The 72,089-nt window shown below is 35.9% G+C and overlaps 1 pseudogene; it reads left to right on the top strand.

Annotated features, from left to right (window-relative positions):
- Window positions 1-52,003: 52,003 nt before the first annotated feature.
- On the top strand, window positions 52,004-68,437 carry LOC118841022 (annotated as a pseudogene).
- Window positions 68,438-72,089: the final 3,652 nt, after the last annotated feature.

Raw genomic sequence — 72,089 nt, 5'->3', positions numbered from 1 at the left:
TGATTTGGTGTTTAATTAGGGATTTTTAACTTGTTATTTTTCTAATTTTATTTTTTTTGTTTATTTTCATGCCTAATTCATTGTTTGTCTCTTTATCTATTTTAGTAATATAATCATTTAGAGATAAATTATCCCCTAAGTATTGCTTTGGCTGTATCCCATACATTTTGGAATGTCATCTTATTGTTGTCATTCTCTTTGAGGAAATTAATTGATGTTTCTACAATTTGTTCTTTGACCCACTCAATTCTTTTTAAAGATTAGATTACTATTTGCCAATTATTTTTTATCTGTTTCCATTTCTGTCCTGAATATATTTTTTATTGCATTATGATCTGAAATGGATTCATTTAATATTTCTCCTTTCCTACATTTGGTGTTCAGGTTTTTATGCCCTAATACATGGTCAATTTTTGGGAAAGGACCATGTACAGCTGAAAAAAAGTGAACTCCTTTCTATACCTATTCTATTTTCTCCACAAGTGTATTATATCTAACTTTTCTAAAATTCTATTCATCTCCTTAAATTATTTCTTATTTTTTTGTTAGATTTATCTAGTTCTGAAAGGGGACAGTTGAGGCCCCCACTAGTATAGTTTTGTTATCTATAACCTACAGTAATTAATTTAAATTTTCCTTTAAAAATTTGTATATAATGCCATTAGTGCATATATGTTTAATATTGATATTTCTTCATTGTCTACGATAACTTTTAGCACAATGTATTTTACTGCTGATCTCTTAATTAGATCTATTTTTGCTTTGTCTAAGATTATGGTTGCTACCCTTATTTTTAACTTCTGCTGAAGCATAATAGACTCTTCTCCAGGCACTTATTTTTACTTTGTGTTTTTCTCTCTGTTTCAAGTGTGTTTCTTGTAAATATTGTATGGTTGGATTCTGGTTTTTAATCCACTGTCCTATCTGCTATCCTATCTGCTTTTGTTTTATGGGTGTGTTCAGCCCATTCACATTCACAGTTATGATTACTAACTGTATTTTCCTCTATCCTATTCCCTTCCCCAATTTATCCTTTTCTCTCTTTTTTTACCTACTTCTCCTCAAAAGTTTCTGTTGGTTATGTCCGTTGCCTCCCTTCATCTTCCCTCCTATCAGCCCCTCCCCCCATCCCTTTTGTCTCCTATTTATCCATGGAAGGTAAAATAGATTTCTAACCTATATATAGCCAAATTATTTATAACCAAATAAGTATATACATTATTCCATCTTTGAGGCAATTCCTGGTGAGAGTAAGTTTCAAAGCTTCTAATTTCCCTAATAATGATAAAGTTCTTAGTGGTTACAAATATAAGTTTCCCAGGTAGAAATGTAAATTTTTCAACTCCATTGATTCCCTTATGATTTTTCTTTCACATTTACCTTTTTATGCTCTCTTAAGTCCTTTATTTGGAAGTTAAATTTTACACTTAACTCTGGTCTTTTCATCATGAATGCTTGAAAATCCTCTATTTCACTAAATATCCATTTTTTTTTCTTTCAAGGATTTTGTTTGATAGGTTATTCTTGGTTGTAATCTTAGCTCTTTTGTCCTCCAGAGTATCATATCAGCTCTCCACTTTAAAGTCAAAACTGCTACATCTTTCGTGATTCTGAATGCAGCTCCGTGACATTTGAATTAATTCTCTCTGACCAGTATACATATTTTAAATTTCCTTCAGGAGATGATCAATGGGTTCTTTCAATTTCTATTTTACCCTCTGCTTCTAGGATATCAGGGCAGTTTTCCTTGATAATTTCTTAAAAGATTTAATCTAGTCTTTTTCTGGTTTTCAGGTAGTCTAATAAATCTTAAATTATTTCTCCTCAATCTATTTTCCAGGTAATTTGTTTTTCCGGTAAGATAGTTAACATTTTCTTCTATTTTTTCATCCTTTTGGCTTTCTTTAATTTTTTTCTTGATATCTTATGGAGTCATTAGCATCCACATACACAATTCTAATTTTTGTAATAATATTTTATTCTTCCCCAGTTACAGGTAAAAGCAATTTTTAACATTTTAAAATTTTTAGTTCCACATTCTCTCTCTCTCTCCCTCTCTCCCTCTCCCCCCCTCCCCCTCCCCTCTGCCTTTTTTGAGATGACAAACAATTTGAAATAGGCTACAGATGCCTATAGATATAGGCATAATAATGTGAAACACATTTCCATATTACTTATATCGTTGAAGAAAACACAGACCAAAAAACACTCACAAATAGTGAAAGTGTAAAATAGTATGCTTCAGTCTGCCTCAGAATCCATCATTTCTTTCTCTGGGGATTCTTCCTCATGAGTCCCTTGGAATTGTCCTGGCTCATTGTATTGCTGAGAATAGGTAAGTCATTCACAGTTGATCATCATACAATATTGCTATGACTATGTACAATGTTCTCCAGGATCTGTTCACTTCCCTTTCTGAATTCCAAATGTTATTATTTAATATATTTAGTTTTCAGCATTGATTTCCACAAGATTTTGAGTTACAAATTTTCTCCCCATTTCTACCCTCCCCCCACTCCAAGATGGCATACATTCTGATTGCTTCATTCCCCAGTCAGCCCTCCTTTCTGTCACCCCATTCCCCACCCTTTTCCCCTTAATTTCTTGTAGGGCATTATTATGCCTATATCTATAGGCATCTATAGCCTATATCAAATTGTTTTGCTTGCCACTTTTATGTGAGACAATTTACCCCATTCTATCTCTCCCTTTCTCCCTCTCTCATCCTTTAATTTAATTTAATTTTTTTAGATATTATGTCTTCATATTAAACTCACCCTGTGCCCTCTGTCTATATATATGTACATTCCCTTCAACTACCCTAATACTGAGAAAGGTCTCAGGAATTACACACATCATCTTTCCACGTAGCGACGTAAAGAAAACAGTTCCACTTCAGTAAATCCCTTACGATTTCCCTTTCTTGTTTATCTTTTCATGCTTCTCTTCATTCTTGTGTTTGAAAGTCAAATTTTCTATTCAGCTCTGGTCTTTTCACTGAGAAAGCTTGACAGTCCTCTATTTTATTGAAAATACATATTTTGTCTTGGAGCATGATACTCAGTTTTGCTGGGTAGGTGATTCTTGGCTTTAATACTAACTCCTTTGACCTCCATAATATCATATTCCAAGCCCTTCGATCCCTTAATGTAGAAGCTGCTAGATCTTGTGTTATCCTGATCGTGTTTCCACAATATTCAAATTGTTTCTTTCTGGCTGCTTGCAATATTTTCTCCTTGACCTGGGAACTCTGGAATTTGGTGACAATATTCCTAGAAGTTTTCTTTTGGGGATCTTTTTCAAGAGGAGATTGGTGGATTCTTTCAATTTCTATTTTATACTGTGGCTCTAGAATATCAGGGCAGTTCTCCTTGATAATTTCTCGAAAGATGATATCTAGACTCTTTTTTTGATCATGGCTTTCAAGTAGTCCAATAATTTTTAAATTATCTCTCCTGGATCTATTTTCCAGTTCAGTGATTTTTCCAATGAGATATTTCACATTGTCTCCCACTTTTTCATTCCTTTGGTTCTGTTTTATAATATTTTGATTTCTCATAAAGTCACTAGCTTCCACTTGCTCCAATCTAATTTTTAAGGTAGTGTTTTCTTCAGTGCTTTTTTGGACCTCTTTTTCCATTTGACTAATTCTGCCTTTTAAGGCATTCTTCTCGTCATTGGCTTTTTGGAGCTCTTTTGCCATTTGAGTTAGTCTATTTTTTAAGGCATTATTTTCTTCAATTTTTGGGGGGGGTCTCCTTTAGCAAGTCATTTACTGGTTTTTCATGATTTTCTTGCATCACTCTCATTTCTCTTCCTAATTTTCCCTCCACTTATCTTACTTGCTTTTCCAAATCCTTTTTGAGCTCTTCCATGGCCTGAGACCAATTCATATTTTTCTTGGAGGCTTTTGATGTAGGTTCTTTGACTTTATTGACTTCTTCTGGCTATATATTTTGATCTTCTTTGTCACCAAAAAAGATTCTAAAGTCTTAGTCTGAATATGAGACCATTTTTGCTGCCTGTTCATGTTCCCAGACAACTACTTGACCCTTGAGCTTTTTGTCAGTGTATGACTGCTTGTAGAGCAGAGAGTACTTTGTCCCAAGTTTTAGGGGCCGTGCTGCTGTTTTCGGAGCTAGTTCTACACAGCAAGCTCTGCCACACCAGGGCACCTCCTCCCCCAAGAACCACCAACCGGGGCCGCAACCCAGGTCCAAGCATGGCAAACCTCTGATCTTCAGCTTAATTCCTCCCACCAGGTGGGCCTGGGGCCAGAAGCACCCACAGCTAGAGCTTTGGAAGATCCCCAGAGCTGCACCACCTCTGCCAACCCTGGGGCTGGGTCCAAGCACACACTCCTTTCACCCTGGTCCAGCAGTATTTCCACTAACCTGCTCTGTTTTCTTTGGTGATTGTGGGTTGAGAAGTCTGGTAACTGCCACAGTTCAATGATTCAGGGCCCTATGGTCTGTTCCTCCCGGCTCCCGATCTGGTTGGTCCTGGTGTGGCCCATGCTGTCCTGTGCTCTGCTCCTTTCCCAGCTCCATGTGATAGACCCTTCCCAGTGACCATCTAGGCTTTCCTGAGCTGGACCCCTGCTTTCCTCTGATATTTCCTGGGTTCTACAGCTCTAGAATTTGTTCAGAGCCATTTTTACAGATGTTTGGAGGGACCTGGGGGAGTGCTTAAGCAAGTCCCTGCTTTCCAGCTGCCATCTTCGCTCCACCCCCTCTCTACAATTCTAATTTTTAAGGAATTATTTTCATCAGTGAACTTTTTACTTCTTTTTCTATTTGGCCAATTCAGCTTTTTAAGCAATTCTTCAATTCAGTAGATTATTGTGCCACTTTTAGTATTAGACCAAATAGGTTTTTGCTTTATTTTTGTTTTTTTATGATTCATAAACATTGTAATAACTCATCCATGCTGATGGCATTACTTCTCGCCTTGTCATTCCAAGGGGGATAGTGTCCATCCTTTTCTTTTTCTTTTTAAATGGTATTTTATGCAGTCCCCAAATAGAAGTAAGGAAAATTTTTAACATTCATTGTTTTTTATTCCTTTTAAGTCTTTAAAGTCTTGATTTATAAATTCTATCCCTCCCTCCCTCCTTTTCCTCGTCCCTGAGAAGGTAAGCAATCTGACATAGGTCCTACATGCTCAATCATATAAAACATATTTCCATACTATAGTCATTATGTGGAAGAAGATTTTAAAGAGAGAGAGAGAGAGAGAGAGAGAGAGAGAGAGAGAGAGAGAGATCTATGATTCAGTCTGTATTCAGACTGTATCAGTTTTTTCACTGAAGGAGAATAGCATTTTTCATCATGAATCCTTTGGGATTGTCCTGGATCACTGTAGCCAAATCATTCACAGTTCTTCATCTTACAATATTGCTGTTACAGTGTGTAATATTCTGCTAGTTTTGTTCACTTCACTTTATATCAGTTCATATACGTCTTCCAGGTTTTTCTGAAATGCTTGTCATGTCTTATAGCACAATAATATTCCACTACAAGCATATACCACAATTTGTTCATCCATTTTCCAATTGATGATTATCCCCTCAATTTCCAGTTCTTACCACAAAATAGCTGCTATACCTATCTTTGTTCAAATAAGTCTTTCCCCCTTTATTGGATCTCTTTGGGATATAGACCAAGCAGTGGTACTGCAGAATCAAAGAGTATGCACAGTTTTTTAGTCCTTTGGGCATAGATCCAAACTGTTCTCCAGAATGATTGGATCAGTTCACAACTCCACCAAAAGTGCCTTAGTGTCCCAGTTTTCCCACATCCCCTCCAACATTTATTATATTTTTGGCATGTTAGACAATCTGATAGGTGTGATGTGGTACCTCAGCTTGTTTTAATTTGATTTAGAAAATTTTTCCATATGACATAGCATTGATGTCTTTGTCTGAGAACTACATGTTCATATCCTCAGATCTATTGGGGAATTGTTTGTGTTATTAAAAATTTGACTCAGTTCTTTATAAATTTGAGAAATGAGGCCTTTATCAGAGATATATGTTGTAAAATTTCCCTCAATTTTCTTCTTTCCTTCTAATTTTGGTTGCATTAATTTTGTTTCTGCAAAACCTTTTTAATTTTGCATAACCAAAATGATCCAGTTGACATTTCAAAACACTATATTTTGTTTGCTCCAAAATTCTTTCCTTGTCCATAAATCTGACAAGTAAATTATTTGATGCTCTCCTAATTTGTCTATGGTATCACCCTTTATGTGAAAATTATATACCCATTTTCACTTCATCTTTGTATATGGTGTGATATGTTAGTCTATACCTTTCTGCCATCTTGTTTTTCCAGTTTTCCCAGCAGATTTTGCTAAATAAAGAGTTTTTGTTCCTACAGCTCAGACATTTGGGGTATATGAAACATTAGATTGCTATAGTCATTTACTACAAAGTATTATGTACTTAATCTAATCCATTGATCCACCACTCTATTTCTTAGCCAGCACCATATTGTTTTGATTACTATTTAATAATAGAGTTTGAGATCTGGTATGACTAGACCACCTTCCTTCACTTTTTTATTGATTCTCTTCATATTCTTGACCCTTTATTATTCCAGAATTATTTTTTTTTCCATAAGCTTATATTATAATTTTATTTAAGGTGTTTTATTTATTTTTAGTTTACCACACACGGTTCTACATAGTTTTGAGTTCCAGTTTTTCTCCCCTCCCTCCCCCCTCCCTCCCCAAGACGGCATGAAGTCTCATATAACTGTCATGTATAACTTTGTATTGAATTAATTTATGCTCTAGTCAAGTTGTGGAGAAGAATTTTGACCAATGGAATGAATCATGAGAAAGAAGAAACAGAACCAAAAAAAAAAAAACAAAACAAACAAAAAAAAACCCCAAAAACAAAAACAAAAGAGAAGCAGAAAAGGCGAGCATGTAGTGTGCCTCAGTCTGTATTCAAACTTTGCAGTTCTTTCTCTGAATGAAGATAGCATTCTCCATCGTGAGTCCCCTGGAATTGTCCTTGCCCCTTTAGGTTGCTGAAAGAAGCACAGTATGTCAGGGTTGGTCCTCACGGAATCCACATATCTGTGGCTGTGCACAACGTTCTCCTGGCTCTGCTCCGCTCACTCAGCATTATGTCATATAGGTTTTTCCAGGTTGTTATGAAGTCTGCATCGTCCCCATTTCTTATGGCACAATAGTATTCCATCACCTTCATATACCACAGCTTGTTCAGCCATTCCCCAATTGATGGGCATCCCTTTGCTTTCCAATTCTTGGCTACCACAAAGAGAGCTGCTATAAATATTCTTGTACATATGGGTCCTTTTCCCGCTTGCATGATTTCTTTGGGATACAACCCTAGAAGTGGTATTACTGGGTCAAAGGGTATGAACATTTCTATAGCCCTTTGGGCATAGTTCCACACCGCCCTCCAAAATGGCTGGATCAGCTCACAACTCCACCAGCAATGCAACAATGTTCCAATTTCCCCACATCCTTTCCAGCATTTATCATTCTCCTGATTTGTTATTTTAGCCAATCTGACAGGAGAGATGTGGTATCTGAGAGTTGTTTTGATTTGCATTTCTCTAATCAGCAGCGATCCAGAGCATTTTTTCATATGCCTGTAGATAGCTTTAATTTCTTCCTCTGAAAACTGCCTGTTCATATCCTTTGACCATTTCTCAATTGGGGAATGGCTTGTATTCCTATATATTTGGCTTAGCTCCCTGTATATTTTAGAGATGAGGCCTTTATCAGAGATACTAGTTGCAAAGATTTTCTCCCAATTTTCTGCTTCCCTCCTAATTCTTGTTGCATTGGCTTTTTTTGTACAAAAACATTTCAATTTGACATAATCAAAATTATCCATTTTGCATTTTGTAATGCTCTCTATCTCTTGTTGGGTCATGAATTCTTTACTTTTCCACAAATCTGATAAGTAAACTATTCCTTGCTTTCCCAAATTATTTAGAGTATCAACTTTTACTCCTAAATCATGAACCCATTTTGACTTTATTTTGGTATATGGCGTAAGATATTGGTCTATGCCCAGTTTTTGCCCTACCATTTTCCAATTTTCCCAACAGTTTTTGTGAAATAGTGAATTATTAGCCCAGAAACTGGCTTCTTTGGGTTTATCAAAGAGTAGATTGCTAAACTTGTTGATTTCACCTACTTGTGTACCTATCCTATTCCACTGATCCACACCCCTGTTTCTTAACCAGTACCAGGCAGTTTTGATGACTGCTGCTGTGTAGTACAGTTTAATATCTGGTGTGGCTAAACCACCATCTCTAGCATGTCTTTTCATTAATATCCTAGATACTCTAGACCTCTTGTTTTTCCAAATGAATTTTGTTATTATTTTGTCCAGCTCGGTAAAAAAATTTTTTGGTAGTTCGATTGGTATGGCACTGAATAGATAGATTAATTTAGGTAGAATTGTCATTTTTATTATATTAGCTCGGCCTAACCATGAGCAACTGATATTTCTCCATTTATTTAGATCTGATTTTATTCGCGTGAAAAGTGTTTCATAGTTATGTTCATATAGGCCCTGGGTTTGTCTTGGTAAATAGACTCCCAAATATTTTATAGTGCCTTCAGTAACTTTGAATGGAATTTCTCTTTCTATCTCTTGCTGTTGGGCTTTGTCAGTAATGTATAGGAATGCTGAGGATTTATGTGGGTTTATTTTATATCCTGCAACTTTGCTAAAGTTGTTTATTATTTCAAGTAGTTTTTTACTTGATTCTCTAGGATTCTCTAGATAAATCATCATATCATCTGCAAACAGTGATAATTTAGTTTCTTCTTTTCCTATTCTAATTCCTTCAATTTCTTTTTCTTCTCTTATTGCTACAGCTAATGTTTCTAGAACCAAATTGAATAATAGGGGTGATAATGGACATCCTTGTTTCACCCCTGATCTTATTGGGAATGCATCTAGTTTATCCCCATTACAAATAATGCTTGTTGATGGTTTTAGGTAGATGCTATTTATAATTTTGAAGAAGGTTCCCCTTATTCCTATGCTTTCTAGTGTTTTTAATAGGAATGGGTGTTGTACTTTGTCAAAGGCTTTTTCTGCGTCTATTGAGATGATCATATGGTTTCTGCTAGTTTTGTTGTTGATATGGTCAATTATGCTAATAGTTTTCCTAATATTGAACCAGCCTTGCATTCCTGGAATAAATCCTACCTGGTCATGGTGTATTATTCTCGTAATGAGTTGCTGCAATCTTTTTGCTAATATTTTATTTAAAATTTTTGCATCAATATTCATTAGGGAAATTGGTCTATAATTTTCTTTCTCTGTTTTAACTCTACCTGGTTTGGGTATTAGTACCATATTTGTGTCATAAAAAGAATTTGGTAGGACTCCTTCTTCACCTATTTTCCCAAATAGTCTACAAAGTATTGGAATTAGTTGTTCTTTAAATGTTTGATAGAATTCACATGTAAAACCATCTGGCCCTGGAGATTTTTTCCTAGGGAGTTCGTTGATGGCCCACTCAATTTCTTTTTCTGATATGGGGTCATTAAGAAATTTCACTTCCTTCTCTGTTAGTCTGGGCAGTTTATGTTTTTGTAGATATTCATCCATATTTCTAAGGTTGTCAAATTTATGGGCATACAGTTGGGCAAAATAATTCCTAATTATTGTTTTGATTTCCTCTTCATTAGAGGTGACCTCACCCTTTTCATTTTTGATACTGGTAATTTGATTTTCTTCTTTCTTTTTTTTAATCAAATTGGCCAAAGGTTTGTCAATTTTATTGGTTTTTTCATAAAACCAGCTCTTTGTTTTATTTATTAATTCAATAGTTTTCTTGGTTTCAATTTTATTAATCTCTTCTTTGATTTTCAGTATTTCTAATTGGGTATTTAATTGGGGGTTTTCAATTTGCTCTTTTTCTAGCTTTTTCAGCTGTCTGCCCAGATCATTGATCTCCTCTTTCGCTAGTTTATTCATGTAGGCATTTAGAGATATAAAACTTCCCTTAAGAACTGCTTTTGCTGCATCCCATATGTTTTGGTATGTTGTTTCATTATTGTCATTCTCTTGAATGAAATTATTAATTGTTTCTCTGATTTGATCTTTGGCCCACTCACTCTTTAGAATTAAATTATTTAGTTTCCAATTAGTTTTTAGCTTATTTTTCCATGGTACTTTATTAAAAATGATTCTTATTGCATCATGATCTGAAAAGGATGCATTGACTACTTCTGCTTTTCTGCACTGGATTGTGAGGTTTTTATGCCCTAGTACATGGTCAATTTTTGAGTATGTGCCATGTACTTTTGAGAAGAAAGTATATTCCTTTTTATCCCCATTCAGTTTTCTCCAGAGGTCTATCATATGTGCCTTTTCCAAAATTCTGTTTACCTCCTTAACTTTTTTCTTATTTATTTTGAGGTTAGATTTATCAAGTTCAGAAAGGGGGAGGTTGAGGTCTCCCAATATTATAGTTTTGCTGTCTATTTCTTCCTGTAACTCCCTTAACCTCTCCTCTAAGAATTTGTATGCCTTACCACTTGGTGCATATATGTTAAGCAATGATATTGCTTCATTGTTTATGGTGCCTTTTAGCAGGATATAATGTCCTTCCTTATCTCTTTTAATTAGATCTATCTTTACTTTTGCTTTGTCTGAGATTAGGATTGCTACACCTGCTTTTTTTACTTTAGCTGAGGCACAATATATTTTACTCCAGCCTTTTACCTTAACCCTATGTGTATCCCCCTGTTTCAGATGCGTTTCTTGTAAACAGCATATTGTAGGATTATGGTTTTTAATCCATTCTGCTATCTGCTTCTGTTTTGTGAGAATGTTCATCCCCTGCACGTTCAGGGTTATGATTTCTATCTGTGTCTTTTTCTCCATCCTAATCCCCCTGTTTATGCTTTTATTTCTCCCTTTCCCCTTCTCCTCCCCAACAAAGTTTTGCTTTTGACCGCCGCTTTCCTCAGTTAACCCTCCCTCTTTATTCCCCTCCCTTATCTTACCGTTACCCACTTGCTACTTCTCCTCTTCCTTCTGCCCTCCCCCCTCCCTTTTTCCCCCCTTTCCCTCCCACTTCCCGTAGGACAAGTTAGATTTCTAAACTTATCAGAGTATGTTATTCCCTTCTTGAACTAGATCAGATGACAGTAAAGCTCAAATACTGCTCTTCTCCCTCCCTTCTTTCCCTCTACTATAATATGTTTTTTTGCCACTTCCTTTGGTGTAATTTACCCTTTTCTACAACCTCCTTACCACTTCCCTTATAGCCCTCCCTTTATATCTCTTATTTATATTTTATATCTTTACATCAGTTAATTTATACAGGCATTCACAACCTATGTATATCCCTTTCATTTGTCACAATAGTTGTACCATTCACAAGAATGACTTATATATGTATATGTATATATATATATATACATATATATATATATATATATACATAAAAAACAAAAATAAGATGATATAATCCCACATAAAGATGTAAACAACCTAACCTTATTGGTTAATGAAGTTTGTGCGGTTTTTCCCCCTGGTTACCTTTTTATGTCTCTCTTGAGGTTTGTATTTGGAGATCAAATTTTCCATTGAGTTCTGGCCTTTTCATCAGGAAGGTCTGGAATTCCCCTATTTCATTGAATGTCCATCGCCTTGCCTGGAAAATTATACTTAGTTTTGCTGGGTAGTTGATCCTTGGTTGTAGTCCCAGCTCCTTTGCCCTTCGGAATATCATATTCCAATTTCTCCTGTCTTTTAATGTGGAAGCTGAGAGATCCTGCGTGATCCTGACTGTAGTTCCACGATATTTGAATTGCTTCTTTTGGCTGCTTGCAGTATTTTCTCCTTGAGTTTATAGCTCTGAAATTTGGCTATAATATTTCTTGGTGTTTTCAGTTTGGGATCTCTTTCAGGGGGTGATCGGTGAATTCTTTCAATGACTATTTTGCCCTCTGGTTCTAGGACCTCTGGGCAGTTGTCTTTGATAATTTCTTCGAAGATACTATCAAGGCTCCTTTTTTCATCGTGGATTTCCGGTAGACCAATAACTCTCAAATTGTCTCTCCTGGATCTATTTCCAGGTCAGTAGTTTTGCCAATCAGATATTTCACATTTTTTTCTATTTTTTCATTCTTTACGTTTTGTTTTATTACTTCTTGATGCCTCATAGATTCATTAGCTTCTACTTGCTCAAGTCTAATTTTAAATGAGTTAGTGTTTACATTTTGCTTTTGAGCCTCCATTTTCAATTGGTTGATTTCACCTCTCAGGGTGTCCTTTTCTCTCTCTAGATTCTGAATCTCCATAGCCATTTCGCCAATCTTATTCTTTAGGGACTTTTCCATTTTTTCCATGTTTTCTTTTACCTCCCTAATTTGGTTTTTAAAATCCTCCTTTAGCTCTTCCAGCAGTGCTTTTTGGGCTGGAGACCAGATCATATTAGCTTTTGAGGTATCTGATGTATCTACCGTGTCATTGCTATCTTCTTCTATGTCGATATTTTGATCCTGCCTGTCTCCATAAAAAGAATCTATTGTCCTCGGTTTTTTTGTGTTCTTCTTCATGTTGGTTTGCCTTTTGCTGGCTTTACAACGAATTTCTATCTGTGGATCTCAGGACTTTCTGTCCCAGCTTTCTTATTCTGGGGGTTGTGAGTCTAGAATTATAACCTTCAGTTTCCTGAGGTGTGGGGGAGGGGTCTGGCTCCCTGGCGTCTCACTCCCTGTGGGTGCTCTCCAGCACTTGCTTTTCAGCAATGGTCTCAGCTGTTTGTTGTTTGAGCTGATGACTGGCGCTTCCCCTGGGGGAGCAAGATTACGTCTGGGCTCCTGGCTTGGCCCCCTGCCGACTCTTCCCCTCTGGGACTAATGAGCTTCTAGTATTTGTCCTGTGAAGCCCTGCTACTCTCTCCTCTGTTTCAGTTCTCTTTTTTTTTTCCCGAGGAATTCTCTGGGTGAGGGGGGGAGGGGTTAGAGCCGGTTACCTGGCCATTGAGTCTTCCGGAAGTTCAAGAAGCCGAGTTCCTGGGTTATGCAGGCGTCAGGGCTGGGTGTTTTCGCGGCTGGTGGCGTTGCGCTGCCTCTCGTCGCTCCCAGAGACTGCCGTCCTGTGTTGGGAGGCCTGGGGATTTCTGCCGGTTTCGGGCGCCCAGCTTTCTCCCAGCCCGTCTCCCACGTGGATTTCCCGGCCAGCCGCTTCCGCCTTGGTCTGGAGCAGCTCCGCACCGAGCACTCTCCGAGCCTACAGGTTCGTTCCTCCAGCCTTTCAAACTCTCCCGGCTCGGAAATTTGCCCCACGCAGACTGCTCGCGGTTTCTGACTCTCTCAAATCTGCTCAAATTCACTTTTTTATGGGAATCTGACAGACCTTGTGAGAGAGCTCCGGTAAGAGGCTGCCTTCATGTGGCCATCTTGGCTCCGCCCCCCTCCAGAATTATTTTAAGGCATTTTTTTTCTTCAGTATTTTTTGTGCCACATAATAAGCTGTTGACTCCGTTCATAATGTTCTTGTATCACTCTTACTTCTTTTCCCATTTTTTTCTACCTCTCTCATTTCATTTTAAAAAAATTGAGATCCTCCATTGATTCTTCTTGGACTTTTTTCAATTCATATTTTTCTTTCCAACTTTGCTTGTAGCTGTTTTGACATAGCTCTCATGTGAGTTTGTGTCTTCATCTTCTTTATCACCACAGTAACTTTTTATAATCATGTTTTGTTGTTGTTGTTTGCTCATTTTTCCAGCCTATTTCTTGACTTCTAACTTTATATTAAAATTAGGTTCTGTTCCCAGAGTAGCGAGGGCAAGTTTCCAGTTTTTCATGTTGATGCTCTTAGATACTCTTATAATTAGCTCTGGGGGGTGGGGAGGTGTCCATAAGTTTTCAGTGCTTTTGTGGTGGGATGATCTAAGGAGAGGGGTGCTCACTGCTTTCCTGGCCTTTTCTCTATTCTTTACCCAGGAAGAGACCTTGTTCCCCTGTCGTTCTAGTACTAATACTCCTCTTGGCCTGAAAATGTGACCAGGTCCCTTGCTCTCCTGCAGCCACAAGTGCTTTTGCTCCTCCCTGTCTTGGAACTGAGACAAGGGCCCCTACTCCCTTATGAGTCACCACAAGCTTCCTTCTTTTTCCTGGAACCATAACTAGGTTCCTAGTACCCTGAAGCTACAAAAGCTAGTGCTCCTTTTGTCCTAAAAGTAGAATTCAGAACTATATGGGTTATGCAACAGGTTATTGCATGCAGTGCCAGAAAATCTTGTAATCTCTTTCTGACCAGTTGTCTGATGCTTTTACCATTTATGTACTGAGAGCTCCTGAAGCTGCAGCCAATGCAGCTGCCTCTAAGGCCTGTTCCTGTCCTTTTCTGCTGTGCAGTCTGCACTGCTCTCTGGTCCTATCACCTTGATGTGACAGACCTTTTCTCCTGGTCTCTTAAGTTGTCTTGGGCTCAAAACTTGTTTCACACTGGCCTTTTATTGGCTCTTCTGATCCAGAATTCAATTTGAGACATTATTTTAAAGTTGTTTTGAGGGGAATATTGTTAGGGTTCAGGTAATTTCCTGCCTCTACTTTCCCATTTTGAATTCTCAGTCTGACAACATCCTTCTGTTATTATTACACAACTACAAATAATGGAATTCCAAGTGCTAAAAAAATTAGTGGATCACCCAGAGGACAATAATAGTAGCTACTACTTATATAGCACTTTGAGGTTTTTAAGCATTTTACAAATAAAATATTATCTCATTTGATTCTCACAACAACAATGAAATGTAGGTGTTATTACTATTCAGATTTTAGAAATCAGAAACTTGAGGCAGGCAGGGGTCGAATGATTCATCCAGTGTCAAATAGATATAAAATATCTGAAGGCAAATTTGAACACAGGTCTTCCTGACTCCAGGACCAGTGCTCTAGCTATTATGCCACCTAGCTGCTTCTATAATGAAGAGATACATGTGGGACAGAAAGAGCCTGTAGCATATTATGCACAGTGATTGCAAGCAACACTATGTCAAAATGACTAAAACCTTATCTGACTCATCTGGATTTAAAGCATATTTGTGCTCACACAGCAGCCTAGAAGACTGTCCATTTACTTAAGGAATGTATAAAACATCACTATATCAATCTCTGAAACCCTCATCATCTTATTTACCTATGGAACCATATTATCTAATATAATGGGCTTTTGGAGCAGCTGCAAACACAGAAGGCTTGTCTGAACAGCTCTTAGTAGCCTCAGACGTCTTAACATAATCCCTTAGACATGAAGGGCGCACAAATTGACTGGTCACTGGAATCTCTGATTAGTGAAAAATAAAGCAGGGATTCCACCCCCACTGCTTTTGGGCTTTGTTTTATGAAGGAACATCACCTTATTTAGTACCTGCTATCAAAGGAGGTAAGATTTTGAGCCTGTAGCAGATAATCTGAATGGCAGATGTGTAAAAGATCAAGCAGATGAGCTCTGGTGATGTAATTATTATTAATCTTTTAAGAAAAGAAGAAACAGTCATTCATTATCAATTCACAACATTGAATTGAAGAGTTCAGACTTCAGGGAAAGGATACTGTTTAAATCATGTTTTCTGGACTTATTACAAGAAAAAGAAACTCTGTAAGAACCAAAGCTAACACAGAAACATAATTGAAGTTCAGCCAGGAACTGTACCCTCTCATTTTCACTGCAAGATAATCAATGACCATTGTCACAGGGTCAAAGGAGATCCTTTTATCTCTGCTTCCTGACCACAGGATATAATCACCATTATATTCTTGAATTACTTTTTTCTGCCAAATTTCCAACCAGTCCCAGGACAATTTGTAACCTTTTCTGTGCCATGAGGATTTCCCAATAGATGGTACGTAATCAGTACCATGATCATCTACCCTGATGCCTCTATTGTCTGTGAGCTGGAAATGGTGGTGGCTGATCTGAGACTGATGAGCTGCCTTGACTAATCCTTTAGGGGACCAGCAATAGGAAAACCTTGGGTTACACTCTACAATTGTGTATATTTGAAATATAACTGTTTCCTCTTTTTTCCTCCATAAAGTATTTTCTTACTCCAGTGGTCAGTGGCTCATGAAGCAGCCCTCAAATAATACAGGGAAGAAGAGAGTCCATAAGCCAAATTCTGGTCTTTAATCACTAATATTAAGCTTTAGAGATTACTGTATATATGTATAATGCTATAAAGGTAGTCTCCCATGTTCCCCCCTCAGATCTGAAAGAGAAAAGGAAGTGGAAATGCATCCACTAATACAAAAAGGTTACTCTTTGAGCTTTTCTTTCTATTTCACATTCGTAGGCTTAATAGAAATAAGGGGATTCCTTTAGTTCTGGACATAACAAAGACAACCAAGGTTAAAAGGGTCAAACCAAAATTTCTACGTGCAATAATTTTCTTTCAAGTTCCACCCTGGGTCATGGCTCCTTTAAGAACTTCAAGGACCAGCAATGTGTTAATACAGTGACAATGAACAGGGATGTACCATTCATCTATCCATTTAGGAACATACTCTCATCCATCCATCAGTCTATCTTTCCATTTGCCAGGCCCTTTAAATCAAGGCCAAAAATCTTTCCATCTCATATTGATATATTGCCATATGATTAAGAGGAAAAGAAAGAAATAACAGGGAAAAACAAAAGAGGAGGAAAGGCAAAATGTATTAAACATTAACAATGGAAATAAAAAAGAAACTGGAAAAATAGTTGACATTGCTAGACAAAAAATTAGTGTCTATCAAGTTTCAAAAATAAATATGAAACCAAAATTATAACTGGTGTACCACCTCTCCCTTAAAGTCAGACCACCCAAAAGAATTCATATCAATTCACTTAAATTTAACAAGCATTTATTAAACACTTAACTATGTGCAAATTAATATGCCAGGCACTCGAGATATAAAGACAAAAGTGGAAAACATGACTTATCTTCACTGAGTTTACATTTTACCAGAAGATATGAAAAACATAAACAGATAATTAAATGGGGAGTGGGGAGGTGGTTACTAGGTAGCACAGTGAATACAGTGCTGGGCCTTGAATCAGAAAGACTTGAATTCAAATATGGGTTCAGACACATAATAGCTGTGTGACCCTGGGCAAGTCATTTAAACATTCTTATCTGAGTTTCCTCATCTGTAAAATGATCTGGACGGGGAAATGACAAAACACTGCAGTATCTTTGGCATGGAAGACAGCTTTGAAAAGGCATGGGGTTGGGGCAGCTAGCTGGTGCAGTGAATAGAGCACCAGCGCTGGAGTCAGGAGGACCTGAGTTCAAATCTGGCCTCAGGCAATTGACACATGCACTAGCTATGTGACCTTGGGCAAGTCACTTAACCCCATTGCCCTGCCAAAAAAAAAAAAAACAAAAAAAAAAAAAGAAAAGGCATGGGATTGAAAGATGGAGTATTGTGTTATTGTAGAATACATGGAAAGGAGTAAAATGAAAGAAGGCTGGAAAGGTAGGAAGAGGTCAGGTTGGGAAGAGGTTTAAATGAGAAAAAGCATTTATTTGATCCTTTGGATAATAGGCAATCACTAGAGTTTATTGAGAGGGGTAATATATGGTTAGAACTGAATTGTAAGAATATAATTTGGGCAAGTTAGAGGAAAATGCACTCTAGTAGAGAAAGATGAGGCAAGGAGTCCAACTATACAGCTATTGAAATAATTTAAGGGTGAGATGAGAAGTGTGTCCAACAGGGCAATGACTATGTGAGTACAGAGGAGTTGTATATGAGAGATGTTGGAAACATAAAAGTGAGAAAACCTGGCAGCAGTTGGGATATGTGGAAAGAAGGTGAGAGAAGAGTAAGGATAACACAACTGAAGATTTTTAAACATGGAAGACAGATCTAGATTTTAAGATTGTTTTGACAATTGCATGGAACATGAAACATAGAATGAAGAAATGGGAGGTAAAGATATTAGTTTGAAATCTATTACAACATTTTAAATGATGGTGAAAGGTTGAACTAAAGTTTCTGCTATGTGACAAAAGGGGAATGAATGAAAAATATTTTAGCCACTGATTTGGGATGAAGAAGAGTTAAGAAGCAAAAGTGACTTTCTTGTTGTGACTGTAAAAATTGAGAAATTATTGATGGGCCTCTCAATAGAAATAAGAAAGTTGGGAGGAGAGATAAATTTAGAGAATTTGGTGAGCTTAGATTGGGACATGTTAAAGTGAGGTCTTCATAGGACATCCAAGGAGAAATAGCTAGCACATTGTTGGAGATGTATGGCTAGAGTTCCACACTAATTCAAAAGTTATTTTCTCAGTCAATTTTCCTTATGTAGTCAATGCTTGTAACTTTACATTAAAACCATGTTATCCAATATGTGAAAGTAGTCTGGAATAATGTACGGACAGTGTTAGAGTCAGAAATACCTGTAAATAAGTCCAAAATCTGACATTTATTGACTATGTGAGCCTATAAAAGTCACTGAGCATGAGTGAAGGGAACAGAACCAGGAGAACATTGTACAAAACCACAGAAACATTGCTTTTATGATGACTAACTTTGATAGCCTTGGCTCTTCTCAAAAATGAAAGGTTCTAAGACAGCTCCAAAAGACTCATGAAAGAAATGGCTATCCACATCCAGAGAAAAAATTATGGAGTTTCAATGCATATTGAAGCAAACTATTTGGTCTCTCTTTTTTAAAATTAAATTAAACTTTATTTGATTTTAGTTTTTAGTTCGTCTTTATCATGGTTCATTTCAATTGGCTATAATTCTTTACAACTTGATTATAGGGAAAATAAGTTTAATGTGAATATATGTGTAGAATCTATAACAGATCATATGCTGTCTTGGGGGGGAGGGGGAAGGGGGGAGAAAATTTGGAACTCAAAAACTTGTGGAACTGAGTGTTGTAAACTTACAAAAACATAAATTAACTTTAAAAAAGTCACTGAGCTAGGTGATTATTTAAGACAATAAGTTGTAGAATAGTTGTCTATCTGCATTGGTAGCTTTTTCTCATTGTGAGTTCTATACGTCAATGAAATCACAAGTATAGGCATATTTTAAAATGCAAAATATTATAATATATATAAATTATAATTATCTCATTTAATAAAACTTTCTTATGAAAATAAAACAAAAGAAAGTGCCATGAAACTTATATAGCATGATTTTATGGATAAAAATACAAGATCACTTTTCCCTCCCCCTTGGTGATTTATTCCTTTTACTTTAGAAACAAGTAAATAAACATGTTCAGTATGTTTTTAAAAAGGGGTTAGGATATAAGTAACAAGGTTAACTTCTATTATCTGTCAAAGATAAATTTGGTTTGAGAGCTAGATCTTATGCTCAACTCTTCATTTAATAAAATGAAGTAAATGAAGCTCAGGGAATAAGTGATTTGCTTAAGGTTCCTGTTAACAAACCACTTCCCAGACATGCGTGTTCTTTGACTGTGTTTCAAGAGATTCATGAACTCAAGGTCTTTAAACTTGGGGAAAATAATATCATGGAGATTTTATACAACAACTCACAATGCATGTTCCTCTCTTCTGGGAAAAAAAAAAGTTGTGTATTTAAAATTCTACACATCTAGTTATCATATACCAATTACTTTCACTAAATTAAATCATAAACATAACAAACTAAAACATGTCTTTATGAAAAAAGGGAAGAATTAAATTAAAGAGCTGGTTATTTTATGAGAAATTTAATAGAGATTATTTTTAGCCCTAAAATTCTATTATTGGCCAAGAAAAGCTATTGTCAAGAATCAAAATGTCTCTTGAACCGTGAAGACTAGATCTGCTTTAGATGTTGTGGATCAGCATTCTTCTTAAGAGTTTTGGTAGATATCAAATGCACATATGAAAAAAAAAATGTGGTTTGTCTTATCATAAAGCAATCAATGAACAAATGCTATATGTCAGCCTTAATATGTGCTTAGTTCTGGAACCACAAAAAATTTTAAAAGGAATTTACTCTTTTACTCTCAAGGACCTTAAATAAACAGCTGTATTTAATATAAAAAGTAGATACAAGGGGAACAAGGGAGAGAGAGAGACAGACCGAGAGAGAGAGACAGACCGAGAGAGAGACAGAGAAGGGAAGGGAAGGAAAGAGAAGAAAAGGGAAGAGAAGGGGAGGGGAAGGGAGGAGAGAGAAGAAGAAGAAGAAGAAGAAGAAGAAGAAGAAGAAGAAGAAGAAGAAGAAGAAGAAGAAGAAGAAGAAGAAGAAGAAGAAGGAGGAGGAGGAGGAGGAGGAGGAGGAGGAGGAGGAGGAGGAGGAGGAGGAGGAGGAGGAGGAGGAGGAGGAGGAGGAGGAGGAGGAGGAGGTGGAGGAGGAGGAGGAGGGAAGGGGGGGAGGGGGAGGAGGGGGAGGAGGGGAAGGAGGGGGAGGAGGGGGAGGACGATGAAGGAAGGAATAAGGATTTTTGTAAAATGCTTAATCATTGTTATTATTATTGTAAATAGTCTATTTTTTCCTCTGGTCTTATCCATATGCTTAGCTATTTATTCTATCTTCCTGGCAATCATTAAGCATTTTTTTCAAAATTCCCTGTTTTTGGCCAAAAATGCAAGTTTTCTGCTTTTCTTTCCTTTTCTATTAGAAGAAGTGAGTTGAAATAACTAATTATTGTCTAGATTTTTGTTCTAGTATTTTTAAAATATATTTTGTTGCATTTAAATTGTCTATATTTCATTTCTTATGTTCATCATACCTAGAGGATTTCCATCCTCTGAAATCTCAGTAGTATTTCTTTCCTTCTGGCCTTTAGCTTCCACTATAAAAAAGATGAGCTAAAGTTATCATCGTGTGAAGATAAGGTAATAAATGTTTTTTAAGCACCTACTATGTGACAAGCACTATGGTAAACATTTTACAAATTTATTTCATGTGATCCTCATAACAGGTCTATGAAATAGGTGTTATTATTATCATCACTATTTTACAGTTGAGGTAAACTGAACAGTGGTGAAGTGTTTTGCCTATGGTCGCAAAACTTAGTAAGTGTCTGATCCAGGATTTGAACTCAGGTCTTCCTCACTTCAGGCCCACTGGTATATCTACTAGGCCACTTAGAATTAGGGAGCAGGCTCTTCAACCTTCTCATCCTGTAATCTTGTGTAATCACAGAAACTAATTGCTTGGTCAAGAAAATATTTTCCCTAAAGTTGTGTTCCCAGAAAAACTTCAAATAGCTGATGAGACTTGTCTTGCTCAATGGAAAGCTGCCATAATCAAGTCAATGTCTCCATTCAGAATATAGGCCTCCACATTAGCGTTTTGAGATGTTATCATCTCCAAAATACCGGTCACCTCTTTTAGCATGGTGACATCTTCAAATTTGTTTAAGTTTTAAGTACCATGAAATACAAAACATGTCTCTCTCCGAAGTTTCTCCCTCAATATTAGAATCCATTTTTAATTCTTAGGTATTTATTCCAGATGTTGCTGATTCATTGACACAAATTATTAAATTATATTTTAAAGGGTTCTTTTGAAGTTCAAAATTCTTTTTGAGACATTTAGAAAGGCTTTTAAAACCTTTTTTTAAACAGAGGAGATCAAATTTCCATGAAAACAAATTGAAAGAAGTTTGACTTTCATTAAAAATACCAAATTACTTAAATCGGAGCCCATTCAATTGTGTAAGTCTTGTTTTCTCAATTTTCATGAATTATCAAAGAACAAGTGAAGGCGTGAAACAATGGTGTAAAGGAAGGCAGTAATTCAGATGATGTCTAATAAAGTTTAACACTTCATAAGCATTGTTTCCTTCATGCAATATTTTTTCTCCCACTTCTATCTACCTTATTAAAAAATCATTGCCTAAGTAAATTCTTCAAAATGTCCAAATATCCTGTGTAAAAATGAGAAATTGCTAGTAGGGAGGAAGGAAGAATGTAGAGGAAAGAGAAGGAAAAAAAGAAGGCAGGGGAAGGAATGAAGGAAAGAAGGAAGAAAGAAATAAACAAGCAAAAGCAAAGAGGAAAAAAGGGAGGGAGGGAGAGAAGGAGGAAGGAAGGAAGGAATGAAGGAATGAAAGAAGGAAGGAAGGAAGGAAGGAAGGAAGGAAGGAAGGAAGGAAGGAAAAAAAGATGGATAGATAGAAATGTATTAATAGTCTCTGTGTGGAAGGGTTATTGAAGCAGGTGTTACATTTAAATATGTATGTATATCTATACCTATGTATTTCTATGTCTATATTTATTAGTGTCATATTTTTATTGTGGTCTTCTTACATGTGCTCATCATGACCTACATAAGAAGCAAGTGAAAGTAAGCTCCAAAGAACTAAGGGTTATCTTATATTTCTGTCTTTTTTGTCAAGAATGATTACCAAAGGATTCATAACTTTTTTTGATGAGCCTCTCCATACTTGGCTAGGTTGGTGTTACAACAATTCGGCTAGCAGCTGCTATGGGGGTGAAAGACCAACACAAGCCCAACAACAAGAATGCTGCCAGCACAGGTTCTTTTGATATGCTTTACTGAGGAAAGTAATGTTAGGGGATTAACAATCTTATTTCAATCTAACACAAATATCATTCACTTAGTTCAGGGGAAAAAGCCAGCACCCTGAACTTCAGAATAAATACAAACATATTACAAACATACATTATAAACAGACCAAATACAATTCATAGTTACCAAGAAACGCTCAACATCTGGGTGATCTGGGAGGCTCTCAGAGCAGCTACCCAGAGTCCCACACCAACGCTCCTCCAGGAGTGAGAGCCTCAAAGGAGAATGCTGACCTCTGGGTTTATGTATCTTGTTCAGGGTCAAAGGTGAATCACACATGTGACTCACCCACATTACCTAAAAAGTCACAAAAATGCAATTTAAACCCATGTGGTCTAAAAGCCTCTGATGTCACAAACATTTCACTCAAACCCATGTAAACTAGGCTTTCCCTTGAGGCAAGGTGGTCATCAAAAACTCCTAATTTAATCTAGGAAACAAAGGTCAAACTCTTCAAGGGCACTTGATTGAATAAGTGCTAAAAGCCCTCCTTAATTAGCAATACAGTTGGTCCTTAGAAAGTCAATACAATCTCTTGTCAGAGCCATACTCTAAACCTTGACAATTTTACAGAGCCCTGAAAAGCCTGAACTTGGCTGTCACAGCCTTTAATAACACAAAACGGTCATCTTCACCATCTTCACTCCATGAGGACACAAAAGATTAGGACTTTGGTAGAAGTTAGACAGCACAGATGTGTAATGGACATAATCAGCATGACTTAATAATTGTTTCCATGCTATATTGATGAAGTAGCTTGGTACAGGATGACATGTATTCAAATCCCACTTCTTATACTCTCTCAGTGTTTATAATATGCAAATCACAAAATATCTGAATCCCTTGTTTCATCATCTGTAAAATGAGAGTTGGACTAAATGGCCCCTGAGGAACTTTCCAGCTTTAGATCTATGATCTGGCAGTGCTATGGTACTATGACTATATGAAATGAAAGATTTTTATTTTTTCCCCACTTGATAGTATTTTTTCAAATTACATGTAAAGATAGATTTCAATTCACTTGTGTAAAATTTTGAGTTCCAATTTTTTTTCTACCTCCCCTCCCTTGTTCCCCTACCCTCTCTCCAAGAAAGCAAGAAATCTGATAGAAGCAATACACATATAATAATATTTAATATATTTCCACATTAGTAATATTGTGAAAGAAGAATCACAAATGAAGGGAAAAACTACAAGAAATAAAATAAAGAACAGAAGTTCTTTCTCTGGATATGGATAGCATTCTCCATCATGGGTCTTTTGGAGTTGTCTTAGATCACTGTATTGCTGAGAAGAGCTAACTGTATCAAAGTTCACCATTGCAAATGTTTCCGTTACTGTGTACAATGTTTTCTTGGTTCTGCTCACTTCACTCAACATTGGTTCATGTAAGTCTTTCCAGATTTTTATGAAATCTGCCTGCTTATCATTTCTTACAACATGATAGTATTCCATTACACTCATATACCACAACTTGTTCAGCTATTCCTCAACTGATGGGCGTCACATCAATTTCCAATTCTTTTCCATCAAAAAAGGACTGCTATATTATATTTTTGTACACATGGATCATTTTCCATTTTTCATGATCTCTTTGGGATACGGATGTAGTAGTGGTATTGGTGAATCAAATGCACAGTTTGATAGCCCTTTAAGCATAGTTCCCTAATTGCTCTCCAGAATGGTTGAATCAGTTCACAACTCCATCAACACTCTGATAGGTGTGATATTGTACCTCAGAGTTGTTTTAATTTGCATTTCTCTAATCACTAGTGATTTAGAAAATTTTTTCATACTATAGATAGCTATAATTTCCTCTAAAAACTACCTATTCATATCTTTTGACCATTTATCAGTTGGGCAATGACTTGTATTCTTAGAAATTTGACTCATTTTTCTCTCTCTATATATATTACAAATGAGACCTTTATCAGAGATACTGGTTGTAAAATTTGTTTCCCAGCTTTCTGCTTCCCTTCTAATCTTGGTTGGATTGGCTTTGTGCAAAAACTTTTTAATTTAATGTAATCAAAATTATACATTTTGTATTTCATAATGTTCTCTATCTCTTCATTAGTTATAAATTCTTCCCTTCTCCACAGATTTGACAGGTGAAATATTCCTTGCTTTTCTAATTCCCTTATGTTAACACCCTTTAAGTCTAAATCATGTACCCATTTTGATCTTAGTGGTGCTAATGTGATCAAAGATCTTTCCTGCCCATTCAATAGGCCTCAGGTGGAACTAGTTAAGGGAAGCTTGATTAGGCAAGGCTTGCTTGTAGGCAGGCCCACACCCTTTTGCTAGTAGGTACTAAGCCCCAGACCTACACATTATACCCTGTGGGTAGCCATTAAGCTCAGACTAGGGAGCTGCAGAGTCAAGAGGGCTCCCAAGAAGACAGAACTGTGAAAAGAAGAGAGAACTGTGAGAGAGAGAGAACTGGAAGGGCTTTCAGAACTGTGGGAGGAGAGGACGCAAGCAAGCAGACAGCTAGAATTCATGTTTGACTGTTTACACGGAGAACGTAGTAGAAGGGAAGGTCACAGGATGGCTTGGCTTTGTTGTGATACTATGTTTTAATCTCCTTGCTATTACATTGAAGTGGACTTACTGGTTTTCGGATACAATTGTTGCTATGTAGAATTAGAATTATAGGTTTTGGGATATGATCCTCTAGTATCTGAATAGGTTTTACTACTTCTATACAGAGAGTCTCTTATACTTTGTGATTCCAAACAATACAGGCATATTCATGGTCACTATAGACATCATGAATCTTGCCTTACTGATACACCTTATCTTGGTGTATGGTGTAAGGTGTTGGTCTATGCCTAGTTTCTGCCATGCTATTTTCAGTTTTCCCAGCAGTTTTTGTCCAATAGTGAATTCTTATCCCAGAAACTTGAGTCTTTGGATTTATCAAACAGTAGATTAGTATAGTCATTGACTACTGTGTCTTGTGTACCTAACCTATTCTACTGATGTACCACTCTATTTCTTAGCCAGTATCAAATAGTTTTGATGATTGCTGCTTTATAATACAGTATCACGTCTGGTTTGGCTAGGGCACCTCCTCTTGCAATTCTTTTCATTAATTCATTGTCTTGACATTCTGGACATTTTGTTTTTCCAGATGAATTTTGTTATTCTTTCTTCTAGCTCTATAAAATTATTTTTTTGTTAATTTGACTGGTATAGTACTGAATAAGTAAATTAATTTAGATAGAATTGTCATTTTTAATTATATGAACTTGGCCTACCCATGAGCAACTGATATTTTTCAAATTATTTACATCTAACTTTATTTGTGTGAAAAGTGTTTTGTAATAGTGTTTATATGGTTTCTGGGTTTATCTTTGCAGGTAAACTCCCCAATATTTTATATTGCCTCCAATTATTTTAAATGGAACACATTTATCTCTTGTTACTGGGCTTTGTTAGTCACATATAGGAATTCCAATGATTTTTGTGGATTTGTTTTATATCCTACAACTTTGTAAAGTTGTTATTTCAAGTAGTTTTTTAGTTGATTTTCTAAGTATACCATCATATCATGGATAAAGAGTGATAGCTTTATTTCGACATTGCCTATTCTAATTCCTTCAATTTCTTTTCTCCTCTCATTGCTAAAGCTAATATTTCTAGTACAATATTGAATAACAGAGGTGATAATGGACATCCTTGTTTCATCCCTGATCTTATTGGGAATGGTTCTAGCTTATGCTGGTTACATATAATGCTTGCTGATAGTTTTAGATAGATGCTACTTATCATTTTAAGGAAAACTCCATTTATTCTTATGTTCTCTGTTGTTTTTCATAGGAATGGGTGTGGTATTTTGTCAAAAGATTTTTCTGTTTCTATTGAGATAATCAAATTGTTTCTATTAATTTTGTTATTGATAAGGTAAATTATGCTGATAGTTTTCCCAATATTGAACCAACCCTGCATTCCTGGTAAATTCCACCTGGTCATAGGGTATTATCCTTGTGATAAGTTGCTGTAATCTCTTTGCTAATATTTTCTTTTAAATTTTTGCATCAATATTCACTAGAAAAATTGGTTTATAATTTCCTTTCTCTACTTTGTCTCTTCCCTGTTTTGGAATCAGCAACATATTTGTATCAAAGAAAGAATTTGGCAGGACTCTTTCGCCTTTTATTCCAAAGAGTTTATATAGTATTAGAATTAATGTGTGTGTGTGTGTGTGTGTTTGTGTGTGTGTGTATTGGGGGGAAGGCAGGGCAATTGGGGTTAAGTGACTTGCCCAAGGTCACATAACTAGGAAAGGTGTCAAGTGTCTGAGGGTAGATTTGAACTCAGGTGTAAGATGGTGGTCTATGCTTAGTTTCTTCCACGCTATTTTCAGTTTTCCCAGCAGTTTTTGTCAAATAGTGAGTTCTTATCCCAGAAACTGGAGTCTTTGGATTTATCAAACAGTGTCTTGTGTACCTAGCCTATTCCACTGATATACCACTCTATTTCTTAGCCAGTATCAAATAGTTTTGATGATGGCTGCTTTATAATACAGTATTACATCTGGCTTAACTAGGGCACCTTCTCTTGCATTTCTTTTCATTAATTAGTTCTCTTGATATTCTGGACATTTTGTTCTTCCAGATGAATTTTATTCTTTCTTCTAGCTCTATAAAATTATTTTTTGGTTATTTGACTGGTATAGTACTGAATAAGTAAATTAATTTAGATAGAATTGTCATTTTTAATTATATGAATTTGGCCTACCCATTACACTTAAACCTCGTGACTCCAGGACTGGAGACTCACTGTGCCACGTAGCTGCCCCTTGGGATTAATTTTTCTTTAAAAGTTTGGTAGAATTGACTTGTAAATCAATCTGGCCCTGATGATTTTTCTCAGGGAATTCACTGATGGCCTCTTCATTTTTTTTTTCTGAAATGGGGTTAAGTATTTTATTTCTTCTGTTAATCTGGACAATTTATACTTTTTGCAAATATTCATTTTTTTACTTAGATTGTCAGATTATTGGCATGCAGTTGGGCAAAATACCTCCTAATTATTGTTTTAATTTTCTCTTCATTGGTGATGAATTACCCCCTTTCATTTTTGATACCAGTAATTTGGTTTTCTTTTTTTTAATCAAATTAGCCAAAGGTTTATCTATTTTATTGCTTTTTTCCCCATCAAACCATCTCTTAGTTTTATTTAGTAGTTCAATTGTTAATTTAAATGTTATTAGTCTCTCCATTGGAAATCACAGATTTTTAAAGTGTTTAACATAAGAAGTCAATATTCAATAGTCAATAGCAAAGTATCCACAAATACACGTATAGTAGAGTAGGGAAATTTTACCTATAGCCAAAAACTATTCATATAAGTCCAAGTAGTAATCTTGACAACTTACTGACTTGAAGATGCATTAATACCTTCTGCTTACTGACTCTGTACTTCTACCTTTGGTGTCTTAAATCAATAGATAAAGAAAAGATAAGGTATCTATGTTGGAAGGAGATAGATTTTTAGGTAATGTTTCTATCATTCTGACCACCCAGTTAAGACTTGGATAAGGAGTGAGGACAAAAGAGTGTGTAGTACTTCCCATCTTGATTGCAGGTATACTGAACTTTAGACTGTGATGACAGAGAAAAATATCAGAAAATATGGGGAGGTTTCTTTTGAATACCTAGAAAGTGAAGAAGAATCATTGCCCTCATGCCTAGCCCTTGTTCTGAAGGGACAGGCTAACTACATGCTTTGAAGAGAGCTTACAGTTATAGGCACATGCCTAGATCATATTACTTAGAACTATCATTAACCCCAGTTAAAACTCAGAACACACATTGTAGGTTATAATGTCACATATGTCACTAAACAGTATTATAGTCACAGGTGGTGGCTCTACTTGAACCAAGAGCAGGCTTCTTTGGATATTTTGCTGCAAACTTTTGCTTGGGAATTGTATTGCTGTTGTTGTTCACTTGTTCATTTGTTTTTGACTCTTTATGGCTCCATGGACCAAACCACACCAGACTCTTCTATCCTCTACTATATCTCAAAGTCTGTCCAAGGTCATGTTTACTGTTTCCATGACACTATCAATTCATCCCATCCTGTGCCATCCCCTTTTCCTTTTGCCTTCAATCTTTCCCAATATCAGGGCCTTTATGTTGCTGATCATCAAAATCCAGGGCTGCTCTGGCCAAATCACAAAGTCTGATCAACAAATATACTTCCAGACATATATGCGTATATGATAGAGCATAATGTCTCACTCCATAGAAGTGAGAGGTTTTTTGTTTGCTTGTTTGTTTTGGTTTTATATTAACTAAGAGATTTAAATGGAAAGAAATGCTGTAGCCAAGAATTCTGGGACTTGAACTCTGAAAACAATATTTACTAGCTGTATGAGGAAAACAGAAAGCCCAACTTCCTCCTCTGTGAAACTAGATTAATAGTACTTCTACCTATGTTAAAGGACTATCATGATTAAACTATCATGATTATGAACCCTAAAGCACTACATAATTGTAAATTATCATTATTGGGGGGAGGGGCAATATCTATTTAGTAACTTGAAGGGTGAGCATAGATTTAGATCTGGAATTTTGAGGTCATTAGTCCAACCTCCTAGCTTTACAAATGAAGAAACTAAAATCTAGAGAGGTTAAATACCTTGCTCATGTTGAGAGCAGTGGTAAGTCACAGAGCTGGAATTTGAACCCAGCTCTTATGAACCCAAATGTAATATTCCTTCTGGAGTACCCTGGCTTCCATATAAATATTTCATCTAGGAACACACTCTTATTTTTCTCACTTTCACATTATTTCACATAGCCCACAACTTTTATTCCTAATCTCTCTCTCTCTCTCTCTCTCTCTCTCTCTCTCTCTCTCTCTCTCTCTCTCTCTCTCTCTCTCTCTTTCCCTTTTGACAGATGATGAAATCTTTGGAGCCTAAAAAATAACCATTTTGTATGGTTCTATTCCATATTTTATATAGCATGTGCTCTAAAACTCAATAAATTTCAGTAATACTTTGCTTTCAAAGAGCTCAAGGCAATATACAATTAACTTTTAAACTCTATAAATCATTTTTCCAATGAATGTTTCTAAATATCTTTTGACTAGGGAGGTTTGGATCCCAAGGAAGGGAATGGGAAAAGGGAACAGAAAAAAGAGAAGCCAAGAAGGTGTACTGGGGAAGAAAGCAATTACGATTTCAGATAGCTGAGGGCACCAAGAAATATCTAATGATTTGTGATCTAAGGCTGGGAGGGCTGTGGGTGGGGTATCTGGGAACAGGGGAGGGACAGGTGTCTTGGGACCTCTTATCCAGCTGGTGAGGTATGGCTGCAATATTTTCCCCTGGCTCCACTATTACTCATTTTCTCCCCTCCATCTCCCACACCTGACTCCCCAACATTACATTAGAGCATACCTCACAGCCTAGAGATGTCAGAAAGCTCTGACAGCACAGAGGCCCCAGGTTTTTCAAGTTCTTCCAGCTCCCCTTTCAATACTGCAAAGAGTGGGGAATATCTGTGTGTGCTTACACATATAGCCCTAGAGGCAACCCAGTTAGATATTTTCATTTTTTCTTCAGTTGCTTCATGTGTTCTGTCCCATAAAAATGAAGTCATTTGCTTAGGGAGAGGAAGAAATGACAACATGTCCAATTTGAAGCTGTTTCTGAAAATGTTCCTGAAACCAAAAACTGTCTTCCTTGGTTAGGTTTTTTAAGAAGCAACTGTGGTAAGATTGGGGGAAATTAGATTTTACATAATTGTTCTTTACTATAACTTTCACCCTCTGACTTAAAACATATGCTCCTTTTTGAAAATATTCATTAACCTTTCACATGATGTATAACTAGCTTTATCACTCTTGGAAAGAAAGGAAAAAAAAAACCTCCCCGCTTAGAATTCTGAAAGGAAGATCCAGTGGGAAACACACAAATGGTAAACCATACCAAAGGACACAAAAAGGCCCATAAAACATCAGAAGGGTTATAAAGGTCTATGGATTTTAATTGCTGTGTGCCAGTGGGCCTGTACAAAGCAATCAAGCAGGCAATCTCCAAAGACAGCCCTGCCATAATACATTTAACAATAGAGTTCTCACCCCATCAGCAGGCGAGGGTTTAGGAAGGTCCCCACAGCAATTAATGACCTTGTACACTGAAAGAAAGAGACAAAATGACTTAAATTGGCTGCCCTTTTTCTATGTTCAACTTAAGTGAGGAAAGCATGCTTTTGGAGAAGAAATGTGAAAGTGGTAAGGGAGAATGGGTTTTCTTACAATTTTTCACATTTCCTGGAGATAATGTTTCAAAAAGGTAGAGAGATATGGTCTCCTGCTATAAAGAGCTGAGTTGTTGATATAGAATTTAATTATCTAATGGAACATGGGATGGGATAGGAAGAGAGGTGGAAGAGTGGTTAAAGTGAGAAAGAACAATCTCCTTAATTTATAGAAGAAGCAACTGAGGCACAGAAAATTTAAGTCACTAGCTAAAGCTTATTTAGATAGTGAATGGCAGAGGTGGGGTAGGAACTTAGGTCCTCTGACATCAATTATTTCCATTACACCACACTCCCTCCCACCCCATTTCACTCACTCTTAAGATGCTAGAAGTGGAAGAAACATTAATGATCATCTTATACATGCTCATCATTTTATACAGAAGTCAAGGAATTTTCTAAACTTTGCAAATATTCTGACCAGCAAAAATGGGATCTCAACATTTGTTTTAATATATGTCAATAGCACACTGACTGTGCACTAGATGATTATCTCACGTGACATGTGCGATACTACATTAGCAGTGCAGCCCCAACCTGGCTTGTATTCTTCTTGCTGAGAGCCTGCAGAAAAGCAGGCTGTCACTTTATTAATTAATTAACCTGTGGGGAAGACCATCCTTATGTTCCTACATAGATCTCTTGAATAGGTATACAAGATACCAACTGCCTGTTGTGCCAAACATTAATGCTTCTGACTTCTTTTCAGCAAGAAAGGAAATTCTTAGTGATCTGGTTCAATATTGATCTGGGGTAATTAAAAATATGACTCAAAATTATTGGAGAATTATGGATAGTTCTTTGGATCTACCTCCTCCCCCGCCCCTTACTCGGAAAGGAAACTTACTAGGTCACTCCTATTCTCTCTGTATAGTATAAGCAATCAAATTTCAATGATTGCATAGTTTATTGAACATATGTTATGGTAATTAGGGTGGGACATTTTTTACTTTTTACTCCTTTGGGATGCTGAGGTAATCAAATACCTTTGATGAGTTTTGCTTTTCAAATGTAATGGCAAGCAAAGTGGATTTTTTGTTGCCTTTGTTTTGGAGTGATTCTCAGTACTGAGGAATCTTTGATTGAATTGAGAGTCCCTGATGACCTGCTTATGTCAAGGGAAGGCCTAGTTCACATGGGTTTGAGTCACATGGTTGTGATGCCTTCTGATGCTGAGCAAGCAGTTAAGTCACAAGAAGGCCTAAGTCACGTGGTTTGAGTCCCTTGGTTGTGACACTCTTTGACCCTGAAGAATTGTATATAAACTCTGAGGTTAGCATTTTGCCTTTGGAGGGGCACACTCATTGCAAGAGTCTTGGTGACAAGACTCTGGGTTGCTGTAACTAACCCCTGAGCTTTGAAAACTCACATGTTGGTGCTTCTCTCTGGTAACTATGTATGTATTGTGATTTGGTCAGACAGATGAAAGCCTGTCTGTTGATCTGTTTTTAATTTTTGTTTGTATTTTCTCTGAAGTTCAGGGTGTTGGCTTTTCTCCCTGAACTAAGTGAATGATATATGTATATTTGATTAAAGCGAGACTGTAAACCCCTTTAATTTGCTTTCCTTAGAAAAGCATATCAAAAGACCTTGTACTAGCAGCCCTCCTGTGTGCTGGTGTTTTTGGCCTTATACAGCCATAGTAGTGGCAAATAGCATTGTTTTTACAGTATAATAAAGTAAAATTTAAAAAAACTGAGAATGTTTTTTCCCAGTAAAACATCTTCTACTTAACCTCATTTTTTTTCTTTTGAGGTACCTGGGGAACAATAGTATTTCCACCACAAGTTGAGGAAGGAATTAAGGGAGCAATAATTTACTTCTTTGAGGCCTCACCAGAGGCAGGAACTATAAACATTGGAAGGCAAAGGAGGCCTCCTCTATCCCCCATCCATTCTACTTTTCCCCAGGGCCACAGGAAAAATAACAATAATACCAACTACAATAGATTTAGTCAGAATCTCAGCAGTCATCTTATCCAAAATCCTCATTTTACAGATACAGAAACTGAGGTCCCAAGAAATTAAGCAAATTTCCCAAGGTTATGTAGGCAATAAGTAGCATAGTTTGGGTTCATAAGGTCATAGGAAGAAAACTTTTGAGTTGGAGAAGTCTTTAGAGGTCCTCTTATCTAAATGCATCATCTTACAAATGAGGCAACTGAGGCCAAGACTCAAACTTTGGTCCTAGGTTGCAACAAACTTTCTACTATACCACACTTTGTCTCTCCTTCCTTCCATATTATTTTAGTTTTGATGTACCATTTTTCAATATTTCAACAAGAGAAAGACATATACATGACTGAAATTTAAAGGATTCTATCCTAATGATACTATTTTTAAAACTTCAAGTAAAAAAAATCATAATTTCACTTCAGAAAGATGTTGCAGGCAAGATGGCAAATTCCACTGGGTTGAGTTGTCACAGACTACTTTGAAATTATTCTTTTTATTATAAGAATTGGTGGAAGTGTGGTACCTCATTATAAACCATTAAAATGAGTTTGTTATAGGCCTCTCACCTTGGACCAGAAAATGACTGACCTCTTGTGTGAAGTAGAAGTTCGCAATTGTGTTGGAATGAATACGCTATCAATGACAGAGATTGTACCATATTTATAGAAGCAGTTGTATAGTTAAGGGTCATAGACTCAGAGAACATTAGTACTGTAAAGAGCATTAGAGTTCAGCTCATCCAACTTCCTTATTTTTATTAGTTGAGAAAACTCAGGTGTAGAAAACTACATGATTTGCCAGGCGGATTTAGAGGTGACAGAGATAACATTAATCCAAAGAGTAGTATATATTTTGTATTTATTTATCTGTGTACATATTCTTTCCCCCATAGAAGTAAGCTTCTTGTGGGCAGGAGCCATTTAAATATTACTGTATCCCTCGTGAGTAGCACAACATCTGACACATAATATTGCTGCTTAATAAATATTCATGTAACTAAAACTGCATTCAGTGGTTTTTCTCCAGAGTAAGCATTAAATAAGATTTTGAGAACTGGGAGCCATCTCAGCTCTGCCACTAACTAATTGTACAATTTGCAAAAGTCACTTCTTCAGTGAACAGAACCAGGAGAAGATGGTACACAGTAACAGCAATGTTGTGTGATGATCAACTATGAATAACTTAGATCTTCTCAGAAACATAATAATCCAAAACAATTCCAAAAGACTCATGATAGAAAATGCTACCCACATCCACAGGAAAAAAAATTGATGGAGTTTAGATGCAGCTAAAAGCATACTATTTTTTTCTTTACCTTTTTCATGTTTTCTTTTTCCTATTGGTCTCTTTCTTCTTTCACATAATGATTAAAATGGAAATATGCACATATATAACTTATTTAAAATTCTTACTTTTTTAATTGAGGTGGGAGGTAAGAGAGGGAGAAAATGTAGAATTAAATATTTTTTAAAATGAATGTTGAAAATTGTCTTTACATATAATAGGAATAATAAAATACTATTTTTTTAAAAAAAAATCTCTTCTTCATTCAGTTTCCTTATCTCTAAAATGAGAGGGGTTGACCTCAAATGTCCCTCCCACTTCTTAACATTATATGAAAATTATCCTTATGACTTTGGAGCATTGAAAAACTAGACTATGTCATCATTCTTCACATGAAAGAACTGAGACCCTAAAAGCTTAAGTTATTCCCTTAACATCACATAACGGGCTAACAGAAAAGCCAGAAATAGATCTTGTGTTTGATTTCTGGTTTAGTGATTTAATATACTACAATGCCACCTTGGTATAAAAACACTAAAATAAATCTTATGACATAATCATTAAAAAGATACCTATAAGCTAATGTGTTGATAGCAGCAAAATATTATATAACACATACCCAGTTAATTATTGAAGAAACTAAGGATTAGCCACATAGGATACAAACGTGAATGAATAGCATTTGAGCCAATTAACAATGTAACTCTACACTTTTCTACCATTTGAGCTTTCCTTCAAAGCCTTCATTTCTCTTCCTTTTGCCACTTCTATTGTTTTACCCTCTCTCTCCCTTCTACCTCTTCTCATTTTTTTTTTGCTGCTCTTTAGGGCTGACCAGAATGATCAGTGACGTGTGGACTTCTATGGGTCTTTATTGTTGTTTTTTAGCTCAGTGGGCAGTACTCAGGACTAAGGAAGTTGCCAATTCTGTAACAAAATTAATTACCCAAGAAAGAGTGGCAGCTAAAGCTTGTCCCTTGCTACCTTTCCCTTGCAAGGCAGTGTAAAAGCCATAATGACTTGTACTTGCTAACAACTTAATGGATTTCTGAAATTTTAAAATTCCTTATAATTTTTGCAATGTTATATATATATATATATATATATATATATATGTGTGTGTGTGTGTGTGTGTGTGTGTGTGTGTGTGTGTGTGTGTATGTATATATATGTGTGTGTGTATATATATATATATATATATAGAGAGAGAGAGAGAGAGAGAGAGAGAGAGTCATCAATCAACTGAAAACAAATTTACACCCAAAATGAATATTCTAGAAATTGACCATAGTTTGTCTACCCCTGTTCCAGAATTTTGAAATCCATGTGAAGTTTAAAGGGATGCTAGTCTTCTGCTCCAAAGTCCTATTTATATATTTAAATACTCTTACATAGTGATAAAAGACCTAAACTTAGAAACAATATGCCTTGGTTCTATTCTTGCTTCTTCTCTTTAATAGGTGATCTTTAGTAAAGTTTATCCTCTCTGGACCACAGACATTTCATCTGTAAAGCTGGAATGATATCTAACTTTCCTTTCTCACTGGGTTATTTTGAAGATTAAAAAATAATGGATATGAAATAATTTCATCAATTATTTCAGAAACATGAGAGATTAATATTTACAGGGCCATCAAGGAGATAGTGTTACAAGAAGAAAGGCTTCTTTCTATCAATACTGGTTTGGAGTTGGAGTGTCTAACCATAACTTCTCATATTCCTTTTGATTATATTTGACCCACAGGTATTAATTAGACAAAGTTAGTAAAACTCAGATAAAATACCTGAAGTTATACATTCCTAATTTTTTCTGCCTTGAAATTTATTGTATACAATTAATTTATAAAAATGAGAAATTACATACTGTACATATATTTAGATGCACATATATACACATATGTAGGGATAACTATACATATCTATAGAGATAAATGTATACATGGCATATATATATATATAAAGTGTATGTAAAGATATATGTGTATGTATGCATGGAAATATATACCCACATATACATGCAAATATACATACATGTACGTACAATATGTATGTCACCTAAGGGTACACATATGTTATTTTACACACAATATAATGTCTTATACCATATATTATATTAGGCTATGCTATGCTTACTATATTATACTATGCTATATTATATACATACAAGAATGCATGTACATACATAATATACATTGTTGGACATATAACATGTTGTATGTACATTATACATTGGTTTAAGAAAGAATCAATACATAATTAAAAATGGTAAATATTCTCAACACTAAAGTTATATAATATGTAGTTTCTTAAAATCCTTACTCTTCAGAGGGAACTTTAAGATCTGCCTTTGGCTCTACACAAGTATGCATAACCCATTGTCCCTATACTGGTAAAATGTGGATGTGATAGATTTCTAGTTGATAAAATCTTTGGCACACTAATTTTAGTTGTATAACATTTAAATAGAATGAACAATCATAATTTTTCATGATATCTAATATCACCCTGCACATTCTTTAAATCAAATTTGATACTAAGTCAAAAAATAGGAAATATCAAATAATAGAAAGAGAAGTTGACTAGGAAGGGACCTGAATCTTATCTTTATGTCTGAAATGAAGAAGCTGCATGATCTTGAGTAAATCACTTTTTCATAGCTTCAGTGTCTCAGAATCACAACATCTCTGCATCTGGAGGGAACTCAAAGTTCATTCAATTCAATCCAACCTCTGAGGAGAAATTTGCTCTATAGCAGACTTGACAATTGGTAATCCATTTTCTACCTGTAGACTACCAGTGGGTAAAAAGCCCATGACCACCCAGTGTAGTCCATTTTATGTCCTGTTTCAAGGATAGCTGTCTGCCCTCTGGGACCAAAACAAATCTCACCTATCTTCCACATGAGACAGATTCTTATGGTTGGAAGATACCTTCCAATTTCAAAGTTCTGTGAGTCAAACAACCTGATTCAGGTATCTGCAGCTCCCAGGATCTGTGCTAGGTTGTAGAATACTATGGTATTAAATTAGATAGTCCTTCAATCCCTTGTTCAGATTAATAAGTAATTTTCTTAACTGGCTTCCACTAAGGGAAGCAAAAACTCCTAAATGTGGAGAGATTCTGTAATGCTAGATAATGATCTTGCCCTGGCTATAATCTGCAGGGAGTTGGAACTCAGGGAGATCATTACTTCAGAGAGGGTATTGAGCCTCTGTGCTTACATGCTACTTTAGCCAAGCAAAGAGGCATCAGCTCCTGTGAGCAGTTGACATCTAGAAACATGGAAGGACAAGGAACCAGAAAGAAGATCATATAGCAAATGAGAAGGAAAATACTTATGGGTAGTATGGGGGGAATTAGATGACACAATCAGAGACATACCTATATTTCTACAATGAATCAATAATTCTATAACCATTACCTCCCACAAGAGGTGATACTTGTGAATGAGGCACAACAGAATAAGGGGGAAGGAGATATGATCTACAAAGCAATAGCATATAAATTGCTTAAAAGAGGATATTATAATTAGTCTTTTAGAAGTTTAATTCCATTATAATAAAAAAAAGATGCAAAAAAGAACAAATAATAGCCATGAACCAAATAAATGCTTAGAATAGGCAGAAAGGGAACTGAATTAATGAAGCAAAGGCTTAAAAAAGATTGTTAAAAATAAAAAGAAAATTGTAAAGAATCTAACAAATATAAAAAAGTTTAATGGGAGAAGAGGAGAAAAGGATTTAGATTAACCACTTAACTGACAGAAAAGAAGAAAGGAAAATAAATAAAATGAAGAAATAAAAATGAACCAATAAGTTAAGTGAAACACTTCAAAACTAGTGAAAAAGGTAACAAGTAGAGTTGCCTTAATATAGATTAAGCACAAATAAGTGAAGATCAAAGGATTGCTTCAAAATAGAAAAAGAATAAAAATACTAATGCAGAAAAAGCAATATTGAATAAATAAATGCAGAAAAATATATAAACCTAATATAAAAATACATAATATAATTAATAATATAATATAATAAATACAAAATAATTAATATAATATAATATGAATATATGATATGATATATGTATAGATTATATAACATAAATATAATATGAACCTAAGTTTCATATCATCAAATATGAATGTAATAATTGATACAAAAAAAGAAAAAGAGTGACATATTGCATAAAAAACACAATCTGTTGTTTATGAGAAACATACCTGAAAAGCAAAGACATACATAAAATAAAAATGAGAAGTTGGAATAAAATGTACAGTACATCTGTCACCTATCTTGGATTTGGAAAACTTTTTAAAAAGATAAATAAAAGAGGAAATATTGAACTGAACACATTTCCCAAGAACATAGAGCAAAAGACATGTCTTCTAAATCGTACTCCTCACAATATGTATATTTCTCAGCAACAAATAAAAGTTTTATCAAAAAATGATGATTTATTAGGAACAGAGGCATTACAATTAAATGTAAGAAGATATAACTAATACATTCATCCTTTATTTACCATGATGCATGAAAATTATTGCTCAATTCAGGAAATATAAATGAAAAACTCAGATAAATGCTGAAAAATGAAATCCTAACTAAAAGCCAATTCAAATATTAAGGCATAGAAACAATTAGCAATTGGGTGAAAGAGAATGAAAATGATGAAACTACATACCAAAATTTGAGGGGCACATTTAAATTAGTTGTTGAGGAAAAAACTATATATTTAAAAATATGCATTACCAGTAAAGAAAATGAATGGTTAATGAACTGAATATGAACTTGAAAAAATTAGAAAGCCAAACAAGGAAGCCATAAATAATTGTAAAAAGATAAGATATTGAAAAACTAAAGAAAAATAGATAAATGTAAACAAAAAAGACTGGAGAAGTGATAAATAAAATTAAAATTTGGTTCTTTAAGAATACTAACAAGATTGTTTTTTTTTTCAAAATCAACCTCATTAAAAAGGTAGAATTCAAATGAAAAATATTAAAAATTGTGGAAACACTACAAATCAGAATTTTTTAAAAAATTACAGTATCAGAACTTGCTGTGTGCAGTGATATGCTAACATAACTAAGAACACAAACGAAAGAGGATTACTTCAAAAAATATAAAATATTAAAGCCAGCAACAGAGCAAGTAGAGATCTTAAATAAACCAATCACACCATAAAAAAATAGAATTAACAATAAAAGAACTACTGCAGGTTGAGCATTTCTAGGATTGATAAGTTTACAGGAGGATTCTATTAAATTCCTAAAGAACAATTAATACCAACACAAAAAATATTTTCAAAAACTTAGTAAAAAGGAACTCTATCTTATCCATCTTATGAAACAAATATAATCCAAATACCTAAGCCAGGGAAAGACAAAACAAAGAAGAAAAACTATAGATGAATATCATAAAAATTATTAAAAAGTTTAAATATAACCCTCTCAAACAGAGCACAGCAATTTATTCAATAAATCCTTAATTGTTTCCAAGTAAAATTTCAATTAAGAAATTAAAAATGGTTTAACATTTGGAAAATAATCAATGTAATTTATCATATTCAAAACACCAACATCTAAAACCCCCAATTATCTGAAAAGATACAGAAAAAGCCTTTAACAAATGTCAATATTCATTTATGCTTAAAAACCCTACAAAATGAGGGGCAGAGCCAAGATGGCAGCTGAAAAGAAGGAACTTCCATAGGGCTCTGCCCCACGACCCTCCAAACACTGATAAAAAATGGCTCTGAACAAATTCTAGAATTGTAGAACCCATGGAATAGTGGAGAGAACCAGGGCTCCAGCCCAGGACATCCTGGATTGTTGCTGGGTAGGGTTTATTGCACGGAGCTGGGAGCAGAACAGAGCACAGCCCAGCATGGGCTGCACCCAGACTAACCAGACCGTGAGCTGGGTGGAACAGGCCCTAGCGCCCCGAATCAGTTTGCTGTTGCAGTTACCAGACTACTCAACCCACAAACACCAAAGACAACAGAGAAGGTTAGTGGAAAAAACTGTGGGGACAGAGTGAAGGGAGTTCAAGGTTTGGCCACAAACCCAGGGGCAGCAGAGGAGGTGCAGCTACAGAACTAGAGCTGCAGTTGCTTCCGGCCCCAGGTCCACCTGGTGGGAGGAATTAAGTGGCGGATCAGAACAGGAGTGCACAGCCTGCTCAAATCTGAGTTGCAATCCTAGTTGGTGGTTCTTGGGGGAGAAGGAGTACTGGTGTGGCAGAGCTTGCTGTACAGAAATAGCTCTGAACACAACAGTGCAGCCCCTCAAGCTTGGGACAAAGTACTCTCTACAAGCAGTCGTACCCTGACGAAAAGGTCAAGGGTCAAGTAGTTGGCTGGGAACATGGCCAGGCAGCCACAATAGACTCAGATTCAGACTTCGAAATCTTTCTTTGGTGACAAAGAAGATCAAAACATATAGTCAGAAGAAGTCAACAAAGTCAAAGAGCTTACATCAAAAGCCTCCAAGAAAAACACCAACTGGTCTCAGGCAAGGAAGAGTTCAAAAAGGATTTGGAAAAGCAAGTTAGAGAAGTAGAGGAAAAATTGGGAAGAGAAATGAGAATGATGTGAGAAAACCATGAAAAACAAGTCAATGACTTGCTAAAGGAGAACCAAAAAAATACTGAAAAAAATATTAAAGAAAACAACACCTTAGAAAATAGACTAACTCAAATGGCAAAATTGCTTCAAAAAGCCAATGAGGAGAAGAATGCCTGGAAAGGCAGAATTAGCCAAATGGAAAAGAAGGTTCAAGAGACCACTGAAGAAAATACTACCTTCAAAATTAGATTGGAGCAAGCGGAAGCTAGTGACTTTATATGAAATCAAGATATTCTACAACAGAACCAAAGGAATCAAAAAAGTGGAAGACAATGTGAAATGTCTCATTGGAAAAACCACTGACCTGGAAAATAGATCCAGGAGAGATAATTTAAAAATTATTGGACTACTTGAAAGCCATGATCAAAAAAAGAGCCTAGATATCGTCTTTCAAGAAATTATCAAGGAGAACTGCCCTGATATTCTAGAGCCAGAGGGTAAAATAGAAATTGAAAGAATCCACAGATCGCCTCCTCAAAAAGATCCCAAAAAGAAAACTCCTAGGAACATTGTTGCCAAATTCCAGAGCTCCCAGGTCAAGGAGAAAATATTGCAAGCAGCCAGAAAGAAACAATTTGAGTATTGTGGAAAAACAATCAGGATAACACAGGATCTAGCAGCTTCCACATTAAAGGACCGAAGGGCTTGGAATACAATATTCCAGAGGTCACTGGAGCTAGGATTAAAACCAAGAATCCCCTACCCAGAAAAACTGAGTATCATGCTCCAAGGCAAAATATGGATTGTCAATAAAACAGAGGACCTTCAAGCTTTCTTAGTGAAAAGACCAGAGCTGAATAGAAAATTTGACTTTCCAACACAAGAATCAAGAGAAGCATGAAAAGGTAAACAGGAAAGAGAAATCACAAGGGCCTTATTAAATTTGAACTGTTTTGTTTGCATTCCTCCATGGAAAGATGATGTGTATGATTCATGAGACCTCAGTATTAGGGCAGTTGAAGGGAATGTGCATATATATATATATATGTTTATGTATATATATATATATATATATATATATATATATATATAAGTGAATGTGTATATATGTATATATCTATGTGTATATGTATGTATGTGTATATATATATATACATATATATATGTGTGTGTGTGTGTGTGTTTTATATAAAAAAAGCTAACTGAAGAAAATGATTTGTAAAAATTAGAATCAGGCAAATGAAAGCTAATGACTCTATGAGATATCAAGAATGAGATAAACAGAAACAAAAGAATGAAAAAATGGAAGAAAATGTAAAATACTTTATTGGTAAAACAACTGACCTGGAAAATAGATCTAGGAGAGACAATTTAAAAATTACTGATGGAAAAAACCCTGGACAGCATCATTAAGAAAATCATCAAGGAAAGCAAGGAAAGTTGCCCTGAGGTCCTAGAACCAAAAGGTAAAATAGTCATTGAAAGAATCCACCAATCACCTCCTGAAAGAGATCCCAAATTGAAAACACCATGGAATACTGTAACCAAATTCCAAAATTACCAGGTCAAAGAAAAAATACTACAAACAGACAGAAAGAAACAATTTAAAAATCATGGAACAACAGTCAGGATAATGCAGGACCTTGCAGCTTCTATATTAAAAGACGTAAGGGCTTGGAATATGATATTCCATATGGCAAAGAAGCTTGGATTACAGGAGGAAATAAAATACTTAAATAACTCCATTTTAGGAAAAGAAATTGAACAAGCCATCAATGAACTCCCTAAGAAAAAATCTCCAGGGCCAGATGGATTTACAAATGAATTCCATAAAACATTTAAAGAACAAGCAATTCCAAACTACTTGTGGAAATAGGCTAAGAAAGAGTCCTACCAAATTATTTAAATGATACAAATATTGATGGGAAAAGCCAAAACAGGGAAAGAAAATTATAGACCAATTCCCCTAATGAATATAGATGCAAAAATTTTAAATAAATATTAGGCAAAGAGATTATAACAATTTGTCTCAAGGATATCACATTATAACCAGGTAGGATTTATACCAGGAATGCAGAGCTGATTCAATATTAGGAAAATTATCTGCATAATTGATTATAACAACAATAAAACTAAAAGAAATCATATGATTATCTCAATAGATGGAGAAAAAATATTTCCTATTAAAAACACTAGGGAGCATAGGAATAAATGGAGTCTTCCTTAAAATGATATGTAGAATCTATCTAAAACCATCAGCAAGCATTCTATGTAATGGGGATAAGCTAGCAGCATTTCTGATAAAATCAGGAGTGAAGCAAGGATGGCAATTATGATCATTATTATTCAAAATTGTTGTAGAAATGTTAGATGTAGCAATAAGAGAAGAAAAATTTAAGTAATTAGAATAGGCAATGAGAAAATAAACTATTACTCTTCGTAGATGATATGATGGTATACTTGTAGAAACCTAGAAAATCAACTAAAAACCTAGTTGAAATAATTAACAACTTTAGCAAAGTTGCAGGATACAAAATAAATCAACACAAATCATCAGCATTTTCAATATTATGAACCAAGTACAGGAGCAAGAGAATAAAAGAGAAATTCCTTTAAAATTAACTGCTGACAATATAAAATACATGGGAGTCTACCTGCCAAGACAAACCCAGAAACTATATGAGCACAATTACAAAGCACTTTTCACACAAACAAAGTAATATCTAATCTATTGAAAAAAATATCAGTTCCTCATGGGTATGTTGAGACAATAAAATATGACAATTTTTTCTAAATTTATTTACTTATTCACTGTCATACTAATCAAATGACAAGTTATATAGATAAAAAAAATAACAAAATTCATCTGAAAGAACAAAATGTCAAGAATATCGTGGGAATTGGTGGAAAAAAAATGATGTGGCCTAGCCATACCAGATTTCAAACTCTACTCTAATGTGGTAATCATCAAAACAATCTGCTTAGTATTGGATCAATTGAAAAGATTAGGTATACAAGACAACTTTGACATGGTTGCACATGTATATCCCATATCCAACTTTTACCATCTCATGGAGGAGTCAGGATTGGGTGAAGGACGATAATTTGGAATTTAAAATTGCAAAAAATTGATTGTAAAAATCATTTCTACATGTAATTTTAAAAATAATATATTTAATAAACAAGTAAATATAAAAGGACATCAAGATGACTTTTAACTTCACTGTGACTTCATATAGTTCTAGAAAAAAATGATCGATAGCAATAAGAGAAGAAAAGATATTAAAGATTTAAAGATAAACAAAGAGGCGATAAGGTTATCTTTATTTGCTAATGATATGATGGCTTACTTAGAAAGTCCTAGGGGGAATTAAAGAAAAGAAATGCTAGGGAAGGTGGTCTAGCCATACTAGATCTTAAATTGTACTATAAAGTAGCAATCATCAAAAATACTTGGTACTGCCTTAGAAATAGAGGAGTAGATCAGTAGAATAGGTTAGTCACACAAGACATAGTAGTCAATGATTATAGTAATCTACTGTTTGAAAAACTCAAAGACTCTAGATTCTGCGATAAGAACTCACTATTTGACAAAACTGCTGAGAAAACTGGAAAATAGTATGGCAGAAACTAGGCATACACCAATGTCGGACACCGTTTACCAAAATAAAGTCCAAAATGAGTACATGATTTAGATATAAAGGTTGATACTATAAACAAATTAGGGGAGCAAGGAATAGTTTACCTATCAGAGTTATGGAGAATGGAGGGATTTATGACCAAAGAAGAGACAGAGAACATTATGAAATGCAAAATGGATAACTTTGATTACATTAAATTGAAACATTTTTGCACAAACAATGCCAATGCAACCAAGATTAGGAGGGAAGCAGAAAACTGGGAAAGAATGTTTACAACTAGTGTCTTTGATAAGGGCCTCATTTCCAAAATATAAAGAGAGCTGAGTCAAATTTACAAGAATACAAATCATTCTCCAATTGATATATGGGCAAAGGATATGAACAGGCAGTTTTCAGAGGAAGAAATTAAAGATATGTATAGACATATGAAAAAATGCTCTAAATCACTATTGATTAGAGAAATGCAAATCAAAACAACTCTGAGGTACCACATCACACCTATCAGATTGGCTAACATGACAAAACAGGAAAATGATATATGTTGGGGAAGATGTGGAAAAATTAGGACACTAATTCATTGTTGGTGGAGATGTGAGCTGATCCAAACATTCTGGAGAGCAATTTGGAGCTATGCCCAAAGGGCTATAAAAATGTGCATACCCTTTGGCCCTGCAATACCATTTCTAGGGCTGTATCCCAAAGAGATTATAAAAATGGGAAAAGGACCCACACTACAAAAATATTTATGGCAGCTCTTTTTGTGGTGGCCAAGAACTGGAAATTGAGGGGATGCCCATCAATTGGGGAATGACTGAGTAAATTGTGGTATATGAATGCAATGGAATACCATTGTGCTATAAGAAATGATGAAGAGACAGACTTCAGAAAAATCTGGAAAGACTGACATGAACTGATGCTGAGTGAAGTGAGCAAAACCAAAAGAACATTGTACACAATATCAGCTACATTATATGATAACTAACTTTTATAGACTTAGCTCTTCTCAGCAATGTGGGGATGTAAAACAATTCCAGAAGACTCATGAAGGAAAATGCCATACACATCTAGAAAAAGAAATATGCAGTCTGAATGTAGATCAAAGCAGACTGTTTTCTTTTTTTTCTTTGTTTTGTGTTTTCCTTTCTCATGGTTATTCCCATTCATTCTAATTCTTCCATACAACATGACTAATGCTAAAAAATGTTTAATAGGTATGTATATGTACAGCCTACATTGGATCACATGACTTATTGGGGAGGGAGGGAGAGAAAATTTCAAACTTATGGCAGTGAATGTTGGAAACTAAAAATAAATAAACTTATATGTAAGAAAAGAAAGTCCTAGGGAGTCCACCAAGATATTAATTGAAACTATTACTAACTTTAGAAAACTTGTGGAATGCAATTAAACCCATAAACATAAATAGTATTTCTGGAAATGATAGAGATATCCTGTTTCAAAATATACAAAATTGAAAAAAAATATACAAAATATTTGGATTGGTCCAAATACAAAGTATGCCTTAAAGATATAATATGTATGCATATATACTACATATAAGTAAATGTATATAAAATAAAATACATACAAGTATAAAGACATAAAAATGAGTTTTGCAAAAATGCCAAAAACTTTCCTTACTTGGGAATTGAAGTGAAGGTGATTGTACTCATTTTTTCATATAATATAAACTCCATAAACCAAAAGATGAATGAACTTCTTGGACATAAGGGGTTATCATATTGCCTCTAAAATTAAAATGAATCAATTTTGTTAGTCATGTTATGTTGGCTTTATTTACCATGTATATTTTCCTCTATATATGAACACTTTTTAATTTTTTTTCATTTTTTTTTCAGTTTTTATATTACCCAATGCCATTTTGTTGCTCAGATTTTATCAGGGAAAAGTTATCAAACAAAACCTCAAGTGTTATATTCAATAATTTTGTTTCTTGTTTTTGTTTTATACCAACGTATGTGACAGAGAAATTGTAAAAGTGAGAAAATGAAATATATATATATTATACATACATAGATATATCTATATATACAAATACCCATACATATATAGATAGTGAGAGAAAGGATTATTAATAACCCATGATTTGAAGAGGTCCAGAATTCTCCCCTTTTTCTAAAGTACTGATTTTAAAAAGTTCAGTCTCATAAAGGATATTGCTGATAATGAGATTGGACTAACTTTCTTGTTCAAACACCCAAGTGGAATAATCATTGTACACTGCTCAGGCTTTCCAAGGGTAATATGATGTCATTTTCAGCCTTGCATTGTAATATCCTTTCTCTCATTAATTATTAACCAATCAGAGTTTATTGCCAGTCCTATTCCAAAATATATAAACCTTGAGTCCACCACCATGATGATCTTTGCTCTAAGAGAGATGACCATCCTTTTATTAATAAACATGCTGGTCTTACAAATAAAATCATTAAATTATCCAGAAACTATGTCTCTTGAACCTTTTTAATCACCACAATAGATACAGAAATGTGAAACATGGATTTTAAAACACTTGAAAAGTTTGCCAACTTGAGGATTTTATTCAAATAAAAGCAAAAGCTATCAAATTAATTTTATTGATGACCTCTATTCCCTTGAATAAGAACAGGTGTCTAGACACCTAGAACATCCATATAGGACATAGAAATAAATAAACATGTTTTTGGCAAACACACACACACTCACACAATAGTTTCTGCTTTTAGATTCTGTAATGGATCTTTGTTGTGGAAAATAAGCTTAAAGTAAGACAAGCCATGATTGATGAATGAAGACCTTTCATCAATAAAAACATATCATTAGAGAGGGCATAGGGAAAGAAAACACTTAGAAATGAACCAATTCAAATGTGTAAGAAAATGAAAGCTAGAGGATTGTATATGTGGGCAAAATAAACTTATCAAAACATTAAAAATGATTTAAGGCAAAGTCAGATGCAAATATAAAACTATGGAACAAATGAGAGAAGTAATTTATGTAGAGAAAAGTTACCTTATGCATCCTTATTCAGTAATTCACAACTCTACAAATCCATTAAACATCTATTGCTTTGCTCAAAACAGGGCAATATGATGAAATTAGTCCCTGCTCTCAATGAGTTTACATTTTACTGTAGGGATACCACAGTTTCATGAATAAATACAAAGTATTTGCAAAATACTTTGCAAAGTATATGCAAAATAGTATATGCAAAATAATTTATAGTAATTTTCAGGGGATGCTGAGAGTGCTGAAAATTAAGATTAAAAGTGCTTTAGAAAGGAAGGCATAATTGATTTGTTCTTTGAAGGAAACAAATTATTCTTAAAAGTAGGAGTGAGAAGGGAGTTCATCCCAGATGTCTGTTGTTTGGCCTTCATTTTGAAGAGGACCAATGAGATCACAGAGTGATGTCTTGTCTTATGCTTGGATTGGATTTAAGTGAAGCAGAGTTGCTCAAAGTCATTAGCTTTACTCTTTCCTCCAAATCACTGATACCCAATGGCAAGACAAAAAGTCAGAATGACTGGAGATAGCCGTAAATATAGTGGATGCCCATGCTTCTCTCATGTCTGATCAAGTTCTAAGCACTCCACAGCACCTGCTTCAGTTGTATTCGTGGCCATTGGAAACAATTATTGTCATTTGTCCATTCCTCTTGGACTAGACATCCCCCTAACTCACCAATAGTTACTCCCAACCTAGATTAGCGTGTCTGCCTAAATGGCTCTACCAGGTTGTGGCTGCTACACATACTAAAGCCTCTTGGAGTCACAGGTGAGAATTGGGTGAAAGGTAGACACCAAAGGTAGATGAGCAGCCCTGAAAAGGACTCAGAAAGCCCTCACGCTAGATATGCTAGTGTTTCCTGAACAACCCATCCATCACATTCCAAATGAAGGAGAATGTTAGTGCTAAGGCATAAAAGCAGAATATGGAATGCCATTTTGCAGGCACAACTATTAATCCCCATCAACTGGAATGAAGAAGGTCCCATAGAAACAACCTGGAAAGGTGGGTGGAAGACAGATTATGGAGGGCTCCAAAGGTACTTAGAGCATATCCCAAACATATAGATTATATGTGTGATCGTAGAGAACATAGAAAGTTATAGAAAATTTGTGCGCGCGCGCATGTGCATGTGTATGTGTGTGTGTGTAGTGGGGGTAGGGAAATACAGTCAAATCTTGTTTTTAAAAATATCAATTAGCAGCTATGTAGAGAACTGATTGAGGAGGGAAGAGAAAAGAGGCAGACAGAGGCTATCTTAATCATCTAGACCAGAGGATATGAGTAGCATAACTAAAGAAAAGGCTATGAAAATAGAACAGCTGGGAGGATGTTTGAGATGTTCTGTAGATAGAATTCAGAAGATATGATAATACAGAAGACTTGGAAACTAATCGGATATGCGTGGTCAGAGAGTAAGGGTGTTTAAAGGGTCTTCAGAAGCCATCTAGTTCAACCCATACATTAAAGTAATCTCACTTCTACCATACTTGACCAGTTGTGTTCCAACCTCTTCTTGAAGAGGAGGGGATGAGGCACTCCCCTTGAAGGATCCTATTATACCTTTGTATAACTCCAATATTTAGGAAAATTTTCCTGATATCTAGTGGAAGAGTCAAATATGACTAAGGTTGCAAAACTGTGTGACTAAAAGCATGGCTGTACCATCAAACCAAAGACGTTTGGAGAAGAAAGGTTTTTTTTTAAATAAAATGATTTTCATTTTTCCTATATTGAAATTGAGGTATCTATGGAACTTTAAGGCAGAGTTTTACAATAAGCAATTGGTAATATAGAACTAGAGTTCAGAAGAAAGATTAGGGCTTGATATATACATGTTGGGGTTATCTATGTCGATCTAATTGAACCAAGTCCAATTAATGAGATCACAAAATATAAGACAGTAGAGAGAGAAAAGAAGAGTGCCCAGGATAGAAAATTAGGGAGTAATTATAAATAATGTACAAGAAGAAGAAAATGACATAGCAAAGAAGACTATATGTTAAGAAAATATATGGAAGGACAACTGAAAGAGAACATGTTAGGCCTTATTTTATAGCCCTATTTTCATATTTGCTTTGTATATATTTATGTGTTCATTTTATTTCTCATAGCTATGGTCTAATTTCCTTTAGGCAGGGACTATTTTTATTATTGTCTTTATATCTCCATCATCTAGTACATTACTTGACAGATAATGGATGTTTAATAAATGCTTATTAATTGATTGAGTCTTGCTAAGGAGACCTGAGCAGGAGAGATTGTCCCAGAGGAGCCTATGGTCAGCACTGATTAACACACTGGATTTTGAACTTAAGAGATAATTGACAACTTGAAGATAACAATTGTAATAGGGTATTAGGGTCAGAAGTGAGTGGGAGATGAGGAAATGGAGGTAACAAGTATGGAAAAACTTTTAGTATAACAGCTTGAAAGGAGAGTAGGGTCTAGTGAAGGCCTTTATTTGTTTAGTTAATGAGGGACTGCTTCTTTTCCTACACTTCATCTATGTCACCCCGAATGCCACTCTCTCCCTTCTTTGCCTGAATAGTGCAGAGCTTGTCCTTACTTACACCTCAGAGGACACATCTCAGTGGATGTCAAAAAGAGCTTCATGCTAAGACATTGTAACATTTGTCATCACTGAAGTAATTTGTCTTTGTAAGTCATATCTCTAAGCATTGTTTTAAACCACTATTTATTATGTGTTCCTTGGGAAACTTTTACTCGTCTACAAAACATTTACTGTCAAAAAGTGCATGTGTTTGAAGAAGTATAAAGTTAAACAATTTACCTATGAAAGGCAAAGTGAATTAACCCTAAATCAATGTGAATTAATGCTTCTGCAACACAATTTCTTGGATGTAAATTCTCACACACACCATCTATAGGAAAAATCTTACACTCTTCTTGTCTGTATAAGGCTTATGACATTGAATACAATTGATCATTAATCAAGAAGCATGTAAGGAATTCATTTCTTATGTTTGAAACTAGATTGGATCAGACCAGTCATTTCATTGATAAAGTTCTTGGTTTAGAAACTCTATGAATGTAGATTATAAACATTCCTTCAATTTATAATCCTAGAGAGTTGCCTGAGAGACCATTTACCAAGGCAGCAATGAAACATTTGTAGAGATCCATTGTTAGATGAAAATATAAAAGCACCAAAGTATCCCCAACTTTTGAAAATATTAAAGACTAGAAAATACGCCAATCAACTTTTGAATAAAAAAACATGCTGGAAATCAAATACCCAAGGAGATTTTTTAAAGGCTTCTTTGTTCAAAAATCAGTGGAATACTTTGTCAATAGTCAACAGTCAATAAACATTTGTGCTAGGCACTATGCTAAGTGTAAGGATACAAATAATATAAAAGCAGTCCCTGACATCAAGAACCTTGCAATCTAATGGGGGAAGACAACATACAAAATGAAGATGACAAAAAGGGAGTGCATCAGAGGGTATCCAGCAAAGGGCCATGATATTCATGGAGTCAAATCCAAGCACAGAAGTTTATGCTAAATGAAGTTAGTTGTGCCCTCTATAAAGTGAGGTTTTAGAAGGATTTTTATCGTTCCACTCCCCAGCCCTCAAATCAGAGAGGAGAGGCAACTTTGGGGGCTGAGAAGGGACTGAATATCAAAGCTGAATCAATCCCCACGATGGTAAAATTTCAAGTCATGAGTTTATTCTGGGATAAGTATGATATTCATGTAGTCAAAATCAACTAGATTATCTGATATGAAATGAATTTGTTTCTTAGTTCAAAAAGTATACGACTACTTTGCACTCCGTTGAGGGTTAACCCTAAATGTGCTTTTCACACTGCCCACATCTCTTAGAAAAAGAAGGTGAAATACAAAAACAAAGAACCTGTCACCTCCTTAAAAAATCCACCAAAATGAAAACTCCCAGGAATATTATAGCCAAAATTCAGAATTTCTGGCTCACCAGACAAGAATAATTTACTGAGAAAAAAATTAACATAGTCCTGTCATGCAATGGATTTTTTGTTTGTTTGTTTGTTTTGTTTTTTTTTTTGTTTTTTTGAGGGGGGAAGGCAAGGCAATTGGGGTTAAGTGACTTGCCCAAGGTCACACAGCTAGTACATGTGTCAAGTGTCTGAGGCCGGATTTGAACTCACGTCCTCCTGACTCCAGGGCCGGTGCTCTACTCACTCCGCCATCTAGCTGCCCCTGTGCAATGGATTTTTAATGAAAGAGAGAACTGATAATGACTTTTCTGATGAAAACACCAAAGCTAAGTAGAAAATCTGAAGTGCAGACATAAGAGTTAAGATATTTTTAAAAAGGTAAATATGAATAAAATCATAAGGAACTAAACAAACATGTACTTTTGGTGAAATAACATTTAAGTCTACTCCAGATTTAACATTATAAGGATCTATATTTCTATTTCTTAGCATCATTGAAGGAACCCTCAAAAGGGAGTCTGGAGTCTCTAGATTGAGACATGGCCCTGCCAATGTTCTGTCCTAGCACACTTGACTACTGAAGTAGCCAAAGCCAAAGCATTTTCTATTGGATGGCCTCTGCAAGCCCATCACGAGGCATACTTTCTGACACAACTAATCCTCAATTTTTCTTCTTAATTTTGGATATGAAATATTGAGGAAGATGTATTCATCAGAGATTATCCTTATACTCAGCTTCAGTCTTCATCTAAAGCAAAAGAGATGTGTCAAATAATAACAAAGAGGGGGTAGGAGCCAAGATGGCAGCTGGTAAGCAGGGACTAGAGTGAGCTCTGTACCGAGTCCCTCCAAAAACCTATAAAAAATGGCTCTGAACCAATTCTAGAACGGCAGAACCCACAGAACAGCAGAGGGAAGCAGGGCTCCAGCCCAGGACAGCCTGGATGGTCTCTGGGTGAGGTCTATTCCACACGGAGCTGGGAGCTGGGAGCTGGGGGCTGGGAACGGAGTGGAGCAGAGCCCAGCCTGAGCAGCGTGGAACAACCAAACTTGGAGCTGGGCAGAGCGGGCCCTAGCACCCTGAATATGTGAGCTGCGGCAGTTACGAGACCCCCTCAACCCACAAACACCAAAGACTGTGGAGAAGGTTAGTGGGAAAAGCTGCGGGAGTGGAAGGTGTTCGTGGTTCGGCTTCCAGCCCCGGGGGCAGCGGAGATGGGGCAGCTACAGTTGCTGCTGCTTCTGGCCCCAGGCCCACCTGGTGAGAGGTATTAAGTGGCAGATTAGAGCAGGAGTGCACAGCCTGTTGAAGATCTAAGCCCAGCCCGGGCTGGGGGTTCTTGGGGAAGGATTAGTGCTGGTGTGACAGAGCTGGCACCTCCCCCCCAAACGTGGAACATAGAACTCTGTAATCTACAAGCAGTCATACCCCACTGAAAAACTCAAGGGTCAAGTTAGTTGGTTGGGAATATGGCCAGGCAGTGAAAGCACACCCAGATGCAGTCTCAGACTTTGGATTCTTTCTTTGGTGACAAAGAACACCAAAACATACAGCCTAAAGAAGACAACAGAGTCATAGAGCCTACAACAAAAGCCTCCAAGAAAAACATGAACTGGTCCCAGGCCATGGAAGAGTTCAAAAAAGGATTTGGAAAAGCAAGTTAGAGAAGTAGAGGAAAAATTGGGAAGAGAAATGAGAAGGATGCAAGAAAACCATGAAAAACAAGTCAATGACTTCCTAAAGGAGACCCAAAAAAAATACTGAAAAATACACTGAAGAAAACAACACCTTAAAAAATAGATTAACTCAAATGGCAAAAGAGCTCCAAAAAGCCAATGAGGAGAAGAATGCCTTGAAAGGCAGAATTACCCAAATGGAAAAGGAGGTCCAAAAGACCACTGAAGAAAATACTACTTTAAAAATTAGATTGGAGCAAGTGGAAGCTAGTGACTTTATGAGAAATCAGGATATTATAAAACAGAACCAGAGGAATGAAAAAATGGAAGACAATGTGAAATATCTCCTTGGAAAAACCACTGACCTGGAAAATAGATCCAGGAGAGATAATTTAAAAATTATTGGACTACCTGAAAGCCATGATCAAAAAAAGAGTCTAGATACCATCTTTCAAGAAATTATCAAGGAGAACTGCCCTGATATTCTAGAGCCACAGGGCAAAATAGAAATTGAAAGAATCCATCGATTGCCTCCTCAAATAGATCCCAAAAAGAAATCTCCTAGGAATATTGTCACCAAATTCCAGAGCTCCCAGATCAAGGAGAAAATACTGAAAGCAGCCAGAAAGAAACAATTTGAGTATTGTGGAAACCCAATCACAATAACTCAAGACCTGGCAGCTTCTACATTAAGAGATCGAAGGGCTTGGAATGCGATATTCCGGAGGTCAACGGAGCTAGGATTAAAACCTAGAATCACCTACCCAGCAAAACTGAGTATCATGCTCCAAGGCAAAATATGGATTTTCAATAAAATAGAGGATTTTCAAGCTTTCTCAGTGAAAAGACCAGAACTGAATAGAAAATTTGACTTTCAAACACAAGAATCAAAAGAAGCATGAAAAGGTAATCAAGAAACAGAAATTGCAAGGCACTTACTAAAGTTGAACTGTTTTGTTTACATTCCTACATGGAAAGATGATGTGTATGATTCACGAGACCTCAGTATTAGGGTAGCTGAAGGGATTATGCATATATATATATATATATATATATATATATATATGTTTATGTATATATAGAAGTGAATGTGTATATATGTATATATCTATGTGTGTATGTATGTATGTGTATGTATGTATATATATGTGTGTGTGTGCATATATATGTGTATATATATATATACATATATATATGTAAAAGAGAGAGAAAAGTCACAGGGTGAGTTGAAGATGAAGGGAAGATATCTAAAAGAAATAAAATGAAATTAAGGGATGAGAGAGCAACATACTGAGAGAGGGAGATAGGGAGAGATAGAATGGGGTGGATTATCTCGCATAAAGGTGGCAAGAGGAAGACGTTCTGTGGGAGGAGGGGAGAGGGCAGGTGAGGGGGGAATGAGCGAACCTTGCTCTCATCAGATTTGGCCTGAGGGGGAATACCATACATACTCAGTTGGGTATCTTACCCCACAGGAGAGAAGAGGGAGGAAGATAAAATAAAAAAAAATAAAAAAGAAGGGGGGGGATGATGGAGGTGAGGGCAGATGGGGGTGGAGGTAATCAAAACAAACACTTTGGAAAGGGGACAGGGTCAAGGGAGAAAATTCAATAAAGCGGGATGGGTTGGGAAGGAGCAAAATGTAGTTAGTCTTTCACAACATGAGTATTGTGGAAGGGTTATACATAATGATACATGTGTGGCCTAGGTTGAATTGTTTGACTTCTTAGGGAGGGTGGGTGGGAAGGGAAGAGGGGAGAGAATTTGGAACTCAAAGTTTTAAAATCAGATGTTCAAAAAAAAAGTTTTAGGCATGCAACTAAAAAATAAGTTACACAGGCAATGGAGCGTAGAAATTTATCTTGCCCTACAAGAAAGGAAGGGAAAAGGGGATGAGAGGGGAGGGGGGTGATAGAGGGGAGGGCTGACTGGGGAACAGGGCAACCAGAATATATGCCATCTTGGAGTGGGGGGGAGGGTAGACATGGGGAGAAAATTTGTAATTCAAACTGTTGTGAAAATCAATGCTGAAAACCAAATATGTTAAATAAATAAATTTAAATTAAAAAAAAAGAAATACAAAAAGGAATAAAATCTTTCCTCTGCAGTGATACTTCATATGTACAGAGGAAAATGGGTTTAAAGAGGATTGAATTTTTTAAAATTTCTTTTAAATAGGATTTAGTAAGTCTTTGAAATACAAAAGGAAGAAAAATGCAGAATAAAGAGATATATAACAAAGGGAAAGTGATAGAAATATCCTGAAATGGTTAGTTGATTTATTAGCATTTACATAATACAAGACACATTTATTTTTCCTGTTCCTTGATCTACTTTAACTATGTACCACTGAAGATGAAAAGAAAGATAAGCTTGGGTGGAAAGAAAAAGAAGGAAAAAAAAGAAAGAAATTAGGAAGAAAAGAGAAAGTGAACTACTGTAAATAGATATGAGAGATATAGAAACACATGATAGGGGCAGCTAGGTGGTGGGATGAGTAGAGCACCAGCCCTGCAGTGAGGAGCACCTGAGTTCAAATCTGGACTCAGACACTTAATACACTCACTAGCTGTGTGACCTTGGGCAAGTCACTTAACCCCAATTGCCCTGCCTTCCCTCCTAAAAAAGAAAAGAAATAGATGATACAGGTATAGATACAGATATGGAGGTAGATTACATGCAGAAGTAGATTTAAATATAGTTATATACACATGCATATACAAATTCACATATTTATACATATAAATATCTATACACCTATATATATATGTGTATTTGCCTGAAGGCACCAAAACTACTTATGCATTTTAATATCATATGCATGCAGCGTGTTCATATAAGAGAACATAACAAATCTTAATTAATACAATAGTACAGTATAACATCATATATGTATTGAATAACATAACATATAAGTAATCAAATGCAAAACTAACAGAATTTCAAAATTGAGCTAGATCAAAAGATAATATTTGATGGTGAGTTCAAGATGGCCTTGAAGACTTGGAAAAATCTAATGGGAAAATGAACAAATTATGGATCTGAATTTGGATGGAAAAACTAGATATGAGAGACTTTTCCCAAATACTGAATAGAATAAGAAAGATAGCTTTTTGCAGGGTGCAGAGGCATTTCATAGTAACATTTTTTTTTAAATCACCATATGATATGGCATAAAATATTTATGTAAAAATTAAAATATTAAATTCATCATTTAAGACAATCTGAATGATAAAGAAAGCAAAGGTAATTTGACAATGTATTTGTCATAGCTAGCTTAAAAAATAAATTAACAAACCCTTTGTAACCTACGTTTAGATATTTAGTATATTGTCTTAGGGCTTTAAATAGTGCGAGGAGAGTTACAGTAGTTGCTCTAGGAAAGCAGATTTGAAGATAAGCAAATTATTTTTCATGACAAAGTTGGATGAGGTCTCTCAGAAGTGTTGCTTCTGTACTTTTATTTGGCTGTTTTGGTAATAGTTTTCAGATATAAATATAGATAAATAGATGATAGATAAGTAGGTAAGTAGATGAGATATATCAACAGATAGATTGTAGATATTCTAATAGAGACAGAGAAAGAGTTAATGAATCATGAATAATTAATCACTCTTAATGAGTACTTTGTTATGCAGTGGAAAGGGGATTGTTTGGATATTTAAAAAAAAAAAACCTGACTTTGAATTCTAGTTCTTCCACTATCTCTCTGACTTTGAGCAAATAAAGTAAATCCTCCAGATCTCAGTTTCCTCAACTATAAAATGAAGAGTATGAATTAGTTCCTTTCAGCTCCAAATCCATGATTCTGGAAGAAAACTATTTTCAGAATTTAATGCTTGAAAAATCATGACAGACTTGAAGGAATAGTAATAGCCACCCAATAAAGAGAGGCCTAAGTACAAATACTAGAATATTGTTATTGTTGTTATTTTCATCATAACCACCATCATCATTATTATCATTATTAATATTATTATGGCCAAATGTATAGAAATAGATAAAATAGATGAATACAGATAAAGCAGAAAAAGATAAAAATAGAGATAAAACATTATTCTAAAATTTCCCATTGATAATTGTCAAACAAAATTTCATTGTATGTTGCACAGCCTGTTGATTTTCCTTATCAATTTCCCTAATTTTTATTCCTTTGTGTGTGCTTAAATGGGTGCAAGAAATTTAGTCATGCCTTCATGTAGAAATTTGTCCTAATATTTCCCTTATTCAAGGCATGCTGGAACTCACCTCTTTAAATGCTCTATAGCCGTACTTCCTGAAGCTGTGTTCTCATTAGATTTCATAAATTAAGGAGGATTGGACTGGGTTACTATTTATTTTTTTATTGATGAAAAGCAAAGCAAAAATAAATTGGATAAATCTCAGAGCTCCCTTTCCATGACCCACACATTTCCCTATTTTATAAGCTCTTTAGGCAAAAGCCTGATAGAACAGATGGGCATTACCCTGTATTTTATTCTAGAAAAGGTCAACACACTCATAGTTTGTCAAGCATTATGGGGGAAAATAAATTCCGGTGATAAGGACTCTCCACTAAAATTATGTTAGAACACAGAACTGTCATTAAAAGCATCTCCAATGATTTCATCTATGACAACAGGGCATGAGGACAGATGTAGCATCTATCATGGTTCAAGCTACATAGATCCAATCAACATATTGAATTGTTGTAATCCCAAAGGTCAATAGACAGTGAATATTAAGAGCAGGCTAGTAAAAGCATTCATTCTATTACCTTATCCATTGTTTAATGAAGTCTACAGTGGGATGAGAACCCACTAAAGCCTATGAGCTACAGCTGTTTCAACAGGGATGTATTTCTAAGAGTATACTTTCCCTCTAGTCCTAACACACAGCCCTTTGGAAGTGGCTATGTTCCTTGTTTATAGGCTTTCTATTTCAACAAGCAACAACTTCATTGGTTCTGACAGTCTCAATTCCTGATTGAATTAGCTTAGTTTACTGAGATCTAGGAAACTGTCTTTAGCAATATAAAGAAAAGTATAAGGCAATTCCACAGAATCAGACTTGAACATGAGTAACTTTAGTTACCCTGGACCTCAGCATTAAAGAGTATATATCATATAACAGGTCTACTAGGATTTAAAGAGAATTTTTTTTCAAATTTGGGATTCAAGAGAGTGACATCAGTAACTGATTATTGAATCTTTACTTAAGAGGTATTTCTTCCTCCCATATGCCCAACATCTAAAAGAGCTTAAAGGATAACTGTCACCCTGCCTAATTACATCCTTCAGCATATCCTGGGAAGCATAAAGAGTTTTGTTAATGCAAACGGAATGTGGGAGATTTTTTTTGAAATCTTCCTAAGAAAATAGGCATCACAGGGGCTCCTCTAGAAAGTCAGGAGCAACCATAGGCAAAAAACTCTCCCTTTGCAATAAATGTTTGCATATTATAAAACTTTATGGTACAGGAGACATATTTAGCATAGTCAAGACCAGTTTGACAAGGAAAAATGCAGATTACAGGTGGTGGTTGTTATTGTTGCTGTTTTCTATTTTTGATACCTTTTTTTACACTATAGAGTCATTTCCACTTAATCTCACACACACACACACACACACACGCGCACGCGCACACGCACACACAATGAATTCTCCTTTGTAATATGGGAAAGCATTTTGCAAAGCCAACCAACCCAGTGGGCATATCTGACAATGAAAACCACCTTCTGCATATGTAGGCCTTCACATCTCTACTGAGAGGAGGGAGCTGTGTTTAATTTCTCCAGGATGAAGGTTAATCAATTTCACTGACTTTTCTGTTTTTTTTTTTCTATAAAGTAATATTTGTTATATGTCATGGCTCTCTGGGAGGTAAAGGAAGAAGGATACTGGGGGAAAATTTAGTGATATACAAAAGTATTTTGAAGGAAATTTATTTTAAAATATAATAAATAAGAGTTCAACTGATAAAGTACATATACACCTATGTATATATAGTATATGTGTGTAAATGTAGACACACACATATAGCATTATTTTAGTTAGTGTCTATATTATTTTGCTGGCTCTATTTACTTTGTCCCACTATTCATTCTTTCATTTTATCAAGTTTATTCACTTTTAAGATTATAATAGTTAAGTTTGTGTTTTTCTCCATATAATTCTTTTAGTTCATTCCCACCCCCTCTTCTTCTAGTTTAGCACTTGGCTCCTGTTAGTTTTGCTTATGCTAGTTTGATTGAAGTCTTTTCATATAGTCTCTCCCTCTACCCACCAATGAAATATTTATGTGTGTTTCATTCTATCTCATTTATATCTTATTTATTACTATGATTGCAGATCATCCCTATTTCCTCAACTCTTCCACAACTTTGTTGATTTTTGCTCTGCTTTTAAGAGGCTTCCATCTCATGAACCTGACTCCCTAAAACCTTAATTCAACAAGTAAGAAGTATGGTGTGGTGGATGTTACTTTCTCCAGTCACAGATTCTGTGACTATTTTAACCCTTATAGTCACAACTTGCCCATGCTAAGGCCAGTATATCTTACCTCTCAACTTCTATTTCCCATTATACTCTAGACTCTAGATCAAAGACAATTCAGTTCTGAAAATCTGAATACTTGCTTAAATAAGGGGGACTTTTAAAATGTCCCTGATTAAAATCTGTTACAACATCTCTGCTATTCCTGTCACATTCATATTTATGATCTTCAACATTCCCCATTACTTCTATACTTATAGAGAGACTCTGCTCCCTACTTCTTAATGCTAGATTTTTAAAACTCCATTGATCTTATCTCCAAGATTCTTATCCTGTACCAACAATACATTTCAGGTAGATTAAGGTGTCAAAGCTATTACCTCTCCCTTTTTTTCTCTTTAAAGTCAGGCTTCACAGTTTTTTTTAATATCCCTGCAGTATTTGCTTCCTTTCCCATTATCCAAGGAATATTGCTTCCTGTCTCTTCAATCTCAAACTACCAAACCTGCAATTACTACCACTGTAAAATATTTTTAATATTTATTATTAAATAACAATTATATTATATATGGATATAATATAAAACAATATAATATATCAATGTTAAATATTTAATTATTTAAGAGTTAATGTATATCTTCATTTATGCCATTAAACATTATTTATTTATTTTTAACATTCTTTTCTTTTTAAATTTTGAGTTCCAGGTTCTCTCCCTCCCTCCTACCTCTTCCCCACCCACTTAGAAGGCAAATGCTATTATATACATTATATACGTGAAATCATGATGAAGATGTTTCCATATTAGTAATATAGCACAAAAAGCAAAAAAAAGAGCAAGAAAATTATACATCAGTTTACACTCGGAGTTCATCAGTTCTTTCTCCGAAGTTGGATTGCATTTTTTTCATTATGAATCCTTTGGAATTGTCTTGGATCACTGTATGGATCATAGGCAAGTCTTTCACATCTGATCTTCCTTACAATATTGCTGTTACTGCACACAGTGATCAGCTAGTTCTTTCCCCTTCACCTTGCATTAGTTCATGAGGTTCTTGCCATGTGTTTTCTGAAGCCACTCCTCTCATTATTTCTTATATAGCAACATAGTTCGCCATCACATTTGCCAGGAATTTTTCATCCATTCCCCAACTGATAAGCATCCCCTCAATTTTTAATTCTCTGCCACCAGAAAAAGAACTACTATAAATATATTTTTGTATATAACATCCTTTTCCTTTCTCTTTGATCTCTTTGGGATACAGACTTAACAGTGGTATTGCTGGGTCAAAGGATATGCAGACTTTTATAGCCCTTTGTGCATGGTTCCAGATATTTTTCTAGAAGGGATTGACCCGTACACTACTCCATCAACATTTCATTAATGTAACCATTTTCCCTCAACTCCTCTAGCATTTGTCATTTCTGATAGGTGTGAGGTGGTACCTCAAAGTTGTTTTAATTTTTTATTTTACATTATTTTATTTATATTATTTTATTTTGCCTTTCTCTAATCAACAGTGATTTAGAACATTTTTGTATGACTATAGATAGCTTTGATTCCTTCTTCTGAAAACTGCCAATTTTTATCCTTTGAAAACTTAGCAATTGAGAAATGGTTCCTATTTTTATAAATGTGACTTAGTTTCCTTGAGAAACGAAATCTTTATCAGAGAAATTTGCTACTTTTTTTATAACTTCATTGTCTAGGGTACCTTTCAGTGAAATGTAATTTCCCTTGGGTTTATTTTTACTTTTGCTTTGTTTGAGTTAATGATTGCTAGTTCTGCCATCTCTATTTCTGATGAAACAATAGAGTCTTCTCCAGTCCTTCATTTCAACTCTGTGGCTTCCATTCTTTTTTCTTTTAAAGATCATCAAAATAGAACAGAATCACTACTAGCTTCTCTCTGTGAAACACGATGACTGAGTTCTGAGGTGATAAATGTGTCATCTCCCCATATTAAAATATAATTATCCATGTTTAGTCCATCATGATTATTTATTCATTCATATGTACTTTTTTTGGATGGAGAAGTGAGGCAATTGGGGTTAAGTGACTTGCCTAAGGTCACACAACTAGTAAGTGTCAAGTGTCTGAGGCCAGATTTGAAATCAGGTCTTCTTGCTCTATTCATTGTACCACCTAGCTGCCCCTCATATTTACTTTTTCTGTTTCTCTTGAGTGATATTTTCACTTCAAAGTTTCTCTGCAGCTCTAGTCCTTCCATTAGGAATGTTTTCAAATACTATTTTTCATTTTATGTTTGTTTTTTCCTTGTAGAATTATATTCAGTTTTGCTAGGAAAGTAATTTTTGGTGGTAAGCCTATAATTTTTTGCCTTCTGGAATATTGCATCCTAAGTTCTACACTCCTTTATAATGATGACTGCTAAATTTTATGGAATCCTGACTGGCTTCTCTGTACTTTAATTTTTCCTTTTTAACTTCTCACAGTACTTTTTTTCCTTTGACTTGGAAGGTCAGCATTTTGGTCACAATATTACTGGGAGTTTCAATTGTTTGCATTTATTTACAGTGGTGATTACTGGATTGTTTCTATTTCTACTTTGCCCTCTGGTTTCAAGAGATCAGGGCAGTTTTCTTCTTAAAATATGGTATCTTAACATTTCTTTTTTTCTTTTTTGGCAGAGTAGAAGTCATGGATGTCAGGTCAATCAATAATCTTTAAATTGTTTATTCTTAATATACTTTCAAGGGTCAGTCATTTTTACTGTCAGATGGTCTATATTTTCTTCTATTTTTCAGTTATTTTACTTTATTATACTATATTTTGGTGTCTCAGTGTCATGTTTCTACTTAGTCAATTCTAATTTTCAAGGTACTTTTCCCCCTTGGGATAAGTTTTTATACCACTTGTTTCAAGACAGGAATTATCTTTAAGAATATTTCTTGCATAGTTGTCATTTCTTTTACCTTTTTTTTCTTTTAGCAATATTATTTGGTTTAAAAATATTTTAGCAATTAGAGAAAAGTAATCTCTTGTTTCATCTCTACCAGGAACTCTGTTGAGATTTCTATCCAGGCTATGCTTTTCTTTGAGGCTGTGCTTCTAGGTGTTTTGAGCCATTCTTTTTTGCTGGGTTTGTGCCCTGTCACATTAGCAGCTCTTTATAATGGAATTATTTTTATTTGCTCTTTCTTCCTGCCTACTTCTTGAACTGGATTTTATGCTATGTTATCAACTTCGGAAAAGATGTCTGGGTTGTTCATGCCACTGCTCTTATTGACATTACAGGATACACTTCTGGTGGAATGTCTCCATTGACCTTTTGTCATCTTGGGTCTTTCTGCTGTTTTCTTGGAGGTATTAAGCACTGGGTTATACAAGGATCTAAGGGACAGTTGAGAAAGATCTCCAATCTTCAAGTATTCCCAAAGTGGTATAATTCAAGTCACAGTATTTTCCCTTACCTCTTTGTCTGAGCTCTAAAAGATCCTGACCTGGATTTTGGTCTAGGCAATACTCCTATTGTTTTGCCCTCTGTTGGAAATTCTGGTAGAATGTTGCTGAATTCGGTCACTACCAACTGTCTAAAAACCTTTGCCAGTTAAGACTGACAGAACCTTAGACTCCTCTTTGATCTAGGATTTCCTTGTTGGTTATTCCATTGTAGGGTTCAGATTCATTTAGAGGCTGGAACTGAGACTCAGCTGTATTCCTGGGATCAGAGCCAACTAGCTATTATTTCTTCTAAAGTTTTTTTTCCTCCTAAGTCGGTCCATGGTATAAAGGCATCTGGGATCATCTCCAGTCATCCTGACCTATGTCTTGCCACTGGACCCATATGGCTCTGGAGGAAAGTGTGAGGCTGGTGATTTTGCACAGTCCTCCCTCATTTAAATCCAATTCACATCAAATCCAATTCACATCAAGTCATGGCATCACCTTCCTGTTGTCATGGTCATCTTCATGAATGAAGGACAAACAACAAAGTTCTAGGTCCTTCACAGAACAAATCTCCTTAATAAGGGATTTGTTCTGTAAAACTTGGACTTAGAAGGCTGCACCCCAGGACCTAGAAGGCCAAATGTAGCCTCAAGACCGCAGGTTCCCTACCCCTAGCTAGGATCTCTGTCCATTTCCTACATTTGGAAGTCACACCCAGGTTCAGGCTCCCTCCTGAGTCCATACTAGAACTTTGATCTAGAACCAGATAGTGAGTGATAGAGCTGCAAATTGACACCTGTTTTCATATCCTGCCCAAAGTCATAGCGCCCATGTGGGTCTGTGATCTCTTCTTGCTTTTGGGCATATTTTTGATATGCTTTCAGCCCCTGCACCCTGGAATTTTCTCTCTTAACCAGACTGTTCTAGTATCCACATATTTCTCTGTTTTCCTATGCCAGCCTGGGCTGGGGAAAGTGATTCGTGATTTATTTCTTGGATTTCTCAGTGAGAACTTTTTCCATTGTGAAGGATGTGAGATTTTGTATATCCTTCTTACAATTCCACTGTCTTGGCTCTCCAAGTTGCTTACTTTCAAAGTCATCCCGAAGTCCACTCCCAATTTAGTCTTTCAAATACTTCTCATTTTTCCCCATTACTGTTGACAAATGCATACTTTTCAATTCCTTTTGGAATTTATCTAATTTTCCTTTTTGCAAGTGATGCCTGAAATAACTTTCTATGACTATTCTATGGTGCATGTGACTTAGTCATTTCCTTACGAGTTTATATTTCCATAGAGTTTATGTACTGACAAAACACATGTATAATATTATTCAATCCAAAAAAAAAGACAAAACAAAAAATCAAATTACCAACAACATATCAAATAAGGAACAAAAAATTCATAAAGTTTTATTCTATTACAAATGAAAAAAACTAAAGCTCAGAAAGTCTGTGGCCAAGAATAAAATCCAAAATGGATTAATAAAGTGTCCACTACTAAGCAAGACGTATGTTCCCTCAGACTGATTACCTGTTGAAGCATTTAGTGACTCTGAGGGAGAGGCAAGAGTTGGTATTTCCCAAGCAAGTTCAAATACCAACATGATCCCTTTCAGACCCTGATGGAGACACCCCAAGGAAATGGACCCGAGACCCCAGAGAATATCAGTCCCTAGTCCATCCCTACTCCCATCCTGATCCCTATGACCATCTTTAGGGGAAAAACCTCTGGAAAGATTAACTCACCATCTTCAACTCCACATTCAGTAGCCACTGACCAATTGCCTTTTATGAACAGGTGAGCCCAAACTTACCTATTGGAATGGCTGAGTCTGTAAGACCAATTGTTCTGCTTCAAGTCTAGCCACCACAGCTGTAATTCAGGGGATTTATGTCAATAAAGAAGGGATTCGATATCATCTCCAAAATGCAATCAAATAGCATTCACATAGGGCAGTAAGTCAGACTAGTAGAATCAGCATGACATTCTGAGGGAAAGGCAGGAGGTGGTATATGGCAGGTGAACCAAAACGCTACCATCATCTGCCCTCAGGCTATGATTAAAAGTCAGAGATCATAAGTTCAAGAGCCCCAGAAACAGGAGCACACCAACCCCTCAGCCCCAACAAGCACTTTATTTCCAACTGGGACCTGCAGCTGTCATCCAGTGAAGCAACCCTTGTCAACATGCAAAATGGACACTGAAAGCTCAATACTTCCTATCTCATCAGTAGCCACAACTGCTGAAGACCCCTAAAAGAAAGTTCTTGTGGCCAAAATCCTTTACTTTGTCAAATATTTCGACCTCAGGGAATGGATATGGTTCACCAATGGGGGCAGGGAAGAGAAGTCAAGCAAGATATATTCTTATGTGCTTTTCCACTACACCCTACGCACTATGAGGCCTTTCCATCTGACTTACAACTAAAACCTCCCATGTGTGTTGTCACTATTAAAATGTGAGCAATTTGAGAGAAGGGACTGCTTTTTTGTTCCCCACATTTAGAGCAGTGTTTTGCACATTTTTCATTCATTCATTCATTCCCAAGAGGTTTTTGGCCCGACAATCAAAACGTATTCTATGAATCCACACTTGATAAAGATCTCAGAAAAACTGTCTGGATTTGTATCACAAATAAGCCAACTAATATTCAGCTGCTTAAAAGTAAAAAAAAATATTAAATGGACATGTATGAGCCATTGGAGTACAATACAGATTATCAAATAGGCACCAGTATTTTGGGAATTCAAAAATCCACGCAGCTCTTAGCCTCTGTACCGATAAGGGGACAGTAATACAACAGATATTAGTAATTAAGCATTCAGACAAGCCAATATTATCACCAAGAGACTGGTCTAATTTGCATGTAAATCAACCATAAAATAGACTGTCTGAATAAAAAGAGGATGGGAGAACTAATATTCTCTATTGCATAACCCAAACTTGAATATCCAACAATTAGAATAACCATATACTTTGTCATGAAGGGCCCAATATTTATCCCAAAAGAAGTTCCCATGTATGACGACAACTCTGTCATACATGGGGAAACATTCTCCCAATTCCCACTTGCACTGGCAGTTGAATCCCCGGATGGTGGCTGACTGATTCTCCCCACAAATTTTAATGGTAACTGAGGAGTTCTGCTTTCTAATTCTATTATTCATGATCTGCCATCAGCTATAATCAATCCAATATTGTTTAACCAGTTGATATTAATAAGCTTTGAAAAAATTACATTTAATGAGAAAGTTTATCGAGGACAAAAGTTACAAAAGCATTACCCCAAACCAGCAACACTCTCATCTTCACTTGGGAGAGTGGGCTCAAATTTAAAGCACAAAGACACTTTAAATCAGGCACCCATAAAGGGGAGTACTTGTAGCCAAGTGGCCCTGCTAGGCTCTTTTCTCCCTTTCTGGCATCCTCACCAACCCTTCAACTGGGTAAGCTCCAAGCAAGAAGCAATATTTGATATTACTTCAATCTACTACTGAGCTGTTTCAAATAGCTGATCTTCTTTGGCCTAGACTACAGTAACAATATCGAGTATCAGAGGCCAAATTAAAAAACCCATTCTCTGATTCCAAATCATAAGTTCTTCCTAATACACCAGTACCTCCACTTAAGAAACATTTTTAAAATTTGATAAATCCCTAAACATAACAATAATATATTTCTCACTAATTTTTTAATTGTTGTCTTAACACCACACTTAAAAAGAACTTTTCTTTCTAACTCACTCTGAATCTTTAATTTGTAGCATATCTGATCCATCAAGTTACAGCCAGCAGTTTTTGGACTTCTTTCTAACTTGATGTCAAAAGTCTTTCTAGTATATAACGTCTGCTAGTGGTTTTCTTTCACTTTGGTCATAGATTTTTTGTTCACGTGTTTTGACTAAACTAATTTAAAGGATGACCTTAGTTTATCCTTCGCATTTCTTGTCAGCTAATTAGGAGGGTCATTCCCTTTGACTACTTCTAATCTTCCCCCATATGTAGAAAAAGAAAAATCAAGCATAACTTTATAATTCAGCATAACATTTTGAGATCTTTCTTTTAAAATAATCAGAAAACTTTTCATTCTCTAAGAGGCAAGAAACTTTGTGCCTCCCAATAGATTATTTCCAGCTGCCAGCTGTTGTGTTAACTTGCATTTTAAACACAATAGCACTCTTCTTAGCAACAGATGTAGCTCCCCTGCAACTTTTTACCAATTACCTCTGTTAAAAGGATCACATCCTTTTCCCCAGAAAATAATGTTTTTAAATTTAAAAGGCAGCAAGGTAGTGTTATTGCTGTTGTTCTGCATTTAAGATATTTAACATGGTTTTAAGGACTAATAAAAATAACACTACCTTAGTCTCTTTCTCAAATATATACCCTATTTTTTGTGAATTTTATTATAGCTTACTACTCTCATTTTCTCATACCTTCAGGAATTGACAAAGGCTTCCTGTACAAGGTGGGTATTTAGCTGAGACTTGAAGAAAGAAAGGAGGCAGATATGAAGGGAGAGAGCATTTCAGGCATTAAGGACACCAGTAAAAATGTCCAGTATCAGGAGATGGAATGTATTATTTGAGAAAGAGTGAAGAAGGCAGTATCGCTGGATTGCAGAGTGTTAGATGTTGATTCATGAAGACTTGATTTCAAACTCTGCCTCAGACACTTACTAGCTATGTGACCTTGGTGACATCACCTCCTTTTTCTATGCATTCATTTCTTCATCTGTAAAATGAAAGAGTCGATTTGATAACTTCTATATTTTCTTTGAGTTCTAAATCTATTACCCTATGTCAAGTTTATACAAACTACATGCAAACTAAATAAATGGAGACTTTAGGAGGGGAAAAATAAACATTGGGGGAAGAGTCATCAGGAAGGTCTGTAGGCAGGGCATTTCAGGCATTGGGGAACTAAGCTTAATTGTACCATTAATAAAGACCAATCTTTCTGGCTATTTTGGGTCATTGTTTTAGTTTTTAACTTGTAGAGAGATCATTTTCTCCTCATAACATCAAAGTGGTTTTGAATATTGGTCTATAAATTAGATCAAGGTAATTTATTTTATTTTAAAATGTTATTGATTTTTTATACCACAGGCAATTATGAATATGCCCATCCTCAACCTCTTCCACCTAACCATCTACCCAGAGAGGCTAATCGATATGAGGTAGTTGACCTGAACTGCTTTGAAAATCCCTTCCTGCTTTCCATCTCCTGGAGCCACCGCGAGTGCAGTCCCCACCACGTCGGCCCACCTGCAGCGGATGGTCCTTAGGAACTGCTCCAGCTTCCTCATCGAGGGCAACAAGCAGACGTACAGCACCGAGCCCAACAACCTCAGTGCCTGAAACTTGTTCCGCTACAAGGGGCTGATCCACCGGAAGACGGTGGGCATCGAGCCGGCCGCCTACGGCTAGGGCATCGTGGTGGTGCCGAAACGGCGGGAAGGTCAGAGGAAGCCTGCCACTTCCTACGTGAGGACCACAATTAACAAAAATGCCGGGTCCGCACTCAACAGCATCCGGCATATCGGCCGCAAGAATAAATACCAGAAAGATCTTCTCATGGCGCCTCTACACCCGACCAGCGCCATCCTTCGAAGCCAGAAGCCAATGGTGGTGAAGAAGAAGCGAACCCTCCCACCCAAGAGCACCTAAGGTGCCAGTCCTGCCTTTGGCTAATAAAGTCAGACTGCGCCCCACCCCCGTCCCCCCCCCCCCACCAAAAAAAAAAAAAAGAAAAGAAAGTCCCTTCCTTCCGAGATCCATGATCTTAAGTTTTGGGGGCAGGTTTTAAAGCCAGGGCTGCCTTACTCCAAATCTTCTTTGTCAAGCCACCTCATAAGAAATAATCCTTGAATTACAAATTATTGTATGAAATCTTTCAAACCATGAAATATCAATGGTTAGCGGATGTATTACCTGTCCCTGGGACCTCAGAGGACACTTGAGGCTCTACTGAATGTCAAGAAGACATAATCTTTCTTTTTATCATTTCTTTTTTCTCAATTCAGGAAAAAATAAGAATAAGGTAATAGAAAAAGAAAAGGAAAAAGAAAACAAAAGAGGCTTGTTGAAGAATCTTTTAAAGCACAAAAGAAAGCAGAAGATGGGGAATATTTGAAAGTTACAGGTTAAATTTTTTCACAAGTAAGCTATATGCAATATTTACATTTTAGGTACAATTTTATTTTCCTATTCCACTATGCATATGTAATGGGTGTTTTATTTAATGTTTATTAAGTTCAGAATAAAATAAATATTTTTAAGAGAAGAATATTTAGCCCTTGCCAGTTAAGGTACTGAAATCTTAATATTTAATTTATCTCATCTCAGAAAGTGGCTTACTTTTAGAGAGGGATAGATTCGAAGTAGGACAGAACCACTCTTTTCTAAAAAGGTCCCAAAGCTGGTGAAGCCAGGTGCTAATGGACACTACTTTTTTTGTTTTGTTTTATTGAATGAAACTCTGTCCCAGGACCTGCAAGATATCTAACAACCAATTGAGCGTTCTATCCAACTGGTCCAGATCGCTGCCTAGTGCTCTAGCTTGGAATAAATCCAAGCAATATTTGCACATTTTGACTGCAAATATCTTTGTAGTTGCTTAAATAATTAGATGCTGGAGCCCAGCACTGCAAAAACATTTCCCCAAAATGAACAATGCCAGCCTGCCATCTATTTAAGAAAGAACACTGGTTATTAGTCTACAACTCCTCATTTCCTGCTACATAATAGGCTTTTACTTTGGCTTCAGCAATGGGCAAATTGCTTTGTTTTATCACCAAGATTTCACATGCAGAAACTTAATCTGGCTAAACCTCTTCCTTTGGTAGACTGGTAAGAAAAGCCCCGCTTACCAAACAAAGTGAGTTGAGGTAAATAATGTTTTTTTCTTTTCCGAAATTGCCATCCGTTGTTGGTAAAAGCGTACAGATATGCCAAAAGGCTATGACTATTTAATAATTTATGAAGAAAATACACTGAAAGGATGATAAGATGGGGGTGGGAGGAATCCTTTATTCTGCGTTATTTTATCCTGTGATATTCTCATTTTTCTTACACACACATACACATACACACTCAGAAGCTTTCAATCAAAAATGCTCATTAGTGTAGTATCAAATCTATCTCTACATCAAGAAATAAAATATGCAAAAACAGTGCTTTGTATTTCTTCTTTTTTCACTCCTATGGCTGATTAAAAATTAGTTGTAAGAATCTGCATATCCATCCACATTCCTGTTCAACTGTGAGAATGCTGAATATTAAATGATAGATTCATTCATGTTGGAAAAGAAAACAAATCTTTAAACCCAACGTGATGCATTATGTTGACATAACAAATGTGGACATTAATTAAAGAGCAGCAGAATCCAGCAGAGAAGTTTGCCCTCCATCTGCTTGACCCGAGGTAATAACAATGTTCCTTTAACCCAAACTGACAGATTTTCTTGTGTTTGTCTTGATTCTCTAAAAGTGGCCACGCCTGGTATGAATAACCATATGTGTGACATCATCCATTACATTCAGATTACAATTAACCGCTTATTTATTTTACATTGTCTCATTTTTTTTCCTCTCTCCTCCCTCCTCAATGAGTTCCTTTGCATGTATTTTTCACTACTGGTCATTCACCAACACATATGCTTTCCAACACAAAGGCCCCCTTTTAAGTCACAAACCACCTCAGTCTTTAATGGGTTCTACTTACTTCAGCCTTATAAAATACACTAAGCACATCTTCAAAGCACATCTTAGGTGCCACCACCTACTTTAGCCTTTCCTGATCCCCACTCATTTATAACACTTTCTCTCTCCAGAAATTACATTTTATTCATTTGTGTATACTGTGAAAAACGAAGCCTAAAATAGTGGATAGGTAACTTGTCTCAAAGCCTTCAATGTATGGGTTCAAATCTGACCTCTGACACATACAATCTCTCAGTGCTCTAAGCAGTTCTGGAAGACTAAATTTAAGAGAAGGTGCTAGTCAGCATTGCTAGAGGGGGTTCCTCATTTTTGAGTTCTGTATATATAGAATAAGGTCTTGTCCCTGTCCCTTTGCCCTTTGTATCTCCTTGTGTACATGCTATATTTTCCCAGCCCTAATAAAATGTAACTATCTTGAAATTAAGACTCACTGCTTCATTTTTGTTTTTGTATTTCAGGACCTGGCACATCCTAGGTGCTTAGAAAATGCTTGCTCAATTGAAATGAGTGCAAAAAAAATAAAAGAAAAAGTCAGGATTCTGGTAGCTGAACTGTGGAAGTCAAATGTTAATGCTGAAGTGTGTTAAACCTATCAACTTTGATGTACCCCATCCCCCCTAAAAAAGTACAGATTTTTTTTCTAAATAATAAATTAGCAGAATGAGAGATGTTGTCCCAGAAGTGAATCTTAAATCTTTAAATCTGTGCATAGACACTATATAGTAGATAACCAAGGGGACTGTTTTCCTCTTCCATCTCATTACAGATCAAACATCAAACAAGTTGCACTAGTAGCAGGCACCCATGAGGCATTTTGCTTTGTCACAATACAGTATTCAAAGCCTCCCTGACAGGAGAGTTAACTCTCCTGGTAGCCTTAAAGAACAACAGCATCATTATTTGTTGTGCTTCCTCTCTCCTCCTCTAGAATTCTTGCCTCAGTGTAATAAGAAACTTTACTTGCAATTATTCAAGATCCTAAACTACACCAAGTTGATCCCCATGTAGACCCCCATTTAGAATAGCCTTGTTCTTAAGAACCATTAATCCAAAGATTATAAACCTGGAGGGAAATTCATGAGAAAGGGGTAAGAAAGGGTCCCTCAAGAAATACAATGGCAGGCAGTCTTTTCAGAGTTTATGTGTGTGTGTGTGTGTGTGTGTGTGTGTGTGTGTGTGCGCGTGTGCAGTGTGTGTGCATGCATGCATGTATATGTGTATATGTGAGGGCATGTGTGTGTTTCCTTCTAAAATCTGCATTCTTGAACTGATTTTTCTTTTTTCCTCCCTCCTCTGTCTGACTGGCACTTGTTTGAAAGTGGTCCTTGACACCCATTGTAGCTAGTGAGCTAGGACAGCAGCATCTTCTCCTCCTCCCCCCAAAACCCCAGAGATCCTCAGAATATGGACAACACCCTCCTCAGGGCAGCCACTCTAGGGAGTGGCATGTGATCTGGACAGATCTGACTAGCAAGTCTTTATCCACCAGCTGAAGCCAGATTTCCCCTGCATAGCAGATTTTCCCTCTAGAAGTCCTGCCTGTTTTCTTTTCCATTTTTAATTGGAAATGACTGAAGTGCTCTACCACTTACTTTGT

This window comes from Trichosurus vulpecula, chromosome 1, assembly GCF_011100635.1.
Source record: "Trichosurus vulpecula isolate mTriVul1 chromosome 1, mTriVul1.pri, whole genome shotgun sequence".
Taxonomy (NCBI): domain Eukaryota; kingdom Metazoa; phylum Chordata; class Mammalia; order Diprotodontia; family Phalangeridae; genus Trichosurus; species Trichosurus vulpecula.
This window is presented reverse-complemented; position numbering and strand designations above follow the sequence as displayed.